The 72089-nt window shown below is 43.1% G+C and overlaps 1 pseudogene; it reads left to right on the forward strand.

Moving 5' to 3' along the window:
• The first annotated feature begins 30675 nt into the window (after window positions 1-30675).
• Window positions 30676-30830, forward strand: LOC127210964 (60S ribosomal protein L39-like; annotated as a pseudogene).
• The last annotated feature ends 41259 nt before the right edge of the window (window positions 30831-72089 follow it).

The following is a 72089-nucleotide window of genomic DNA, read 5'->3' on the forward strand; positions in this document are numbered from 1 at the left end:
TTGGTGTTGATAGACATTCAGTCTTCATTATTTGGCAATTTTGTTTAGATCAACTTCATATATGTAGAATCGTTAGGAGTAATCTATTGTATTATGTTTCAATATCACCCCTGAAATGGCCTTTAGTTTTAGCTGTCCTTCCCTGTACTCTCTACCTCACCCCCTCTGTCCTCCCCCTCCCCATTTGGTCCTCCCATTCCAGTCACCACTACCCTACCAATCCATCCATAATTATATGTTCTATTTCTCCTTCCTAGGGAGAGCCATACCTCTCTCCTCATCCCTTACTTTATACCTAAGCTCTGTGGTTCTATGAAGTGTAGCTTGCTTATGAAGGACTTAACACCTAGCATCCACACACACAAATACATCCCATATTTGTCTTTCTGAGTCTGTGTTACCTTACTCAAAATGATTTTTTTTCCCAGTTCCATCCATTTACCTGCAAGTTTCATGATTTTATTGTTTAATATTCCATTGGGTAAATGTAACACATTTTTTTTATCCATTCATATATTGATGGACATGTAGGCTGTTTCTAATTTCAGGCTATTATGAATACAGCAGCAATGTACAAGGTTGAGCAAGTGTCTTTGTAATAGAATAAAGTGCCCTTTGGCTATATACCCAAAAATGGTTTAACTATACCTGAGGTAGATCTCTTCCCAGATTCCTGAGGGACTGCCATATTGACTTCTATAGCGGGTGTACAAGTTTGCATTCCCCAATGATGGATGTGTGTTCCCTTTATTCTGCATCCTCGCCAGCATGAGCTGTCATTTGTTTCATTGATCTTGGCCATTCTGACTGGTATAAGATGAAATCCCTAAGTAGTTTTGAATTGCATTTCCCTGATGACTAAGGATGTTAGACATTTTTAGTTCTTCTCAGCCATTTGAGTTTCCTCTTTTGGGAATTACATTTGGATCTGAACCCAATTTTTAATTGGGCTATTTGTTTTCTTGATAGCCATTCTTTTTTAGTTCTTTATATATTTTGAGTATCATCCCTCTATTAGATGTAAAATCTTTTCCCATTCTGTCGCTTGTAGCTTTGTTGAAATCATGGTTCCCTTTGCAGTACAGGAGCTTTCCCGCTTCATGAGGCCCCACTTATTGCTTGTTGGATTTAGTGCCTGTGCTATCTGTGTTCCATTCTGAAAGTCTTTTCCTATGCCAGTGAGTTCCCCACTTTCTCTCCTATCAGATTCAGGGTACCTGGCCTTATGTTGAGGTCCTTGATGCACTCAGGGTTGAGTTTTGTGCTGGGTGATAAATATGAATCTGTTTGTATTCTTCTTCCATCCAATTTGACCAGGACCATTTGCTGAAGATAGCAAATTTCTTACGTAGGATGAGACTCAATGCTGTAAAGAGTTCAGAGGACAAGGACTGTTCATAGGTGCCAAGATATTACAAACATCCTAGCCCTCACAGAAATCGACAATAGCTGTATGCTCTTTAAATGCTTTAAAAGTACAGCTTAGGAACCGAACATCACTTCTAGCAATGTGCTCAAGAATATTGCTTAGCATAGAATGTGCGTGGGAAAGCACAGCCAGCCCCCCATGTCTGCGAGGTCTACCTTCACAGAGTCAGCCAACTGTGGGTTTGAAACATCTCAGTCCACAGAAATTGCATCTCAGTGAAACATGCCAGCTTCTCCCTCTGTATCATTCTAACACAGACCTCTCATCAGATATTGAAAGTAACTTAACAGTGACTAACGCATAGAGGAGGGTGAGCTTAAGTCATACACCCCATCAAAAGTGCTCCTTTGTACTAGAGACTGGAACATCAATGGGTTTTGACACATAAGAGGTCCTAAAAGCAATATGTCCCATGGTACCATGGTATGACAGTTTATATATCATCATTGTCAGTTAAAACAAAAAAATAAAAATAAATAAAAACTGTAACTAACCAAAACCAATAAAGAGCACATTAAGCAAACATATATTTGCTGACATAAATATATACAAGTCTATTTGTTCTGTTGTTTTCCTCTGAATTGAATCATCCCTTCCTGCTGGGAAATGAGGAGGCTGATAAGATTAAGGAAGTAACTAAAACTTACAGGGCTGATGAGGCTCATGAAATGTAGATATTCACAAAGCCCCTCCCTCAAGACTATATAAGCTGGAGAGAGAGGAGGGAGGAGAGACAGACAGGCAGTGAGCCTTCCCACGGGCTAACCAATTTGCAAGTCTTGCAGGGAGCTCCAACATTGCAGCTATCAAGAATCACCCCCTGTGCCGAAGCTGCCAGAGTCACTAACTAATGGTCTGAATGAACATGGCGCCTTAGGGTCAAAGGAGTGGCGCTATTAGAAAGGATTAGAATAAATGGCCTTGTTGGAGGAAGTACATCACTGAGGGTGGGCTTTGGGGTTTCAGAAGCCCAAGCCAGCACCAGTGTCACTCTCTCTTCCTGCTGCCTGTGGATCTGGCTATGGAACTCTCAGCTCTTATCCAGCACCATGTCTGCCTCTGTGTCACAATGCTTCCCGCCATGATGACAACAGACTGACCTCTGAATAGCAAGCCAGCCTCAATCAAATGTTTTTCTTTATAATAGCTGCCCTGGTCATGGTGTCTCTTCACAGCAGTAAAACTGATGAAGGCACTAACACTGCTCTAAGTGACCCAGTAAACTCATCCACTTCTCTAAACTAGACTTGGGTGGAGTTGTTTTGGTTTTTTTGTTTTTTGTTTTTTTGCCATAGGGGAGGTTATCACCAATGCCTTCCCTGGAGCAAATAGATGCTTTTTTGCCTCTCTGGGGAGTGGAGCGGGGAAATCACACAACAGTATCCTTTTCCAAGTATTATACAATGTACCTATATTAATTGGGTACATGTTTTAATTTGTGGGACTAAAATGCAAATTTTCATGAGGTCAATTTTTCCAGTGGTCAAATTTCTTTCCAAATTTCTTTCTTGAAGCAAGAAGAGACTCAAATTACTGGACATTTCTGCTTTAGCAAGGTTCTTGCAAGCTAAGCTTTATAAATAAAAATACAATCAATAAGTCATTAATATCTGTCAAGCGAAATCAAAGACAGAAACTGCAAACACAGTTGTGACTTCACAGCTCAGGGGCTTGGTAATGAGCTGTGAAGGCCTCCTCTTCCCCAAGCGGCCACGCCTGCACCCCACGCTGGTGATCTGAGCCATGCATCCGCCCCACGATGGTGATCTGAGTAAGAAGCCACAGCCGCATTTGTTCAGGGACACACACTTGCATCCTGTTGACCCAGAAACCGCTAAGGTCTCGGTGTGACCATGCCCTTATGAGGTTTGCAGAGAGCAGACAGACCTACTCCCCTGCCTCTGAGACTCCTGAATGCTGGGTGTGAGAATTTCCCAAATGCAGTGGCCAACCGAGGGTTCCAGCCATTCCAGCTCCAGGCTGGGAGCAGCTTTGAGGACACTGGCCACATTCCCTTCAGGATCCCAAGTCTACAGGGCTACAATTGTGTGCCTCTCTGTGGCCGTGAACCTGAAACTGCTGCAGTCTCTGTGATTTTCATACCCATAAGCACCCCAATCCACATGATAAATCTCAGGTTTAAGACACCCCAGTGATTTGCTTTCCTGACTCAGCTGGGCTTGGCTCTCAGTTCCGCACTGATAGCAGCCATTGTAGACTTAGAAGGAAAAGATATGGTAGGTCCTGGGATTTTCCTTAAAGTATCTATAGAAATCTTTTGTAAATAGGCTTCTTCCTGATTCTCTACTTGGACCAAAGTGTACTATGGAACACAGGCACTCTTAGGAAAGCACTTGAGCTGGAGAGATGGCTCAGCGGCTATGGGCACTAGCTGCTCTTCCAGAGGTACTGAGTTCAAGTCCCAGAAACTACATGGTGGTTCACAACCATCTATAATGGGATCTGATGCCCTCTTCTGTCATACAGGTACATGTGCAAATAAAGGAGAGAGAGAGAGAGAGAGAGAGAGAGAGAGAGAGAGAGAGAGAGAGAGAGAGAGAGAGAGAGAGAGAGAGAGAGAGATTCCTCCATGGTTTCTGTTTCAATTCCTGCTGGGGTGGGGGAGCACTTACTGGGAAGGACAGAGACACCCAAGCATAGACAGAGTGGGCTTTCCAGGCACTTTGCACGTACAAGGTAGACACTTGCTTGGTTGGAAGGGGCCCCTGAAGGGTCCAGAGAGTAACATGAATCAGAGTGACCGCAGCCATTCCTGACTAACAGGGAAACACTCTGCACAGCCTTCTGGTGTCAGCTTCACAGGTTTCCTCCGCTTTGTGGGTATTTTCCAAACAGCTTCCACCTGCCTCGGTCCCTCAAAACCCTGTTTTTACTGTGTGTTCCTTTTCTATCCAGTCACCCCAGTCTCTTAGTGTTTATTTAAATGTCCTAAATGTTACAGGAATTGAACATAACCAAACCCCAGCCATGCTTACATGCAAAAGAGAATTGCAACATGTATCAATTTCCTAAAGAATCAGAAACAACCAACCAAAAACTGTATTAAGTACTTTCTTAATTCTTGTGTGTGTGCCAAGTGTGTGGTGCACACCTGTAATCCCAGCACTCAGGGAGGCGGAGGCAGGTGGACCGCTGCAAGTTCAAGGCCAGCCTGGGCTATAAAGCAAGTCCAGGATAGCCAGGGCTACACAGAGAAAGTCAGCCTCAGAAAAACAATAATAATAATTCTTGTGTATATGAGTGTGTGTGTGTGTGTGTGTGTGTGTGTGTGTGTGTGTGTGTGTGTGTGTGTGTGCGTGCGCTTCTGTGTTTGTGTGGAGTGTGTACTCCAGGCTAGCCAACCCACAAGCTTCCTGTGTTTCCTGTTTCTACCTCTCACAGGATATGCTAGGATGACAAATGCCTGTGCTCCTCTGTCCCTCCAGGCTTTTATGTCACTTCTGAGGATCTGAATTCTGGGCAGCAAGCTTGGGCTGCAAGTGCTTCACCCAGCAAGCCATCACCCTGGCTTCCTCTCTTAATTCATAAGGAAAAAAACAAAAACCTACTCCAATAGCAGCACATAATTGCAGCAGCAGGCGACTGGCTCTCAGAAGGCCTGATTCTGAGTCTGAAACTTGCCTGTGAAATTGGCTAAGTAAATCGATTTCTCCGAAAGCCCATGAAAACTATAGACAAGAGTCATACAATACAAGAGTCACACACGCCCAGCAGGGCAATGACTTCTTAAGAGACCAGCAGTGGAAGGTAAGAAACAAGAATGAGACCCTATCCTGAGCCAGGAAATCAGAAGGGCAGGGAAGCAGCAAGCTGTGGTCCTCCTGAGGCCCGGAGGAGGTGGGCCATGGGGTTTCTATACTATAAAGAACTGTGTTAGTGAGAGGGAGGGGCACCAGCAGCACTTGAACACAGATGCTTTGTTATCCAATACAGTTCAGCTCTCAAAGCTTACAGCTGCCTTAACTTCTAAACTAGGAGGGACTAGACGGAGGATTCCAAAGTTCTGTCCCTCTTTCCACTGTCAGAGCCTCCCTCACTGTCAGCCTCTTCTTCCCACCCCACCCCCATTTGCCAGCTTCTCCTTCCACTTTCAGCCGCTCCCATTCTGTGAGCCTCCAGCCACCCCCACCCCCATAAGCTCTCCCACCACTGTCGGCTGTCACTTCTCAGTGAGCCGGAGGTCCCTCTGCTCTGTCTGCTGTGTCACACACAGTTCTGAGCAACTGCCTGAGGCCATTCCTTCTTCCCTACAGAACGAAGTTCTGAGCAGGGCAGCATGGGCCATCTCTTTGTCTTTTGCCAACTTGCGTTCTGAATGAGGGAGAGTGCCGCCAGTCTGACCTCTGCGTGAGATGGTCTTATAAGGTAAAAATGGGTCTTTTATCTGGAGATATGTGTACACCTGATATGTAAGGGATGGTGGCACATACTTGCAAGCCTCCTGCTCCAGAGGCAGGAGGATCAGGAATTCAAATCCTTTCTCTGCTACTTGTGAGTTTAAATTAAAGGCCAGTCTCAGCTATATGAGACCTTGTCTTTGGAAAAGAAAGGAACAGAAGAGGAAAGGAAGGCTAGGGAGAGGAGGGGAGGGGAGGGGAGGGGAGGGGAGGGGAAAGAGAACATGTATGCACCTATAATCTGTTACTCCCAAGTAGTGCCAGTTACTCAGTAGAGGTACAAGAACTTTAGCTGAATAAATGAGTGTGTGTGTGTGTGTGTGTGTGTGTGTGTGTGTGTGTGTGTGTGTGAAAGAAGGATGCACGTATATTCATAGAAAGTGCAGGTTTCCTCTTATACCTCAATCTCTTGTGAGTTATGTCAAGACCTGAGTCTAAAAACACTTGGAAAGTGATGCAAAGTGCTGGTGGGATGTCATTGCTGTGGGGAAAACGCAGCGCTCCTACAGGGTGCTTTGGGGGGTGGTTGAGAGCACACTCTGGGCATGGCATTCACTAACTAACTTGGGCTGCTATTGCTAAGCATCCCTGCCCCCAGTTCCAGCTATGCAGCCTTCTCCCTGAAGACAGGATCCCTTTAAGATTCTGCTTTCTAGATGCCCTGCTTGGTGCTATGAACTGATGGTCCCAAGCATTCTATTAGCCCATCCTACAACTGACCTTGACTTAAATTCAGCCCTCCCCCGTTGCTCGTCTCCACTGCCTGCAAAGGCCCTTGGCCTATATGACTGCTTGCTTCTCCTTGCTCTGCTGCCTATAACATCAAACGTCATCCCCTGCTCTCCAACAAAGGATGCTTACTCTATGCTTGTTCTCTACCTCAGTTTGCCTGTGAAGAACCTTCCACACTGGCATTGCACCTCAGCACTGTGCATCCAGTCTCCTTTGAATCTCTAAACTGAGAAGTCACGCCCCATCCCCTGGGCATAACCAAAAGAGCTAGGCCAGTTCTTAATTTTAATCCTGATACTCAGCTCATCGTAGAGAGCGGCTGTTCAATTAATGCTGCCATCTGTATGAAATCTTACATGTTGAGAACACTGGTTCTCAACTACAATCAGAGGTTGGCTGGACAAAAGGAAGTCAGCCTTGCCCTGAAATAGTCATGCAATCAGCAGAAATTTCTACTACATCAATCAAAAGGGTTCTCAGCAAGTAGTCAGTGAACCGAGTAAAGTGACCTTCACACCCCTCCCGCTCCCGCCTCACTCCATATTCTTGTTAGCGCCCACTGATTGATGGCTTCCAGAAGAAGATGATCCATCACTGTTCAGATGAGCAGAGCTTCTGCCAGGATGTGTAGGTCATTCCAGCATTTTGTAAAAGTGAGACAAAAATATGAAGTCTTTTAAAAAAAAATGCAAACTCATGGGAAATAAAGAAAAAGCTCCACAGAGTATGGTGTTGGCAGGTACCAATGAAATTAATGTGGGTGGAAGATGGATAGATCTACCTTTGAAAGCAACGCAGATCTAGTATAGAAAATGTTGATATTATACACATGTTATAAGACCTGGGGAGTGATTTTTAAATTCACACCGGCAAACTTACACAACCAGAATAGCAACTGGGAAAACTTAGAGCCTAAGACAAGTGTCATCTACCACTTAGACTGCATTCTGGCAGATGCCAGGCTGTGTGCTGGCACCCTTTCCTGTGTTGTCCAACCCAATCTTTATTTCTGTTGAAGGGAAAAGTATGAGGCTTGGGGTTTGGGTTTGTTTGGTGGAAGTTTTGTTTTGTTTTGTTTTGTTTTGTTTTTAAAAGTGAAAACTATTTTCTGGTCATGCGAGGAGCTGTTAAATGTGAACACCAGATCCAAGTCAAAGGTCTAGTCTAACGCCCACACTCTTACCACGACGCATGCAGGTGTCCCTTCCTCCCCAGTTCTCAGAATGGAGGAATAGGTTGAACTAACAATGGTTACGAAAATGAAAAGATGAGCCTTAAGACATCTATGCTAGTGGTCCATACAGACTGGGAGGGCAGCATTACTCTTTATGGTGACTCTCAAAATGCCTAGGCCCTGTGAAACATCCAGGCAAAGAAATGGTCTTGAGCATGTGCGACAGCACATCCTATTTTGAATGAGAAAATAACTGGGAAATTTTCAGTTCTTTCTAAGAGATTTCATGAATTTTGCATAATTTCAATAATATATATATATATCATTTTTCTCAAAGCCAGACAAGTTAATTATATATTTTATTTGAAAGAACAAATAAGAGTAACCATGGGAACACTAAAACAGTAAGGAAAGGAGACTGTCCCCTCTGCATATTAAAGTGTGTCGTAAAGCCTTCGCTGTGAGCAGGCTGGTTAACAGATGGACCGAGAGATAGAAAGATGAAACCTCAAGACACAGCAGACCAAGTACAGCAGTCTAGGGTGTCATAAAGTCTGCATATCTCAGATCAGAAGAGGGAAAGTGGACTCATGGACAGCTGTTTAGTTATGTAGAGAGAGACATCACACTGAAGCCATGTCGCACAGCACACACCAGAATTAATTCCAAATGAGTCTGAACAACGAATAAATACCCTGCATAAATATCAGGGAGAAGTCAATAGCAGTCCCTTTCTGTGACTTAAAATCCAGAAGTAACAGTGGGGAAAAGATCACATAAGAATTAAAATATTTACATAAAAGTAACATTAGCAAAATCAAACAATCAGCAGGGATTATGGCGGAAGATTTAACCTATTAAGCCACCTACCATATTTCCCATCCTTAATAAGTAGGGAACTGTCTGTGTGAAAATACTGTAGAAAAATGGGCAAATGAGATTATTCACAGAAAAAGAAAAGCAAATGCAAATATCATGTTGAAACACAAGCAAACTTCCGAACATTTAAAAGCAGCACGCTCAAGGATCAGATCTAGAATGAGTTTTGTACTTCCATTATTGGCTCCGTAATCCTCCTTCTAGGAATGCTATCAAAGTCACAGTAGGCGAATTTTAAAGGGACCTTTGCTGTAGCACTTTTTGTAGCAGCCAAAGACCAGACACAACCCAACGTCCACCAGCAGGGTACAAGCGCAAATAAACTCCAGTATTTTCACAACATGCAGTGCAGTGCAGTGTTCCATTAGCATAAGTGAAAAAGCACTCTGAATTTTCAGAGAACAGTGGTTCTCCACTGCACATGATTTTGCTATATCGTATTTTCCCCCAAAATATACCATTAAGTGAAAAGAAAAAAAAAAAAAAAAAACAGGGGCAAAACAGTGTCTTAGTTAGGGTTACTATAGCCGCAATGAAACAACATGACCAACCAAGTCAACTTGGAAAAAAGGATTTAGTCAGCTTATGCTTCCTTATCACAGTTCACCACTTGCCAGGGGACAGCGGAGCAGCTGCAAGGAGCCTGAGACCCTCATGGAGGCTGAGCGGACATGAGGAGTCTACAGAGCTTTTTTAAATGTGGACTCACCAGATGGTAGGTGAGGAAGGCTCCCCCTTTCTGACATGTGGGACCAGGAAGAAATGAGCGAGAGGATGTAAAGTGAAGAAATTTTTTAAAAATTTATATATATATGCATTTAAAAAATGTGGACTCACAAAATTGGAGGGAAAGATGGCAAAACAGAATACATGGGCAGAGGAGAATGGGGACACTACAGATGCCAAGATGAAGTGTATGGGATTGATATGGGATTATGGCTGCAGTGGAGAAAGAACATGGTCCTGATGGTATCCATGTTGGCATCCATGGTCCATGCTACAGCCTCAGAGGCATGTTGATGTCTGGGGTCCATGCTACCACTGAGGGCCATGTCACTGTCTCTGACTGGGGTGGTGTTGATGTCTGTGGCCCATGTCACCACCAAAGGGCAAAGGGATGCCAGTAGTCTATGCTGCCACCTGAGGCCATGTTGATGTCCATGGTACATGCTGCCCCTGAGGCCATGTTGGGGTCCACTGCTGCAGCTCAGCAGCCATGTTGATATTCCTGGCCTATTTTACCACTGAAGGCCCTGGTCTACACTGCTGCCTAAATCATGTCTGAGAATAGTGATGCTTCCAGAGGTCGTGTTAATGTCCATGGCCGGGGCTTCTGCAAGGACCCTGATGGTGTCTGTGATCCACACTGCAGCTGAGTTCCGTGTTGATGCCCATGGTCTATGCTGCTGCCAGAGGCCATGTTGAGACCTGCAGTACGTGCAGACACTGGAGACCATGTGGATGTTCATGGTCCATGCTGACACCACAAACCATATATAAGCTGATGACCCTGCTGACTGTAAATGACAAGGAGGCTTCTTTTGCCGTGGTTCAGATGGCTGCAGACTCACAGTGGATAGAGTCATAGAAGGCTTCTGTGACAACCCCTGCCTCCTCCACTCCTCCCACCAAAAAAAAACAAGTAACAACCTAGACAGGAAGCCATCAAAGAGACTCTTTAAAATTGTCATAAGGAGGCTGGAGTGTAGCTCTCCACAATTGATGGCTTCTCGTGGGGGTGGGGGTGGGGAAGGACTCAGTTTGCCTTAGGGGGCTGGCACCTGGGAATTTGACCATGCTCCGGCGATTATATGGGCAACACAATTTGGACTTCTCCTTCTCCTTCTCCTTCTCCTTCTCCTTCTCCTTCTCCTTCTCCTTCTCCTTCTCCTTCTCCTTCTTCTTCTTCTTCTTCTTCTTGATATTGTTCTTCTTCTCCTCCTACTCCTCCTCTTCCATCATCCTCTTCCTCCTCCTCCCTCATATTGCTTGTGAGGGAGGTCACAAACATGGACGGCTGACCTGGGAGGGTTGGGAAGTGAGTGTGACTGGTGTGTATTATGTTAAATTCCCAAATGATCAATGAAAATATTGTGTTGGGGAAACCAAAGAAAATGCCTTACAGCTTACAGCTGGATCTGGCTGATGACTCTAGCCAGATCTTACGGAGGCATTTTTCTCAATCATGGTTCCCTCCTCTCAGATGGCTATAGCTGGTGTCAAGTTGACATGAGACTAGCCAGCACCCTGCATGTCTTTGTCACCCAGTCTCCATAGTATTAAAGTAGAGGCTCTCACTGAACCCAGAGCTTTCCAATTCAGCTGGTCTACGTATCCATCTTACCCTGAAGGATTCCTTGTCTCTGCTCTCCAAGTGCTGGGACTATAGATGGGGCCAATTCAGGAGTACCTGGATTACAGAAGGGCTGGCCCTCTGCTTACAGGACAAATGCTTCCGCCACTGAGGACCTCCCCTTCCCTATAGCAACTCAAATGTGTCCAAGCTTCCTGACTTAGTCCATTTTGTTTGCTGTAACAGAACACCTCAGAATGGATAATATATAAAGAAAGGAAATCTACTCATAGTTCAGCGTTCAGATACCATCATCCTGTATGAAGCATTCTTACATCATCCACGTAGGAAGGAGGAAGGGTAGGAGAAGGACAAAGGGAGGGAGAGATGGAGGGAGGGAAGGGGGAGAGAGACACAATTTCTCTTAAAACAAACCCATACCTCATTCTGGCAATAACACACTCACTTCTATGAGCCTTCATAGCAATATTAACTCACTCATGAGTATCTACACCTTAACCATGTCTTAAACATTCCGCTACTCCCTATTGTGCTTTGGGGGTTAAATTTCCAACACATAAAACTTAGAGGAAATGTTCAAACCATACCACAGAATTTCATACACATACACACACACACACACACACACACACACACACACACACACACACACACGAAACCTTTTTTAACTCCTGAAAAGACACACCTCCACTGAGTATGGGAGTTCCCAGAAAAGGTGAGGAACTGTTAAGAGAAAACAGAGATGGGAACTAAGCTTGTGCTAGAGTCTGAATGCGCACGTTGACCTTCACTTGCCAATACCATAGTGTTAAGAGGTGAGGCCTTTGGGAAATGATGATGTCATGACGGTAGAGTTCTTGTGAATAGGAACTGGGCTCTTAGAAAAGGCCCGAGATGTGGGCTTCAGACTTTATAGATGTCTAAAATCACCTGTACAAATAGATGGTCTAAAAGTGAAGCCACATCTGGAACAAAGAAGGCCAATAGGATGAAGGGCGGGGTTGATAATCTCAGAATGAAAATGACCTTGTGTGACTCTGTAGTGAAATGCAAAGAAGGAAGAGACAGAAGACACAGCCTGGAGAGAACGGTGGCTTCATCTGCTCTGTTTCTATGTGGAGCACAGAATTCCTTCCTCCCTAGGATGCGGCAAGTGGCCATCTGGGATGCCAAAAGTAGTTCTCACCAAAAGCCAAACCCACCAGCACTTGGACCTTGAATGTCTCAGGGTCTGGGATTGTAGAAATAAGCTTTAGCTGTCTGTAAATTACCCGTATTCAAGTGTTTTGTCATAGCAGCACAAACACAAGTAAGACAATTGGTCTTAATATTTTTTTGCTTATAAGACTTGCTATGGATTCAAATAAATATTTCATATAGTCTGTTATTAAAATTGAATTAGGATACAAAATAAAGTCAGGCACAGTGGTGCACACATGTAATCCAAGCATTCGGGGAAGCAGAGGCAGGAGGATCTCTGTGAGTTTAAGGCCAGCCTGGTCTACAAAGCAAGTTCAGGACAGCCAAGGTTACTCGGGGAAATCATGTCTTGAAAAAAACAAAACAACAAAACAAAAAAAGATACAAAATCAAAGCAATAAATGAAAAATAAATGAAACAATAGGCCTCTGATTCCTTGTCTCTAAAGATATATATCCTCAGACTAAAAATAACTATAGGAAATTTTTACACTAAATTCAGTAAAATTCATTGTTAACAATAATAATGGTTATTATTTTTGAAACCATTATAGATGTTATAAAATAAAGTAGCTAGTTGTTATATCATTAGACATAAAATGCTCAATGTAAGAGAAATGATATTAAGTGGCAAATAAATAAGGAAAAATCAATAAAAATAGTCATCATGAGTCCAACACACTTCATGACAAAGATCCCAGAGAAGTTAAAAACATACAGAAAATATCTCAACATAATAAAGGCTATATGTGACAACACCATAGCCAACTTTATCTAAATTGGAAAAACTGAGAGAACTTCCTATAAAATCTCAAAATGTGGCAGGGTACCTACTCTCTCCACTCACTCATTACGGTGCCTGGAGCCTCAGAGACAGCAGTAGAATGAGAGAGAGAGAGATGCAGGGACCCAAATAGAGAAGACAGGAGTAGAATTATCCCTACTCACAGAGAACATGGTTTTATAGCCAAAAGAACTCACAGACTCCACCAAAAAAGGTTTTACAACTGATGAGCACTTTGAGTAAAGTCACAGGGTAGAAAAATCAACATATAAAATTCAATAGGTTTTACATGTGCCAATAACAAATGTAGTGAGCAAGAAATTAGGGAAATGTCCCTCTTACGCTGGCTGCAGAAGAAAAGAGAACGTGGGACAACAACAGGAATGAAACTATAATACCAACTATAAAATATTCTTGCCTAAAATAATTAAACACGAATGGGCTCAACCAATTACATCAATATCTAAATGAGGTAATTTTGTCCCCAGAGCACATTAGGCAATGTCTGGAGACATTTTTAGTTATCACATTGTGGGAAAATGCTAACACGTAGTAGGTAGAGGCCAGGGCTACTGCTGATGCGCAGGACACTGACAACCAAAATGACCCACCTGAATTGCTCATGGCACCAGGGTTGAAGCTCTGCTTGAATCTCGCAGTCTATATGAAATATAGGACCCAAGATGCATATTATCAAAATACAGGCTTACTTGAATCTGTGTTTGGACCTTCCTCGCGTCTTGAATCAACTGTAGGTATATATTTATGATTTGGAGAACTTTGAACAACAGCAGTATATTGAAGTGACTGGTTTTACATGTAGCACTCCCTAGGGTAGCTCCCTTATCTGTACTTAGAACTATACACTGGAATATTTTCAGATGAAGTGATTTGATATCTGGATGTTATGTCTTGGATACGAAGTGTTCCCCCAGAAGAATCAGATGTCAATGACATCTAGTTCATTGAGAAGTGATTGAATTATGAGGGTCCTGAACTAATCAGTAGATCAATCCACTGATAAATTCATATCTGAAAAGACTATTAAGAGAGATGGCCCCATTGAAGGAAGTAGGTCACTGAAGTCATAAGTTTGGGGAGGATATCTTATCCCCGCCTCTTCTGACTATCCCTCTCCTTCCATGACATGAGTAACCATGCCCTACCATGTGACACCTGTCATAATGGATCTATCTCACCACAGACTCCAAAGAATAGATCCAAGTGACCACAGCCTAAAATTCAGAAATCATGAGTCAAAATAAGTGTTCTCTCCTTTGCCTTGTTTCGGGTGGTTGCCACGGTGGTAAAAGGCTAACACGGTAGGATTTGCTTTAAAACAATGTGTGCAGAAAAAAGAACAGCAAGGGAGGAGGCAAGGAGAGATAGTGACTGGTCATGATCCAATTGTCACTGAACTTGAGTGAGGAGCTCAACCTGTACTTTTGTGTATGCTTTAAAGTAAATGTTTACAAACAATGCAATATTTTATATATTATACTTCATATAATACATACTGTAGGCTTTTGTGTGACATAACGCATAGAGGGCATTTGTAAATGACTGCCTATGAACTGGGGTGCTCTCCAACATCCTGGGTTATTTCTAGAAGCAACTAAGGCTTGACACATAATCCTTAGGCTTCTGATAGTCCAATTTTCCCACCAATGAACTCTTAGGTCCAGGCTGACGTCTATACTTTCTCCTCCATCTTTATTAAGCCTTAACTAAAAATCCCATATGCTTATAGGATGCAGTGTGATATTTTGAAGTATGTATACATTGAAATCACTGAGCCAAGCTAATTAACATATTTGTTACCTCCCTTGCTTTTTGTGACCAGAAAACTGGATCCAGTCTCAGCAGTTTTCAAGTATACAACACATTATTATTGTCTAGTATTGCCGTGCAATACAAGAGATCCCAGGAACTCATCTGTCCTATGTAACTGTGACTTTGTACTATGGTCTGTGTCTCCCCACCTCAATGGTCTTTGGTACAGACAGTCTATGTCAATTCCAGTCACACTCTCTGGACAGGATGCTATTCTAATGAGAAGCTCATATCAGAGGGGTGAGTCACAGGAAAAGAGTAAATGATCCAGTCACTGTTTCCTTCTTTCAATGACAAAGCTTTCTTAAAAAAAAAAAAAAAAAAGATTTATTTATTATGTATACAGTATGATGAGATCACATTACAGATGGTTGTGAGCCACCATGTGGTTGCTGGGAATTGAACTCAGGACCTCTGGAAGAGCAGTCAGTGCTCTTAACCACTGAGCCGTCTCTCCAGTCCCGACAAAGCTTTCTTAAACACTGTGTTATTAACGGGTTCTTATTGGTGGAATTAGCATGCTCCTAATTGTGAAAAGGAGGCTCTCATCTGGAAGATGCACAGCAGTGGAAACCGGAGGCTGGGTAAAACTCCCAGCTACCAGCAGCTCGCCAGAACCAGGTGCAGCACTCTGTTGAACACCAGAACCTTCCTTCTTCAAGACAAAGCCCTGGCTAGATCTCTGAATGTACAGGCACTTTATGCGATTGTTTGTGCCTGAGTGCGTGTAGGATAATACTTTATATGAGTAGCCGAATTTGGTCTGAGATTTACTTGCCTACACCTGATGTGGGGGTTGAGAGTTGCTAACCACATTCAGCTAGGAGCAACTGCAAAGATACAAAGAGGAAGGAACCTAATAGTTGTGGGTTCCTAAATGGCTTAAGCCAGTTCTCACCCACAAGAAACAGAAATACCAGTACAAGTCCTGGCCTACCATGAGACAAACTTATCCTGAAATTGATCTCACCTTTAAAGTCAGCATCCGTTTGACTTATTGCCCCATCAGTGGTCCATAATGGGCCACAAGTGTAACATTCAGCTATCTCCAAATTGACTCTGGCCATGTGACTTCCTTTAAGGAAGAAACACAAGTATGGTACCTTTAAGGGCCTGGTAAGTAGTCACAACAGACCTTTGCTTTCCTGAACACCTTCTCTCAGCATTCTGAGCAACCCTGAAAAATGGTCCTGGACCCAGGTGGGAAAGGTATGTGAAAAAAGAAAATGCCTGACCAGCCTGGCAGCTTTCCAATCCCTGAAGCTGAGGCATGAAACACATGAGTATGTTTCCATAAGTATTCCAACTCTGACAGTCATCAGGCACGCCCCACCTCAGTCCCCATCCAAATTATAGAAATTTCTGGAATGATAACCTGATCTTGAGAAACTGTAACACTTTTTTAATTGTTTATTGGTCTCTGGTGCAGGATTAAACCCAGGACCTTGGAATAACTTGTCAAACACTCCACCACCTTGGAACAATGTTAAACATCTCCCCTCTACAGCCAGTCACTTCCAGCATCATAAATAGGAAATCCCATGTTACCGTTGCTCGGAACTGAGATGCAGAAAGATCTATTAATGAGTATACAATATGGGTCCTCTCCAGTTGAGCCCCTGATTAGTCAGAAACTATGGTGAGAATTTTGGTTTCTTTAAAAACCCGGTTATATTATGTGAATATGTTTTTGTTTTAATCCAAGGGTGTGGAAGAAGAGGCTTCTTGACAGCAGGTGATTATGATTGTCTCGAGCTCAGGCTGGGGCATGGTTTTGCCAGATGCAGAGAGTTTAATTCTGAGGAGTCTGGAGAGAGTATAAATTCCAGAGGTAGGGGGTGCTGCTGCTGCTCCCAGTTGTTGTTTTGTGGTTTGTCAAGAGAGGAGGCAGAAGAAAATGGATATCCTGTCAGAGAGGATTAACCCTGCCCCAAGAAACTCAGGAAGTAATTTAAAGAGGTCCACACCCCCTTTCTCCTCTAATCCTCTTTCTTACCTACCTAGTGTTGGAGGGTTGGGTGAAATAAGGGTTGGAAGGGAGGTAGGGTATAAGAACCCAATAAAATAGAACAAAAAAAGCCAACAAGCGGGCCTTATCCCACCCTAATCCCTCCCAAATCCCCAACCCTAGGTAGAAGAGAGAGAAGGTTAGAGGGGAAAGGGGAATTGAGTTCTTTTTAGATTCCTCTCTGCTGATTCAGGGCGTTTGAGTTCCTGGGCCGAATCTACTCTTTGTCTTGTCAGGGCATCTTCAGCCTCCTCTTGTCTCTTTTCTCTCGACCACTTGGCAAACTAGCAGCAGCAGCAGCAGGAACCAGCAGGAGGAACACCTCTTCTCTTGAGGTTCTGGGTTTCTATTTTTTTTAATGACCTCTCTAGAGTCCCTAGAATTAAACTATCTTCAGCTGGCAGGATCACACCCCTGCCAGAGCACACACCAGGCAAATAGTGTGCTGCTGTGGGCAATGTGAAGCAACCCCATATCTCACACCTGGGATTAAAACAAAAACATGTTTGTATAACATAACTGGGTTTTTTAAGATGCCAAAACTCCCATTACAAGGAACCATCACAGGTATAAAAATCAGGACAAGGAAGAGGCGTCCCCTCACATGCTCTAGAGGTGTTTTTAGTAATTCCTGGACAACTAGGTTCCTTCTATCTTACGGTACCCAGGGAAGTGGGCTGGAAAACCAAATGAGAATATTTAGAAAAGGTAGTGACTTAAGAAGGAAAAAAGAAGCAGTGTTGGGATAATCCTCACGTAAGTAAATCCTCATCTTCACACAGCACTCTATGCTACGCAAGCACACAAACCATCAAAACACAACTTTGCCTGCACCTAGGTATTTATTGTTCCAAGCATACCAGACCCAGAACCTACAGCTGCACCAGCAATCCTGTGCATGCCTGCTGGAGAGTCAAAGTCCGCCTCGAGAAAGCCACTGTCTTAGTTACTTTCTATAGCTGTGATAAAATGCCCTGACAAAAGCAACCTCAAGAGCCGGGCATGGTGGTGCACACCTTTGATCCTAGCACTCAGGAGGTGGAGGCAGGTGGATCTCCGTGAGTTGGAGGCCAGTCTGATCTATAAAGTGAGTTCCAGGACAAGGGCTGTTACACAGAGAAATCCTGTCTCAAGAAAGGGAAAAAAAAAAAAAAAAAAAAAAAAAAGGCTACTTCAAAATGGATGGGTTTATTTCCACTCACAGTTCAGATTACAGTTCATCAGGGCAAAGGAGTCCAGGTAGCCGCACCTCAGAGCAGCTTGTCATACACGTGCAGTCAGGAGACAGCAGTGGTTGCCAGTATTGACGTCATTCTCTCCATCCCATACAGTCCAGAATCACGTCCTAGGGAATGGTCCCACCCACAGTGGGTGGGTCTTCCCACGTCAATTGACACCCTCAAGGCAATCCCTCACAGGTGTGCCCTGCATTTATCTCTTAGCTGATACCAGATCCAACCAAGGTTAACCATTATAATCACCCCGGTGGGCCACTAAGGGAGTCCAGGACAGCCAGGGCTACACAGAAAAACCCTGTCTCCAAACTTAGAAGGACTATAAGTATAAAGAGAGGGCTTAGTAGTTAAAAGTACTTCCTGCTCTCCCAGAAGACTCACGTTTGGTTCCCAGCACCCACACCAAGTGCCTCACAATTACTTGAAACTCCAGTCCAAAGGATCCAAAACCCTCCTCTGGCCGCCAGGGGCACCTTCACATACATGACAATCAATCATGCACAAATACAAAGAAATCCTTTTTTTTTTTTTTTTTTTTTTAAGCATCACTCCTTGGATTGTATGGGCTGGAAGACATAAGGGGGCTGTCTTACAGCCAAATTCCCAGCAGACACACCTGGAGGAAAACAACACCATGTGCTACAGTCAGATCGCTTCAAACTTACAAATCAAAACCTAATTCAAAACAAAATATTCTTTGTAATTCGGTTGGAAAATGTATGAATGGTTCACTGACCTTTCCATCTGTCAGAAAAAAATCAGCCAAAATTTATAATTAAGATAGTTATTTATCCCTTGGGGTTTGAGAGTCATTTTATGTGGTATGGTCTAAATCAGTAAATTTTTCAGATAAACAAGACATCCGGAAAGTTTTATCTTTTACACATTAATATTTTACTCACATGAGGCACCATAAAATAAAGCAAGAAAATCCAGCTGAAGTATTCAAGAATGCATGACTGACCAACCAGATGGCATCCCACCCATGGGAGCACAGGACCCCAGGGCCAGTCACAGTTTCTAGAAATACTGATATGGGGTAACAGAATTCGGACTCTCACTGTAAGAATGGAAAGTTAGGTAGAAAGTGTCACATAGGAAAGCTTGGTCACATAGGAAAGTGGGAAACAAACCTGTGTGCCTCTCAATATGCAGCCTTTATGACTAACCAATGGTTCCTGATGCTGAGACCCCCAACCACAAAATTATTTTTGTTGCTACTGCATAACTAATTTTTCCAATGTTATGAATCACAACATACATTTTTTTTTAACTTCAGAAGAAATTTTCCAAGGTAGGAATTTTAGAAATTCAAATTAAAAGTGTCCATGCTGGTCAATCTCTCACTAATACCATAAATAGAAGGAGAAAGATGTGTAGCTACACACAAGCCATGTGCCAACGAAATCCATTTATAGCTCTCTATTGATTATAATTTTGAAATATAGAAGCCAGAGGAGATTGGGTTTGGTGTGGGAGTGGACACTGGTGGATCAGGATTAGACAGAAAAATAAGTGAAGATAAACATTGCTTTGTTAAATTAAGAGTAAGACGTTGGAGGGTTCCAACTTTGACTAGAAGGAGCCAGACTATTTTAATGACAGTCATATTCCAATCGCTGTGAGTTCGAGGCCAGCCTGGTCTACAAAGTGAGTCCAGGATGGCCAAGGCTACACAGAGAAACCCTGTCTCGAAAAAACAAAAAAACAAACAAACAAAAAAAAGACAGTCATATTCCAAACTTAAGTTAGAAAACCAGTGCTTGGCAAGGAAAAGCTGAAAGAAGTGCAAGGCACCTTACCAGTGTGTTTTTAATGCCTGGGAACAGTTGTGATTAAAAATCTCAAGAAGAGCTGGAGAGATGGCTCAGCAGCCAAGAGCTTGCTGCTGCTCTTCCAGAGGATCCAAGTTTGGTTCCTAACACCCGTGTCGAGCAGCCCACAACCACAGTTACTCCAGCTCCAGAGGATCTGACTCCCTCTTCCAGACTCTGTAGGCAGCTGCACATCCATGGCTTGCACACCCATGACTTGCACACACGCATGTGCAAAATGAAGATGAAAATAAGTCCTAAAAAAATCAAGAGTCATCTGTACAAGTTGGCAAGTCTAAGCAAAATCGTCTTTCCTTGATTATAAGCCAGAGATTTTTAACTTCCTCTAGGGACCAGAATCCCACTGTTGATCAGAAAGGGGCTTTAGATTTGGAGTTCCATGTGTCAGACTCCCTCACTTAACAAGGAGAGTAACTAGGAGTTGAGGAGAGAGTACGCTTTCTAACTGTTGTTCACTTCCTTCCCACACCCTCTTGCTGGTTCTGATCCCTCATCTGTCATAGTTACCTAGTTACTAAACTCATCCACCAACAGCAAAAGCGTCTCCCACCATCTCACTCCTGTAACTTCCTCTTTACTGGCTAAAGTCTAAGAAACTGACCACAGGGAGAGTAGGGATCATCTCCGCGGGATTGGATGCGATAAGGGTGCAGAGCACACACTATTATTTGTTAAGTGCTGAATTAGCACGCGGGCTACACTTCCAGTAGCACTCAGTAAACAAGACAGAAAAGCCCCTGTCATGAAGAGTGTGTGACAGGGGGAGACTAACAAGAAAGTTAAAGAAGTCAGATGCCCACCATATCAGAAACACTTGGGGACTCTAGCACAGGGCTTTTTAAGCTCTGACCCTCTGTCACCCAAGAAATTGTCATGTGCTGTCGGGCATACAGGCTATAAAATAGATGTGCAAATGACGTATTTACTGACAATAAACCATAAGATTATTTTAAATAATTCTTTGGTGTATATATATCCAATTTTACTATTTATTACATATTAAAACAAGTTGGCACACTAATGAGATGATTATGTTCGTTTTTATTTAGCGACAGTCTTAGCTGAAGATTTGATACTATAAGATATAAGCTATCTTCAGAGTTTCTTAGAGCTTGTGTGTGTGTGTGTGTGTGTGTGTGTGTGTGTGTGGGTTTGACGCAGCTACTGGGTTCTCTTCCTTTTCAACATTCAGATAGCCCAGTTTGGAATATCCAGACCCTATTGTGTAAGCCAATCAATAAGCTATATATCTGTGATTTACATGCATGCGCGTGTGTACACACACACACACCGGAGAGGGGCAGATGAAGAGAATGTGTAACTTTATTTCTTCCAAATGATCCGGAGAGGATTCACTGAAGCATCTTGGAAGATGAGATTTGAATGAAAAAGTTATTTTTAGTTGGAAGCAGAGTCACTGTTGGACCCTCGACTCCCAGAAACATGGCAAACCACTGGCCAGACTGCAGGGCCGGCTCTCGTTCCTAGAGTTTGAAAATAAAACACCCATCCCTAACCATCTGGTGGGGTTTGGATTTTTACCGTCTAAGCAAAACACTGGCTTTCTTTTCAGCCTTTGAAATAAATGTTGGTGATGCCCATAGGACTTTGTGCCCTCATATTCTTACTGGAGGAGGCTATGTCAACTGCTCAGTTCAAGGCCTCAAAACTGACTCAGTACTGAGATACTGTCTCCCAGAGGGATTCTCAACAAACTTTCATGAGTGCACATGTCAACGTGGTAGGCATTCAAGTCACATTCACTTCGAGCCTCTTCAGAACAAAATGTCATTCCTCTGAAGTGGAGCAGGGACTCTCACAGGAACAAAAAACAGATGCAGACCCTTAGTTCATACTCTGTAAAGGTAACAGTGAATTTTCCTTTCCTCGTCAACAAAGTGTGGGATGTGTCTGGCCTTGTCTCTGAGTCCTGTCCGACTCTCATCACAGGGCAAAAAACCCACCAGAGTCAGGGGAGTGTCGTGATAACACCAACGACAAGCCAGCCGCTGACCTGTACCTCATGTAAGGGAGGGAAAGCAAACAAACGAAAAGCCAGCTTGAACATGACATGAGGCTTTTTGAAATGCTGACCCTCCTTGAGGAGTTACCGGCAGTTGACAGCTGCTGGGGAGGGAAGAGGCAGGGTTTCTTCAGGGCTGCGGCCCTTGGCAGATGCCTGTGCTCCAGAGCGTAGCCCTACACCCATGTGCACATGGGCAGCAGTCATTAGACTCAACACAGTAGTGTGTGTCTGTGTGTCTGTGTGTGTGTGCTTGTATGTCTGTGTGTGTGTCTGTGTGTCTGTGCATATATGTCTGTGTATGTGCTTGCATGTCTGTGTGTGTCTGTGTGTGTATGCTTGTAGGTCTGTGTGTTTGTGTCTGTGTGTCTATATGTATGTATGTGTCTGTCTGTATGTCTGTGTGTATGTCTGTCTGTATGTGTCTGTATGTGTGCCTGTATGTCTATGTGTTTGTGTCTGTCTGTCTGTATGTGTCTGTGTGTGTGTGTTTGTATGTCTATGTGTGTCTATGTGTGTGTCTGTGTGTCTGTATATATGTCTGTGTCTGTGTGTGTGCTTGTATGTCTGTGTGTTTATGTCTAAGTGTCTGTCTATCTGTGTGTGTCTGTGTGTATGTGTCTGAGTGTGTTTCTGTGTGTATTTCTGTGTGTCTGTGTGAGTGTCTGTGTGTGTGTGCTTATATGTCTGTGTGTGTGCTTGTATGTCTGTGTGTTTATGTCTGTGTGTGTTTGTATGTCTGTGTGTGTCTGTGTATGTGTTTGTGTGTTTGATGGTGTGTGTGTCTATATGTGTGCTTGTATGTGTTTGTGTCTGTGTGTGTGTGTGTATGTGTATGTGTCTGTCTGTGTGTGTGCTTACCGCTGTTGAGACACATTCTAATAATGGGTGCTTGTTCCAAACAAGATAGACTAGTCTCCATTTTCAAACACTTGTTCAATTATTGTTTATACTGACACAAGCTTGCTTCCTCACTATTCCTTCTGGAACTAAAACTACACTCCTCTTCCATATTGTAAATGGTTTTTCCCATCAACACCCTCTCATGGGTGAGGCCTTCCTTAAGGCACACTGTGGCCATCACTCTCCTTGTAAAATTGGACCAGGAACTACATTTGAAGTAGTCTAATAGGACTCTAAACCAACAGTTCTCTGAGTCTCTGCCTTTTTGCTTATTTTCCTCTTCCTTGTTCGCCTGTCAAGTGAGCACCCTGCCCAGTGCTCTGCCATCACCCCGATACCCTCAGGGGTATATGTTTTCCTAGACAAAATCATCACTCCAGAGTGTGTTCCACGGCTGTGTATGCTCCAGTAACTCCTTTATGCTCTCTATTGTTGATGCGCAGACTTGCCTGAGTCAAACCCTGGATGAACACTCTAAGTGACTATCCCTTAGGCTCCTCAAATTCAACATGTCCATAACAAATGTCAACTTTTCATCCATATATGCTGTCTTCTGTCTATTTCTCCTACTCTGAAAAACAACCCCATATCCTCCCTACCCAGAAATTACTAGAATATGTTTCAAGGCTCTCAATTCCCACTATGGCCCTAGTTCAAAGATTCAACAGCTCTTGTCTAGAAAGGAAATCCTATCGTCTTTTCATTGATTTCTCTGCTATTTGTCCTCCAACCCATTCTGGAAAAGCCCATTCATTCCTCTGACAAGACACATAGTGGAGATGCCAGTCCGCTGCCAAAAATCTTTGGTGGCAGAGAGTGCTGTTGTGCAGAGAGGCTCTGGTGGGAAATAATGCTGCAGCAGCAGATGTTGGTCACATAGAGTTATATTAAGGTGACACACACTTACATTCCCAGCATTAGAAAGCTAAGGATGGAGGACAGAGTATTCCAGTGAGACCACCTCGGAAATAAATAAGTGAATAAATTTAAAAATTTTTTTAAAGTGATGTTATGGAGAATCCTTTATTGCAGAGGCCGGATAACTAATCAAACCTTTAGAATTCTAAGCCAATAGCTCCTAGACTCTGTCCCATTTTTTTTCTTGGTTTTCTCTCACATTTTCTCAATTTACATGTTAGCTGAGAGTGCTCCCTAGGGCTGTGCCATCACCCCTAATACATCGGCATGCATGTCACCCCTAACACATCACGCATGCATGTCACCCCCTAACACATCGCGCATGCATGCCTTCCTAAGAACAAGCTCATCAAAACTCAAGCACAATTCCTGCACCTTGCTGTGTCACTGTATGTAAGAGAAAATAAGAGAGTCCTATACTGGCCTGGTTGAGTTTTCTAGGGGGAAAAAAAGGCAGAACTTACTCTAGAGAAAGAAATTAAACCCAGAAAGAAGCATAGTAGAGACCAAAAACTAAGTCAAGTCAAGAAGAGCCATGTTTGAAATTCTGGAGAAGTTCAGGACAGGAACAATTAGAGCCAAGTGGCTCCTGTAGGTTGGACTTGGAGAAGAGGATGGGCAAAAGCTTCTGAGGCCGTTGCATTGTGAATGAATGCCATAACTACTTGGCACTGCCCAAGAGGTTACAAAAAAGTTAGTGTTTTTCAAATCTTTTTTATGTCAGACTGGTGACTCTCTAACAGGAAAAAGTCCTAAATTTAGAACAAAGAAGTCCAAGGCCACCAGGAAGATACATACATACATACATACATACATACATACATACATACATACATACACACATGCACTCACACACACTTATATATATGCCTGCAAAACCTGCTGAATATTTAGAATGCTGCTTTAAAAGTATTTCTTTAAGCTGTCACAGCTAAAGTATGACTTCCCAGTACCCTGCCCCACCCGGTTCTCAACCAAAAGTGAAAATTACTGGTCACATCTTGACAGTACAGTTTAAAGAAAACAGTCTGATTTCAAACTTCCGTTGTTCATGCAATGTGTTCTCCCCGCTATGTCTATCTGTTCTGCATCAAAACCTGTGTCATCTATCTTACCCTTGGCATGCAACTCAGCCCCTCTCCCTGGACCCACTCATCCTGCCAGCTCTACTATTATGTCTGACCACAACATTCCAAATTGCCTCTATCACAAGAGCTTCCACCTTCATCTGACAAAGGCCCAACAGGCCACCCGAGATGGGTAGACAGGACTTCTCAGTAAATGCTGCCTCCAGTATGAGAGAAACATTTCTTCCTTTGCATTCTACACCCTCAGAGACACCGAGACAGGCAATTCTGGAAGCAGGCATCAGAGTCTAATCCTCTTGCTCCTAGAGGCTTCGTCCTGTCAGGTGCAGCCTTCGGAGGAATGCTTGAAGCTTATCAACTGCAGGCTGAGAACCACAGCCATGGCTTTAAAGCAGTCCTGATAGAAGCGGACCATCTCTGTAGCTCTCTCTGAGCTCAAGAGACAAAAGGACCTGAACCAGACTCTGTGGAGGGTCTACCCAGTTAGGAACCACTTGGGCTTGAGGTGGACCTCACTTCTCTGTCAGGAGGGACAAGTTTTGCTACAAGAAACAGCTCGCCTTATTTAGCAGAACAATTCAGAAAACTTATTAGCTCGTATCCCGAAAAGCAGTGATGACGTTCAGGCTCATTTCTCTTGAGTTCTCTTCCCGTGTGTCTACTCTATGCTAACTGTGGCCATTTCAAAACCAACACCATAAACACACGAGGAAGAGCAGGCATTTCTCCCGTAACCTCTCTTAAGAGTCAAAGAAATGATTCTAGCCCAGGCTCCCAGCATCTGTGAAAATGACCCATAACTGAGCTATAAGCCAATGGTCTACCAGGGGGTGTTGGATCACTGGTATGTCTCTCAGGAATGACTAGGCATTGGGGGTGGCCTTATCTTTCCCTGGAGCTCAAGGACTGTGCCACAAATGTTCAACCCTGCATCTTAAAAGAGGATGCTTCAGGGTAGGGAGGGGATGTGAGGCAAAACGGCAAGTGACTGAATTTTCTGCAGCAGTTCTGTGTTCTCCGGCCATATCCTCAGCCCATCCATATTCTGAGGACCAGAGAACAGGCAGAAGCCACAGACAGAAACAAGAGGAGCCTTGAAATCTGGAGTGAGCAATAGGCTGTGGCCCTGGCCTGCATTTTTTTTTTTTTTTAATAGACCTGGAAGGCCTTAGACCCACTTCATCTTCTCCAGGGATATGCCCAACTGTCAATTCTGTATTCTGACAGTCTTTTAAAAGCTCTGTTCAACTCTTTAGAATTGAGGATGCTGACTGATACTGGTAATGAAGTCACATCTTTATAATACCTATCTTTATTCTTCATTGCCATTAAATGGAAAATTCCGCTGTTGGATATGATGATCAGCCTTTGATAAGATTTTTTCCATTTTCTTTTTTTTTTTTTTTAATGCCTCTAAATTGTAATAAAGCTTTAAAGACTAAGGTACCCACAGCTTCATTCATCCGTCTCTTGGGGATAATGAATATATTCAGGCAAAGAAGAAAAGGATACAGGACTTGGTGTAATTCTATAACCCCGCTCATTTCCTTGTGGAAGGTTGAATAATTCCAGAGGAAAATCACATGATGCCGATGAGTTATTGTCTCATTGACACTAAAGAAATATATAATACAATACTCATGTATAAACTGCAGAATGAAACTGCTCACATGTGAAGCAGTCAGTAACCAGTGTAATCAGAAGCTGTGGGTAAGTCTGCGTGCGTGTACACACTTCACAAAATATAAGAAACACTTCTCAGGAAATAGAAGACAAACATTACAAAACAAAAAGGCTGAAAATACCCTACATTTCCTGTTACACAGAACAAGAAACACCTTTTTAAACTATGTAAGTCCAAATGCTAACAACGTACCTGCAAAGGTGGGTACAAGCTCTTTCATTGGAGTCTGCTTCTAAAGCTTCATTACTCCTCTGCCATTTTTACAATTTCCAGTTTAGTAAACCTGGTTTTTAAAAAGAAACAATTAGCTGGGCGTGGCACACCTTTAATCCCAGCACTCAGGGGGCAAAGGCAGGTAGATATCTGTGAGTTCAAGGTCAGCCTCGAAAAAGTGAGTCCAAGACAGCCAGGGCTGTTACACAGAGAAAGCCTGTCTCAAAAAACCAAACAATTGAAAGAGAAAAACCACATGATCATCTCTTTAGATGCAGGAAAAAGCATTTGACAAAATCCAACACCCATTTATGTTCAAAGTTCTGGAGAGATCGGGAATACAAGGCACTTATCTAAACATAATAAAAGCTATATACAGCAAACCAACAGCCAACATTAAATTAAATGGAGAGATACTCAAGGAAATCCCTCTAAAATCAGGAACCAGACAAGGCTGCCCTCTGTCCCCATATCTCTTCAATATAGTTCTTGAAGTTCTAGCCAGAGCAATATGATAGCAAAAGGAGATCAAGGGGATCCAAATGGGAAAGGAAGAAGTCAAATTATCCTTATTTGCAGATGATATGATAGTGTACATAAGTGACCTGCAAAATTCCACCAGAGAACTCCTACAGCTGAAAAACACCTTCAGCAAATTGGCAGGATACAAAATAAACTCAAAAAAGTCAGTAGCTTTCCTGTATACAAATGACAAACAGGCAGAGGAAGAAATTAGGAAAACTACTCCCTTCACGATAGCCACAAACAATATAAAATATCTAGGAGTAACTCTAACCAAGCAAGTGAAGGACTTATTCAAAAAAAAAACTTCAAACCTCTAAAGAAAGAGATTGAAGATGACATGAGAAGATGGAGGGATTTACCTTGTTCATGGATCAGGAGAATCAACATAGTAAAAATGGCCATCCTACCAAAAGCAATTTACAAATTCAACGCAATCCCTATCAAAATACCTACAAAATATTTTGAAGATATTGAAAGATCAATTCTCAAATTCATATGGAGACATAAAAAACCCAGAATAGCAAAAACAATCCTATACAACAAAAGATCCTCCAGAGGAATCTCCATACCTGATCTCAAGCTGTACTACAGAGCAACAGTAATTAAAACAGCATGGTACTGGCAAAGCAATAGATTGGTGGATCAATGGAATCGAATTGAAGACCCAGAGATGAATCCACACACATTTGCTCACTTGATTTTTGACAAAGAAGCCAAATCTATTCAATGGAAAAAGGATAGCATCTTCAACAAATGGTGCTGGTCTAACTGGATGTCTACATGTAGAAAAATGCAATTAGACCCTTATTTGTCACCATGCACAAAACTCAAGTCCAAGTGGTTTAAAGACCTCAACTTAAAACCAGAGACATTAATTCAGTTAGAGGAAAAAGTGGGGAAGAGCCTGGGACACATAGACACAGGGAACAACTTCCTGAACAGTACACCAACAGCCCAGGCCTTAATGTCAACAATTAATAAATGGGACCTCATGAGGCTGAGAAGCTTCTGTAAGGCAGGAGACACTGTCAAGAGAACAAAGCGACAGCCTACAGAATGGGAAAAGATCTTCACCAACCCTTCATCTGACAAAGGTCTAATATCCAAAATATATAAAGAACTCAAGAAATTAAACACCACAAAACCAAACAACCCAATTGTGAAATGGGGCTTGGAACTTAACAGAGAATTCTCAACAGAGGAATATCAAATGGCCGAGAAACACTTAAAGAAATGCTCTTCCTCATTAGTCATCAGAGAAATGCAAATCAAAACGACACTGAGATTCCATCTTACACCCATCAGAACGGCTAAGATCAAAAATTCAAATGACACCACATGTTGGCGAGGATGTGGAGAGAGAGGAACACTCCTTCATTGCTGGTGGGAATACAAACTAGTACAACCACTTTGGAAAGCTATCTGGCGCTTTCTCAGAAAAATGGGAATAGGGCTTCCTCAAGACCCAGCTATCCCACTCCTTGGAATATACCCAGAAAATGCCCTACCACACAACAGGGACATATGTTCAACCATGTTCATAGCTGCTTTATACATAATAGCCAGAACATGGAAACAGCCTAAGTGCCCCTCAGTAGAAGAATGGACTAAGAAACTGTGGTATATTTACATGATGGAATACTACTCAGCTCGTTGATAATGTGTGGCTTGTGTTACTGTATTTATGCCTCTTTCACTGCCCTCTCTTTGTTTTGAAGCTAATGAAGATGTGCGATTTTGTCTACATACATTTCAGTATTTCTATAAGAATAGGATGTAATGATGAGTAAGTAATCATATTAAACATCTGGTCGATTTTAATTTTTTCATTTTTGAGAGAGGGCCTCGCGCTTTGCCTAGCCTGGCCTTGGATTTGGGGCACTTCTCCTACCTCAGCCTTCCCAGTACTTGCAAATGTGAACCTCCACGTATGGCCTGCTTTCCATACATTTTGCTTGTCTCTAAACTCCCTGTCTCCTACAATATCACACCCTAAAGAATAAGTCAGCTTGACAATTTGATGGCATCGTGCTGTACATGACAGTGCTCGGCAAGGATAACGCCATTGATAGGCACAGTGCAACATGATGCACGTCATGATGACGATAATAATAAAAAATAGTAAGAGATAATAATGATGGTGTCATCTACAGTGAGCTCTGCCTAGTGAGCAAAAGAGCTTCAGAAGAGATGGCTCAGTGGTTAAGAGCACTGGCTGCTCTTCCAGAGGTCCTGAGTTCAATTCCCAGCAACCACATGGTGGCTCACAACCATCTATAATGAGAGCTGGTGCCCTCTTCTGGTATGCAGGCACAGAACATTGTATATGTAATAAATAAATAAATATTTTTTTAAAAAAAAAGAAGAAAGAAATGGTATCTTCATAATAATCAAGAAGAAAGTAGACTCTGGATTAAGTCTGAGTATGAAGTAGAAAAAATGCAAGAAATATGATTCCATGTCATTTCCCCTAACATCCAGGAAACACGCTTTCATGTTTAATATTTGGGTCAAACATAGATACAACTAAAATCAATCTCATTCAAGCCCAGACTAGGCCTAATTTCCAAGTGGGGTGTGCCACAGTGCTAATGTGACTCAACTGTCTGAGCATTTAGTCCCTAGCTAGGTTTTCAGAGGTGGAGACTAGCTGGAGGAAGGCGGTTGCTGGGGACACGAACAGAGGTTTAAGGGGCAGCTCTGCCCGGGCCAGCCGGACAATCAACCGACACCCACGGACCCCTAGGGAGAGAATGGGGGACAAGAGACGCAAAGAACGGACAGCAATCAAAAGGATCTGATCAAGCTGACAAAATTTTATTTTTCTCAAGCTGCTTATACGCACAAGGCGGGATGTTGGGTGGGGGCAAAGGGGGAACCGCACAATGTTCCCTTCATGGTCAGGTGGCGCTGCGCCGGCAGTTTCCTAGAAGCGTGAGACAGCGAGACCAGGCACTAACTTAGGTGAAACAGATCTATATCTGGTTATTGAGAAACCTAAAGACAGGAGGTCTCCTGGAGAGTTTTTCGAGAAATCACCGAAACGGAGGGAACAGGAGAGGTTTTGTCAAGCAGAACACAGAAGGTCCAAATGGCCATATTTGCTGAAAGCGCCCCCATCACAGCCCCACTCCCCATTTGGTGTCTGCTTCCAGACAGTTGACATGATGCCATATACTCCTGCCACCACGGAGCCGCCTGCCACCATGACTTTCTTACCACAATGGACTATATCCCCGGATTTGTAAACCTGACTAAATTTTTCCTTCCTTGCATTATTTCTGCCAGGTATTTAGTCACAGTGACAAGAAAACTAAACATACAGAAAGTAGGTGACAGAATTGGTTTACAAGAATAATGTTGAGGAGGAGTTTGAAGCCTTGGTTCTAGAGAGGTCCTAAGATGATGTTTTAAAACCAGACCGCAGCTCTTCTCCTTTCCTCCGCCATCACGCGCTGTGCGTCAAACTCGGCTTCTTGTCATGTCTTCTCACAAGACTTTCAGAATCAAGTGATTCCTGGCCAAGAAACAAAAGCAAAACCAGCCTATTCCTCAATGGATTCGGATGAAAACTGGTAACAAGATCAGGTACAACTCCAAGAGAAGACACTGAGGAGAACGAAGCTGGGACTGTAAGGATTCAGAGTGGCCAGACTGAGGCTTTATACTGAATCCATTTTTAACCCCGGGGGGGGGGGGGGGACTTAGTCCTGTCTAAATTGGGGGTGTGGCTTGTCCAGTAATAAAATGTAGACCGTTTCAAGCCAAAAAACAAAACAAAACAAATAAACAGACTGCCAACAGGAATATTTAAAGTAGAGACTGGGATCTTAAGCTTTTAGAGGTCATTTGTATAAGAAACCAGCAAAAAAAAAAAAAAAAAAAAAAAAAAAATCTGGCTGTGTTTGCCTTGTCCTGAAAATGTGAGCTAAGCTAAATTCAGTAAGTTGTTCGGTGGAGTAGATTTCAAGATGCATTAATATCCAGGTTCTGTGGCGCTTACTACTTACTTCCATCCAAAGTAACAGTAAGCAAGATCATTGAGATCTAAAAAAAGCCCAGTTTTGATGAGAAAGGGAGGTAGATGCCAGTTAGAGTTGAGAATAAGTGGCTATGACTTTCAGAGAGATTAGCATCATTAAGCAGAACACACAAGGCTTTGCAGCGTAACAATAAAGAAGGTCCAGGGTGGAACAACACTAATTCGTTTAAGAAGTGATTGTTTAAACAGGGAACCTCTATGGTGGCCCCTCCCAGTAAGACACTGACCAAAGGTTTATCTGAAAGGCAACCAGGGGCTACAGTATCTGTAGTCTGGGGGTGTGCAGGGATGGCCATAGCTCAAGATAGAAGTATAACTTGGCACTATCTCTGTGATACTAGTTCTGTGGGCATGAGAAATGCAAGAGTAAGGGGCTCTTGGAGGCATACCTTAAGGTGAGAGAAAGCTTCTGAAGCCAGGTCAGGTTCTCCGAATTGATTTCCACTGTGGGTTACACATAACTCTATGGAGAACGCCTAGACTGTAAGGTAGACCACAGAATATTAGCTATCCCAGAGATAGGGCGCATTTGCCAGGAAAATCCATGAGAGAGGCTTCAAATGCTACCAATCACAGAGTGGGAGGAACAGGCAGGCCCAAGCCCACTGTATCACAGATGCCGCACACACGGAGGTAGAGTTCAATGTTGGCTTTGCTAGGATTTGATCTTGTTTGGGATGGGCCTTTCCTTGTTATCCTCGTGTTCTTCCCCTCTGTAATGGGAATGTTTGCCCTGTGCCATTGTATGTTGGAAGTATGTAACTGGTTTTTTTTAACATTTTTTATTTTTACATATATATTTATATTATTACACATATATACAATAAGCTACCTCTAGCGAGAAGAACCATGACACAATCAGGAATTATATAAATGTTACATTCTTAGTGTTTTGGCTACTTGTATTTGACAGCCTTGAAGAAAACATCTTTCCTATCTTGGTGCATCTAAAATTCTAAATGTAAATCAATATCTTAAAACATCTATCTAGACCTAAAAACATCTTAACCCCTAAACAACTAAGCTTAATTGTAAAACTAAACTATCTGGTCTTCAACTCCATCAGAGACTTAAGAAGGAATCAATTTGATTACCTGAGTATGCCAGGAGTGCAAGTTAGTAGCTTTCCAAATGAGAAGATGACAGAGACAATTTGCTACCTGAAGAGTCACCCAAAACTCTCTATAATGTTGGAGCATCTTCTTCACCCTTCTGGTCCAATATATCTGACAGACATATTTGTTAGGCAGAAATTATTGAGGACTTGCTTACCCTGTCTTGGCAGAGTCTAGCCATTGACTCTGTCTGGATCCAAGCTTGCCCTTTTGTCGGTAGAATTCTGTCTGTGGTAGAAATGAGGACATTTTGCCCAGTGGCTTGTTTGCCACATTTGAAGTCATCTCCATAAGGAAGTTCTCTGATGCTCATCATCCTCTTTGAGGTCGGCTGGGTACTACAAGGAGTTAACCTGTCTCATTGTCAGTGAATCTTTTTAAATAATAAAAACATTTTTAAATGCCATATTCTGTATGTCTCTGAGGTTTTTGAAGATCTTGTCTAACTATTTTTACCTTATCTTTCTATAGAATCATATCTATCTGTTGTACCTAAGATGTATATTCTTGTGATAAAAATAGGCTAGTAATTGATATGACCATGATTTGATCAGCTAACAATTAACTTGTATAACTTATTTATCCTAAACAGCCTGCAATAGCACTTTCAAAGTATTGGAAGTAAACCTTGTATTATAATTGAGTTATATGGGTCCAATACCTCATATTAGAGCAGAAATGTATCTAATGTGTGTGAAGAATAACCTTACATTTGAATTCTATACCACTGTATCTAAAATTAAACTTATTTTGCTTCTATATACAAAATTCTATACCACTGAATGAAAAACGACCTTGTGAGTGACAATTGAGGCCTTCAGTTGAGGAGATTGACTAATCTGCTCTTTGTTCTATCTTCCCTATATATTTCTATATTCCCCCTTCCTTTTTTTTTCAACTCCTATCTCCAAATCTGAGAATGGGAGATAAAGGAAAAGAGAGGCATCCCTGAGTCCAACCTTGTTTTCTCTCTAATTCAGACCAATAGTAACTTGTAACCAACTCCCATTTTAAAATGACCCTCTCTAGCCCAAGAAAGAAACTAAAATCCTACCCAACCCCCTTAAAGGAAATGAGGTGTCATTCTCTTAAGGTTTCTTCCCACTGATTTGGGATGAATAATACCTTTGTTGGGGAAATGGTAAAGCAAGCTAGGAATAGCATTTGTGGTCCAGTTTCTAAATGTTGAGAAATTCCAGGCTGAATTAGAGTCCTAAAATGGTGGAACAATTGGGAGGAAGCTTTTCTCAAAGGTGTCCTGGGAGCTGTCTCGTTCCAGTAATGAACAGCAACTGAAGCAGTCGGTGCTGGAACATGAAGGATGAAGGATGTCAGTGTCCAGCATGCTGAGAGGAATGAATCCTGTCAGGTCTGATCCAGTGTGAGTTACCAGTTCTTTTGTTTTAAAAACATATAATTTCTCACAAGCATTGTACAGTCTTGAAATTATCAATGTATATGGTGTGCGTGATCCACAGAACAATTAAGGCTGGTTTCCTGTTCTTTTTATGAGCAGGAAAAAAAAGATATCTGTAAATCTTCATTCGTGCCATATGAAGAATGGCATCTAATAATAATTCACAGGGGTTCTGTAGACAACAAGAAGCATTGTCTATGCCTAGACATTCATGTCTCAGCCAGTCTCAGAGCTATTCCCATGTAGTGGGGTTAGCAATATAATTTACCTGCTTGTTCTGCAGTTTAAATTCTTCACATCCCAATTGTATCCCCCTCCCTCATCCCCTCCCAATTCCCCTCCCCTTTGATCCCCTTGTAACTGGTTTTTTAAAGGGTTCACAGTTAAGCAATTACTTTGAGTCTCAAGAAGAAACACTGAACTTTGAACAGCGCTAGAACTGAAGACTTCTGGGACTTCTGAAGTTGAACTGGATGCATTTGCATCAAGAGATGGATAACAGTCTATCTAAAATGGGGCAGAAATGCCATGGTTTGGATGTGAGGTATCCCCCATGAGCACATGTATGTAAACAATTCAGATCTAACTAGATGATGATGCTACTTTGAGAGGAGATGATGCAGGAAGTAGGTCACTGGGAACTGCCGTGCTTTCCCTGTACAACCACAGCCGACTGTATCTCTTGAATTGTGAATTAAGATACATACTTCGTTCCTTAAATCATTTCTTCAGGGATTTGATTGTAGTAAGGAAAACTACAACAAATACAGGATTAAAAAAAATACAAGAAACCTTAGAAATGCTTAACTTTGTAAACCATAATTTCTTGATTTCAGCTAACTTATACACTTGATTTATCAACCTTGTCTCATTCAAAATCTTCTCTCTGGTATATTGAGACTAGAGGCAGAAAGCTTTAGTATCTGATAAAACCTTCCCATCAAAACAGCAACAGACAATATCAAGTAAGTGTTCTAGAAATTAGTAATGAACATCCTGGAATTGCCTGATGAAACTAAAATGTTCAGAAATAAACCTAGACAAAGAGAAAAAAGACCTCTTCTGTGAAAACTACAAAACACTGAAGAAAGAAAAGCAAAAAGCAAAAAAACTAGAAGATGGAAAGATTTCCCATGCTCACGAATCCTAGAACTAGTAATAAGAAAATGGACATATTACCAGAATTGGGCACAGATTCAATGTGATGCTCATCAAAATTTCATTCTTCACCAAAATGGAATAAAGACCCAGATTGAATCACAAAAGACCCCAAACATCCAAAGCAATCTTAATCAAAAAGAACAGAGTAGTACCTGATTTCAAATTACCCTACAGAGCCATAGTAACAAAACAACACAGAGCTGCACAAAAACAGACCTGTGCACCAACAGAACTGAATAGATGCAGAAATAGCCCATGCAGCTACAGCCCATGGCTTCTGACAAAGGTTGAAAAAACACACTGAAGAACAGTCTCTTCAACAAATGGTCCTGAATCCTAAAACTGCTCAAATGCAGAGTCAGCTCACATTAAGACATAGGCACAGGCAAGAACTTCCTGAACAGAATTCCAACAGCTCTAGAAACAATTCCAGGAACTGACAAACAGCAAAAGGAACAGTGTGTGGCATGAAAGGAGCCTACAAGGGGAGAGGCTACAGGAGCACTGTGAGGTAGCAGCCAGATGTGCATCTGGGATAAAAGTACTTAAGCCACCCTCCCACCCACTGCCACCCCCCCCCCCCACCCCCCACCCCATTAGTGACATCGCCCATGGTCTGGCCTCAGCTGTGATCCTTTTCTAAAATCTGTTCTGGCTGCAGACAGCCTTTATTTCCCTTGATCACTTCCTCAGAAATCCCACATCCTGGAATTGCCTGATGCAAAGGGAAAAGAAGGAGGAGGAACAGGAAGAGGAAGAGGAGGAAGAGAAGCTGTAGCAGCCTCGGCCTCTAGTCCCAGCCCACAATATCTCTGAATAGCACATAGTGCGGTAGTTCAAATTGCTATCGCCTTCACACTGGAGATGTTAAAACCCAAGAGGAGATTGGTCCACGACGTTGAGTACTCCGCAGTCCCAGGCTGGTACTGATGGCCCAGAAGATTCTGCCAGAATACTTGCCTCCAGTCCACACTGGAAGACTGAAGAAGCTGACTCTGGAGTCAGGGAAGAAGTAGAAGCATCAGGGTTGATAAGCTCAGCAGTAAGACATGGACACTGCAGATGAGCTCAGCAGTAAGACATGGACACTGCAGATGAGCTCACCAGTAAGACATGGACAGGGCAGATGAGCTCAGCAGTAAGACATGGACAGGGCAGATGAGCTCAGCAGTAAGACATGGACACTGCAGATGACATCAGCAATAAGGCATGGACAGGGCAGATGAAGCTGCCAGTGCTTTCTAAGGACATGCAGCCAAAAAGCAAAATTTTCCACATATAGTCACCTAATTTGCCTCCACTCTCTTGGACCTACTTATATCTGGGTGCTACTGTGTATCACTGTGCACATTAGGGTAGATCGTCCATTTAGAGTAACTAGATCAAGAAAATTCCTGTCAGGTGTTCCCAGCCACATTCACAACCAAAACCGTCACAACGGCCATCTCATGACTGTCCTGTGTTCTGCTTCCCACCTTACAAACTGCTTCCCAGAGAACCCAACCTGTAACACTTGTATAGACTTCTTTCAAAGTCAACAGGCCCACGACATTTTCATGACACTCAACTGCCTTTAGGCTTTGTTCAAAGCTCATCCTCCATTATTGAGCATTTGCCTGGGCCAAAAGAATCACGTGTTGACCCAATTAACCTTTCAAAGTCACTGTCTAGGTGAGGAAACAGTAGTGCACAGTGATGCCTGAATACAAGGCCAGACGGACATCAGTTTAAAGATCTTGGCTCCATTTCTCTGATGCTTCTTGTGCAAGTGGGTTCGGTGATGGCTGTTTCTGTGTTGTAAGTATCAGGCCCAGGTAAGTACTTGCACTCCCTTTGTGGGGATAGAATTATAGCACGTTTCTTCCCAGCAGATTCCCCTAGTACTGATTGTGTTCAGTTTATACTAACAACATTTCTGTGCATTACCCAGAAATGCTGACTAAAAACCAGTAAGGCCAAAGTCTGAACTAAATATCTGATAGGATATAATTAAAAGGTAACACAGTCAGATCAGTAGGCCAGTTTATAGACATGTTCAAAATATCTGTTTTAGTTTTTAGATTTATTTTTTCTATTTGTATGAGTTCTTTGCCTGCATGTATGCCTATGTGTCATGTGCATGCCTAGTGTCCTCAAAGATCGGAAGAGGATGTTGGTCCCCTCACCCTGGAGTTATAGATCACTGTGAGTCACCACATGGGTACTGGGACTAGAACCTGGATCCTCAGCAAGACCAGACAGTACATTTAACCACTTGGCCATCTTTCCAGCCCACATTAAAAATACTCTTAACCTTGTCATTGCAGTAAGTAAAACGGAAAGGCTGGTCCATTATCAAAGCCACCGCCAGAGCACAAGGGACCACAGACAGCAGGACCTAACACCAAGCAACTGTGGATGGCTTGCAATAACCAGGACATCTCCTCTTCCTTTTCCTTTCTCTACAAATATAATAGACAGAAATTGATCAACAGAAGGGACCAGCGTGTGGGAAATGAAAAAATCGTAAAGCAAAATTTCTAAAATAGAAAAAATACCCTAATTAGCTCTGAATTTAGGGCTTGGCTTCCTTTTGCAGTGACAACAGGTCTCTGGACACTGCTGACCATGCTTGCGGTGAACATGATTGAGTAATACTAAAAAGTTGCCCTACACGTTTCCCTTCCCAACCTCCGCGACGTGAAGCAAACACAAAGCTGTCAAAAAGAATAAACTAATTTGCCACTGGTGATAGTCATTGTAAACAATGTGAACGTGGTCCCACCTCATTGGCATTTAAATGATCTGTTTAAAAAAAAAAAAAAAAAAAAAAGCCACCAGGTCCAAAAGTCTGTGTGTGGAGTCATGGGAGCCTGGGGAAGGCAGGGGCGTTGGAGGGTACAGTGAAGGGCGCCAGAGGGCACAGTGAGGGTTTTCGGAGGGCGCAGTGAGGGGCGTCGGAGGGTGCAGTGAGGGGCATCAGAGGGTGCAGTGAGGGGCTTCGGAGGGCGCAGTGAGAGGCATCGGAGGGCGCAGGCGCAGCCTCAGTCCCCAGAGCTTAGAGCCCGCAGAAGCGCTTCGCACCTCCTCTTCCCTCTTCTTCACATGCCAGCTAGAGGCAAAATTATTAAATGTAATGAGCCCGTCTTTCATTTTATGAATGTGAGTAGTCATTGCTAATGAAGACCTCATTAAACCTCTGAACACTTTCAAAAACTCCTGAAGAGCCTATGAAGTTCCATGGCAAATACAATCAATTACCTCCCATGTCTGAGAATATTTACTAGTGTAATGATCCTAAAAATAGAATTTTGCTACTGTCGCTTTTCAATAAGAAAATCTGGAAATAAAGTAAATACTATGCAACAAGGGTATAGTTTTTGTTTAATGTGATACAGGACACAAGGAAATACTATGAATTGTCTTAAACGTCAAGAGCTTTAATCATATTTTCAAAGTCTTATGTTGGGCAGAAGTGTGGCTCAATGCTAAATCACCTAGCACTTGTGATGCCCAGGGCTGGGCACCTAGCACTGAAAAGCTTACATTATCAAGTAAAATAAAAATAGTGGATTATAAATTACATGCGTAATACACTCCCAGTTATGTTCATGCAAAAATATAGTCCTAACTCTCCTAGTTTGTTTTCTGTTGCTGTGCTAAGCACAATGACCAAAAGCCACCTCAGGGGGTAAAGGCTTTGTTTCAGCTCAAGTGTTACGGTCAGTCACAGTCGGGTAGGCAGCTGAAGAGGAGCCGAGGCGGAAGAGGAGCCCGGAGCCTAGAGGCAAGAACTAAAAGCAGGGACTATGGAGGAATGCGCCTTTTGGCTTGTTCCCTGGGGATACTAAACCAACTTTCTTATGCACCACAGGACCACCTGCCCAAGGGTGGGTACCACTCCCGTGGGATGAGCCTCCCAGCTCCCCCACATCAATCATCACTCAAGACAATGCCCACCGACACGCCCACCCTCCTCCAGTCTGATAGAAGCATTTCATGGCTGAAGTTCTCTGCCCAGATGTCTCTAGTTTATGTAAATTTGACAAAAACTAACCAGTGCACTGGCGAAAGGGAGCCAACACGGTTTGGAAATGGTAGAGGAGGGTGATTGTGCTCTTTCTGTGTATCATTTTACTGCTAGTTAAATATTAATGTGTGAGTAATAGGGCTGAGGCAGACAGACCAACAGACTAGAATAGCTTCATGTATAACACAATATGATTATATACATATATACACATAGACTTATGTAAACAAATAAAATATCATTAAATAACATTTAGACAGTAAGCTCAAGATGGAAATTTATAACTTATGCATAATATAATTGAGTTGCCTACTCACATTGTATTTAAAGTCTAAAATCCATATAACCAACTTAAATATAAAAACACTAACTATTTTGCAGGAAAATATAGATCATATCACTGTGATCTAAGAGTAAGAAAACACTTCTTAAATGAGACAGAAAAGATGTCTTAGGAAAGACTAACAGACTCAGTTACACTAAAATGTAAAACCCCACGCACCACCCCACTACTGGAGTCTCTGCTCCCACCTCATGTCACTTCTGTACGGGGGTATAATCCCCTGTCTCTAGTTCAAGATACTTGTAAGTCGGGTCAGAGTCCTCCTAGGTGTGTCAAGACCTTCGCCACATGCCAATATCTCTAGACAACAGGCTCAAGCTGTGGCTCAGTAGTGGAGCACTAGCTCGTGCCTGGTTTGATCTCCAGCACAACTCCTTAGCCTGGTCACGTCGGCACATGGCTGTTGTTTTCACATTTATAAAGTAACATTTATAGATTCCAGAAACTGGGACCTGGTATGTTTGGACAACTATCACTCGGCCTGTTTATGACTACTTCGTTATGAAGGATTCCATTTCTTACATGGTTTCCTTGGAAACTCTCCACCAGGACAGTATCCATTTCACAGATGGAAGTCTTCAGTCCATACACCCCAATTCCCTTTAAATGGCTCCCACTTTGAGCCAAGACAGTCAGACACTCTCATCTATAGGAAGCAGGAAGCAGAACCAAGAAGGGTGATTTGTCCACATCAGACTGAGTGCCCCGCCAAGGGAAGCAGCACACTGTCGGTGAGCTGTGTCTTGGGTTCCAGGCAGTGACCAACAGATGCAGGCTAAGTGGGGGTCTGTGGCATAGCAGGAAACAAGAGAGAAAGCCTTGAGATACTGCAGATCACCTTCCAAGCAATTAGTCCAATAGAGTCTCCGAATACATCCCAGCGGGACGCACGTGCGAGTACATCCTTATTGCATGCGGCTCCCAACTGGCTAAGAAAGACTCCAAGGCCTAAATGCTCTCCTAATTCTTCCAGCCCCTTCCTCTCTGTTCCCATGCTTCTCTTTCTCTGCATGCTTATCCCACATGCGTGTGCTACAGCCCCTGACCTCCTGCCAATAGTTAACTCAGAGAAGCTTCTCCGAAACGACCCCATCTTCCTGCTTCTTTAACTGCCACCATTGTAAGCCTCCCTCGGACATAGAGGGGGAGGGGGAGCTTGATTCTACACAATGCACAACCATGAGAAATGACTGATTAAGATACAGCGCACTGCGTGTGCCGCCAATGGTGACATTGTTGGAGTGAATTCATCATCCTGACACATTCATAATGCTCTGACACTGCTGTCTGATTATGCCCCTCACCACAAGGTTGCAGCTTGTGCTGTGTACCTTGAGGAGACATATGGCGCTGGCCAGAGCAGCCTCACCTAAGCCTCTGCTCCACCACATGCTGTTGCTACTGAACAAACAATGCCACTTAAAGACAAGGAAATGCACAAAGACTGGGGCAAAGGGAGCTGGCACCTGGCTGAAATGGCAGCTAAATGGAGACTCTCCCCTGGGCTTTCTGAGGAGGCACTTGCAGGCAGTGCTATCAACACCAGCAGTCTCCGGACTAATGAATGGGCTGGTCATAAAGGACTCTATTTGAAGCCAGGGACATTTCCCTGAATGGTGCAATTACTTGTAGATATGAATGACTCTCAGCCCTAAACACCAAAGAATTAATGGCCCAAGGTGAGCCAGGGTCAAGTGTCAAGAGAAACCTGTACACTTGTTTCCTTTTTCTCCACAGCTTGCTGCCACATGTGTGTGCCTGTACGCATAGGCATGGTCACATACAGCGAACATTAAAAGGCAACCACAAATCCAAGTGCAAAACCTACTGTTTTTCCTTAGGTTCCTTACTAGGCTCCCTTGTCATGCATTCCCACCACAGATCCTGGTGTGGTCAGTTTGAGAGTGTGAGTGGCAAACTCAGTGTCACCGGTGATGTGTTGGTGTCACACTAAGGGAAAGAGATAAAGCACTTCCAGTTACAGTCATTTAACCAAACGTGAGTCCAGAATTGAATTCTCTATGTCATGTTCCCTGGGTCTCTGTCCTGTTGTCTGTCAGTGGCATAGCTGCGGCATGTCTGTGCCTACCTGAAGGTTAACGTGTGAATCTGTTCTTCTATCTGTCGTGAGACTGTGTGTCTGTCCCTCACAAAGGGCTTTGCTCTGCGTTTACTGAGCAGCACAGAAAGCATCCGGTGGGGAAGGAATGAGGGGCACTTTACAGAAATCTTTAACAGAGTTTTACAAAAGACTAAGTTGCAGACTAGGCTGACTCAGGTAACAAATGGCAAACAAACGGTGGCGTTTATCAGGCAATAGCCATGTGCCATGCCCAACAGTTCCTGTGGATGTGTACTTTCTAAGATTGCTTTCAGCCTCTATTTTTGTTATGGAAAGCCAATGGTTATCACACATTAACACACACATACACACACACACACACACACACACATACACACACACACACACACACACTTACTCTGAACAGAGGCTTGTAAGTGGACATAATTTAAGATTAGTTGATTATTTGGGGACTCCAAGGCAAGTCAGGTTGGGTGTTACACTTCTCTTAAATGCAGGTTAAACAAACAGGCTGAGTACACAGCAGGATAGCAGCCTCTGTCTTAAGGGACTTCAAGGTGTTAGTAACCTGTGGTCCAGCAAATGTTCCAGTAAATTCCAGCAAATGCAATGTGAGAGAGATTTTCATCATATTGCATGGCTACACCCTATGACTCCTATTCAATATGTAGGAAGCGGTATCTCCAGTAGGTAGCTAGATGAAGAAAGAAAAACGAATTACACCCAAAAAAGGATACACTACCAAGCTACCTATGGGGAGTGGGAATTGGGACACAACAGAAAACACGCATCTCTCTAGAATCCTACCACTCAGTACTGGGTGAGTAGGATGGACACACACACACACACACATACCTCAAAAACTGTGTCAGAACTCATTTATGTCCAACAGAGGTGGCACACACTTCTGTGGTTCTTTATCCTGGAAGAACCATACTCACCTGCATTCATTTTGCCCCTGCATTCACCAATTGTGAAAATACTGTTTTGTTCCCCTGTGACTCAAAAGCTTTGTTTTCAGCTAACCAAACTAGAGACTGACTACAAGGAAGACTGAGAGAGATGGGGTTTGCGTCTTCTGTAACCTCTCTCCTGAAACTCCTCCTTCGACACTTCAACACCAGACAGGCCCTTCAGAGAATGTTCTGATCTTGCTCATTTTTCACTGTTGTGTGACATTTCCTGAGGAGACACAACACACACCAACTCACCCCAGATAGGTCCAAATCAACGTATAGACACCCCCCCAAAGTCCACCTTGGTGAACCAATGAGTTTTATTGGGGTTACTGACAGGAATATGGGTGAGGGGTTGCAGGAGCAGAAATTACTCAGACATTTTGGCATGACAGTTCACAAAGCTGGGAACCTGGAGCACACTGCACAGCCTGTAGGCAGCTCAGCAGGGTGAAGAGTGTCCTTCCAGGTGCCTTAGTTGGTCTACATCTCTTTCAGGCAGCTTGGCTAGTCTCTGCTTCTTCCAGGCAGCTGGTCAGGTCTCAGAGTCTTCTTTGCAGCTTGGCTTTGAGAGTTCCAACCTAACTCTGTTTTGAAGCAGGGTCTGAAAGACGACAGACCCTGAGGAATATCCACCCTGCAGAGCTGACAGTTTTAGCTTGAACACACAGGAACTTACCCCCACCGGCCCCCACCCCAAGACAGTTACCTCCAGGTTGAAGCATAGTTTTAGAACCACCCAATAGAACTAAAGGTTGTGTTAAGTAGCCAATAGGATTGTTACAAATCTGCCTTTGAAAAAGTATAAAAACTCAGTTCTTTGGTTACTCGAGGTCGCCTCTCCCTCGGGTGCAGGTGGACCCCGTCACTTCGGACCAATAAATTTCCTCTTGGTTTTCCATCGAACTGGCCTCTGCCTCTCATTCAGTCACTTCTGATCAGAGTCTTACAGCTTCTTTCAAAGTCTTCTTTGTAGCTCAGTTTTTCTTTGTCTGAGAGAGACGCTAAGCTTTTACTGCTTACTCTGGTAGGGAGGGTGAATCTTCCTGAAGCTATTTTGAGTTACTTACCTTCCTGATTAAGAAGCTTCCCTGCAGAAGGGAATGTTTTAATCTTGAGGAAACTGTTACACAACAGCCACTAATAAAACTTGCATTTTCGTTCACTTAACCGATGCCTAGTGAACGACTTGGTTCAAGCCTGTCACTGCGCAGATATGGAGATGTTGAACTATAACTCAGCCCCTGTCTGTAAGATGTCATGGGTACCGTGATTAAGACATACAGCGTAGTAAAGGAACTTTGGGGACTTACTGCATGGAAGCAGATCTTCAATTGGCGAATGAGAGCCTTTGTGTTTTGTTCAATGTATTTCAAGCATCAGTGAGTAACTAGAAGGGACTGGGGAATGGAAAGAAGCTTCCTGCCCCCAAATCCTTAAATCCCACATGGGAGCTGCGGAGAATTCAGGCATTCGGGCACTTCTTTATGCACACGGTGCTGGTCCGTGGCCATGGCCTGCAGAACAAATCGAACATGAGTAGCAAGCAGCAGTGTGAGCATGTGCTCCTGAAATCCTGCTGTGTATAAAGGATGGTCTTTAATTTGTTTGCACATCCCCCGCCCACAAAAAAGGGGGATTCCTACTTATAGGGTAATCCAGCCTTCTGTAATAATGCTCTCTGGGCTCATTATTCAGTGGGAGATTGCCTCCACTTCTGCCTACACCTGTTTGGCTCCCTCATCCTTGAGTCACGTGTCAGGGACCCCAAGGCAAGCTCCATGTGGAAAGACTGTGCTGCATCTGTTTCATCTGTGGAAGGAAGGTGGTGACACCTCACAGGGAGGTTGAGAGGGTTGGCTAGACCAGGCACAGCACAAGTAATTTAGAAAGTTTACTTCTTCCAATAAGCTCCAGGCTTCTCTGAGGCATGGCAATAAAGTCTTATGCTGCGTTTCATAGACTAGTTACAGATAATTATCAAATGCTTACAAGGTCTTTCAGGAAGGAAACAAGAAGGCCCTTGTGTACATGTGCTGCGCCAGAGGCTGCTAAGCTAATGGCCCAACTGTAAAGGAAGCTGTGCAGCCCTGAAATTATCTTCTAAACAGGGTCAGTGAAGTTCCCTGTCAAGGGCTAGACAGTAGACACTTCAGGCTTCTCTGGTCAGGAAGCGATGTGCCCAGGGCTGGGGAGATGGCTCACTGAGCAAGGGCACCAGCTATGCAAACAAGAAGGACGGAGTGTGATTCCCCAGAGCCTATGTAAAAACCATGCATAGCCAGTGCTGTGGGGCAGAGACAGACTGACGCTGGGATCTCACTAGCAAGCCATTTATGCTAGCACGCTTCAAGTTCAGGAAGGGACCCTGTCTCGAAATATAAGGTGGAGAGCACTAGAGAAGAAACTCACCCTATGTGTACATATGAGCATGCACACAGGCACACACACCCACACATGAATGTAAACATAAACATCACACAGACACACCAAAAAACAAACTTTTTTAATTCTTAAATAAGTGTTCTAATACAAAAGCTAACAGGTTTTTGGTTTGGGGTTTTTCTTAAGTTTTACATTATAAAATGTATAAACTATTCCTAGCTCCTGTCAACTGCTGTTCTAAGAGGGAAAAAAAGCAACTTGCACATCAGAAATCTCACTAAGCAGATCAGGAGCTGTTTGAATTTACACACACACACACACACACACACACACACACACACACACAGTCTGTGAATCCTACACCACACTAATTTTCATCATGGCTCCCACCTCAGGTGCCTGCTTTCACCACCACTCGGATACCTTCCAGGTACCAGTGGCTTGCAGCTCCAATCTCCCATGGAATGTATACCTTCCTAATTGGGGGAGAGGGAAACAAGGGTCCAAACTCCAGCCCCCACTCTCATCATCAGGGGTTATGCTGCTCCAACCTCAAGCCTCCTGACTCTCAGGACCCACAGAAACAGCCCCAGCCACCACTCCAAAGCTCAATCCATTCTCTGAGCTCACAGGTACTCCAAAATGGCTTCTACCACCAAGCACAGTGTCTGAGCACAGTGTATGGGAAGTAGGAGCTCATTAACCTTGGAGAAGAAAGCCAGTAACAAGGAAGCTAACACTAGGACTTCTCCTGGCAAGAGAAGGGTCCTCAGGAGCCAACTTGGTCCCCAGGATCATACATTTAAGGAGAGCTGCAGCCAAGTCCCTGAGAACTACCTGCCAGACAGAGACCATTCCCACCAATCTGAGGAGGGCTCCTGCAAGAACATCCAGCTTCCTACTCAAGGCTCTTCCTGCACCACCACCATCACTACCACCACCACCCAGAACTCCAGTGGGCAACAAGATCTACCAGCCAATGCTATAGACAACCAGATGGGTAAAGGCCAGTGTAAAAACATAATCAACAAAAGCCAGAGCAATATGACATCTTCAGAAGCCAGTTATCCTGCAAAAAGCAGTCCTGGAACCCCTAGCACAACTGAAACACAAGAAAATGACATTAAATCTGTGCTTATGAAAATGATAACAGAAGAAATGAAGAAAATTCTTAAAGAAATATAAGAAGGTACAGGCAAACAGTTTGAGACCTTTAGAAAGGAAATGAATAAACCACTCAAAGAATTACAGAAAAATACGAACAAACAGGTGAAGGAATTGAACAAATAATTTAAAGAAATGTAGGAAAATACAAACACACAGGAGAAGGAAACCAATAAAATGGTTCAGGATCTGAAGATGAAAATAGAAACAATAAAGAAAGCACAAACAGAAAATCCTGAAAAGGGAGAACTTAGGGAAGAAAATAGGAACCACAGAGGTAAGCATCACCAACAAAATACAAGAGATGGATGAAAGAATCTTAGCTGTAGAAGGCACAATGAAAGACATTGATGCATTCATCAAAGAAAATGTTAAATCTAAAAAATTCCTAACCAAAAAAAATCCAAGAAATCAAAGACACCATGAAAAGATGAAAGCTAAGATTAATAGAAAAAAAAGATTCCCAGCTCCAAGGCCCAGAAAATATTTTGAACAAAACCATGGAAGAAATTTTCCCCAATCTTAAGAAAGAGATGTGTATAAGCAGACAAGAAGCCTACAGAACTGCAAATAGATTGGACCAGGAAAGGAAACCCTCCTGTCACATAATAAACAAACACTAAATGTACAGAACAAACAAAAAATATTAAAAGCTGCAAGGGGGAAATGTCAATTAACATACAATGAAAAACCTATCAGAATTATACTTGACTTCTCAGCAAAGACTATAAATGCCAAAAGAGCCTGGTCAGAGGTCTTTCAAACCATAAGAGGCAACAGGTGGCAGTCCAGACTACTCTACTGACCAAAACTTTCAATCATCATAGATGGAGAAAACAAGATACTCCATGACAGAGCCAAATTTAAACAATTTCTATGCACAAACCCAGCCCTACAGAAGACACTAGAAGGAAAACTCCCACCCAAGGAAGTTACCTACAACCCATAAAAACACAGGATATAAATAACTTCACTACAACAAAACCAAAAGTAGACAAGTACACAAACACACTTCCACAACCATCATCAAAATAAAAGGTTCTAACAGTCATTAATCATTAATATCTCTCAACATCGATGGACTCAACTCTTCAATAAAAATACACAGACTAGATGTGTAAACAGGACCCATAATTCTGCTGCATACAAGAACCACACCTCAGCCACAAAGATAGGCATTACCTGAGAGTAAAGGGCTATAAAAAGGTTTCCAAACAAATGGACCCAAGAAACAAGCTGGAGTAGCCATTCTAATATTCAATAAAATAGACTTTTAAACAGAATTAATCAAGAGAGATGAGGAAGGGCACTTCATACTCATCAAAGGAAAAATCCACCAAGACAACATCTCAGTTCTGAACATCTATGTTCCAAATGTAAGGGCATCCACATTTGTAAAATAAATATTAATCAAGGTTAAACCACACATCAATCCCCATACATTAAAAGTGGGAGACTTCAAAACTTCATTCTCATCAAAGGACAGAAACTAAACAGAAAAATAATGACACTAAGAGATGTCATGAATCAAATGGATCTAACAGAACTTTTGACCCAAACAGAAAAGAATATACCTTCTTCTCAGCACTTCATGGAATCTTCTCCAAAATTGACCATATAGTCAGTCACAAAGCAAGCTTCAACAGATACATGAAAATTAAAATAATTCCTTATATCTTATTAGACCACCATGGACTAAAGCTAGACCTCAACAACAACAGAAATAATAAAAAGCCTACACATGTATGGAAATTGAATAAATCCTTACTCAATGACCACTGGCTCATGGAAAAAATAAAGAAATTAAATACTTCCTAGAATTCCATGAAAATGAAGGCAAAGCATGCCCAAACCTATGTGGCACAATGAAAGTGCTGCTAAGAGGAAAGTTTATAGCACTAAGTACCTTCATAAAGAAATTGGAGGCATCTCATGCAAGAAACTTAAAAGCACACCTGAAAGCCCTAGAAAGAAGAAGGAGGAGGAGGAGGAGAATAAGAAGAAACAGACACAGCAAAGAGGAGTACATGGCTAGAAATAATCAGACTCAGGGCTGAAAAAATAAATTAAAAACAAAGAGAACAATTCAAAGAATTGACAAAACCAAGAGCTGGTTCTTTGAGAAAATCAACAAGATAGACAAACCCTTAGCCAAACTAACTAAAAGGCAGAGGGAGAGTACTCAAATCAAGAAAATCAGAAATAAAAAGGGAGACATAACTATAGACACTAAGGAAATTCAAAGAATCATTGGGTCTTACTTCAAAAGCCTATATACCATAAAATTTGAAAATCTAAATGAAATGGACAATTTTCTTGATAGACTCCACTTACCAAAGCTGAATCAAGATCAGGTAAACAAATTAAATAGTCCTATATCCCCTAAGGAAATAGAAGCAGTCATAAAAGTCTCCCAACTAAAATGGGGTACAGAGCTAAACAGAGAATCTCAACAGAGGAATGTAGAATGGATGAGAAATGATTAAAGAAATACTGAAAGCCCTTAGTCATTAGGGAAATGAAAATCAAAACAACTCTGAGATTCCATCTTACACCTACCAGAATGGCTAAGATCAAAAACTCAAGCAAGAACACATGCTGGCAAGGATGGAGAGAAAGGGGCATACTCGTCCACTGCTGGTGGGAGTGCAAACTTGTACAACCACTTTGGAAACCAATCTAGAGCTTTCTCAGAAAATTAAGGATAGTGCTACCCCAAGACCCAGGTATACCACTCCTGGGCATATACCTGAAAGATGCTCCACCATACAAGGACATTTGTCCAACTATGTTCATAGCCAGAATCTGGAAAGCTAGATGTTCCTCAACTGAACCAAAGAATGTATAAAAAAAATTGTGGCACGTTTACACAATCAAATACTAATCAGCTATTAAAAACAAGGAAATCTACTACAATCTACAGACCTAAAGAAGCTAAATAACCAGGAGGACTCTAGGGAGGATATTTAATTCTCATTCAGAAGGGAAAATAGAGTAGACACTGGAAACATTGAAGAGAGGGAACAGGATGAGAGCCTGCCATTGATGTCTTCTGAAAGACTCCACCAGGCAGGGGATCAAAGGAGATGCTGATACTCACAGACAAACTTTGGGCAGAGTACAGAGAGTCTTATGGAAGAGTCGGGACATACAAGGACCCAGAGGGAACAGGCGCTCCACAAGTAGACCAACAGAACTAACAAATCTAGTCCCAGGGGGGCCTGCCAAGACTGATGCACCAACCAAGCACTATGTGTGAAGAGGACCTAGACCCCCTGCTCAGATGTAGTCAATAGGCAGCTCAGTCTCCATGTGAGGTGCAGGAACTGTCTCTGACATGGACTCTGTTGCCCACTCATTGAGCATTTTCCCCCTAGCAGGGAGGCCTTACAAAGTCACAGAGGAAGAGGATCTAGACAGTCCTGATGAGACTTGATAGGCTGGGGTCACATGGTAGGGGAAGAGGGCTCCCTCTTTCTGAGGACTAGGGGAGGGGCAGAGGGGAGTAGGGAGGAAGGGGACTATAATCAGGAAGTAAAGTGAATACATTTTAAAAATAAATTTTAAAAGAGATTATTTAATTCACTTTTTGGTCTAAGCCCAGATCTCACACATGCTGATTTCATTGATTTGGACTGAGATGTAGCCATCAGTGGTTAGATTCTCACTGAAAATATTATAAGTCAAAAAGAGATTTAAGGCAGGTGACTGTCACACATCCGTAATACCAATAAAGTGGAAGCAGAGGCAAAAGGATTGTGAGTTCAAGACCAGCCTGGTCTACATAATAAGATCTCATATATGTGTGTGTGTGTGTGTGTCGTGTGTATATATAAAATTATTATCATTATTATTATTATATTATTCTCATCATCATCATTATATTTACCATGTCAAACAACATAGTACAACTCTATCTGTTTGGCTTAAGTTTTATTCTCTACTTGCCTTTTCTAAGTTTATATTATCATATACTAATTATACATAATAAATGCTCTCCCATCACACTTTTCATGTATGTACGTATTTTGACTCATTGCCCACCATCATCCTCCTTGTCCCCTTCCCATGCCTACTGATCCCCTTTCTCTTCTCAACTACTTCTAGGTCTTGTTTTAACCCAATGAGCTTAGCTAGGGCTGCTTACCAAAGTATGGATAAAGGGTTATTTGCAGGAGGGCCAGCAACGTATTAGTAGTTACACCACTGAATACAATGTCTTCCCTATCCCAGGACCATTAACTGCTTATGGGTAGATCCTTAGGGAGGGATGGAAGCCTCTCCCACATAGTAGTCATTAATCACCAATAAACCTCAGGAAAAGGTGGGACCTGTGATCCTCTCCCAGCATCAGTGACGAGTATTGTTAGCCAAGAGTGTCACGGCTATGCCATGCCTAGAAGTCAGAAGTCCACAGCCTTACCCTTTCCTTTGGCTTCCATTCTTTACCCTGTCTTTACCCTGGTGTTATTTGAGCTTTGGAGGGGATGGTAGAGATGTCTCCTTTAGGTCTGAACATTCAACAGTCAGTTATCTCACTGCTTTGGCCAGTTATGATCTCTGCAGGAAACACTGCCCACTGCAGAAAGAAGCTTCTCTAACCAAAGCTGACACAGCACTAGCTTATGAGCATAAGCAGAAATATTTATAAGGTAATTTTAGAGACGCATTATGTCAATTTACCAATAACAATAGTCATATCTCCTCCCAACTATGAACACCTCAGCCACACATACAGTGCTAGATATGTATTCCCTCTTATTCATCAGGCCTCACAGCTGAGCAGAAAGTGGTTGGTTACTCCCAAAATGGATATGCCACTACTCTACCAGTGGGCAAAGCCTACATGGCATACCAGAAATGCTTGTGTCAGCCAACAGTTGAGCAAAATCATCTGCCACATAGCCTGTTTTATCATAAAGTGCTTAATAACATATATTTATTAAATACCTTTTTTAGCTTCAGTCATCAGCTTGACATGCCTGGCAAGAGGGAACCTCTATTGAGAAACTATATCCATCTGATTCACTCTTGGACGTGTCTGTGGGGACTCGTATTGATTGCTAATTATGTGTGAGAGCCTAGCCCACTCTGAGCCTGAGCTGTAAAAGAAAGGCGGCTGAGCATGCAAGAGAAAGCCAGATGGTGAGCAACATTCTTACATGGTCTCTTGTTAGGATTATTTTTATAAAACTGTGTTTGTTTCTCTATTTCTCTCTTAACCCAGGTATCACACAATTAATTGAGACTCTGTTATATTATTTAACAAGCTTCACAGCATAAGAACTGAGCAGTTGTTACTCTATTCTAAACCTTCTAAGCTAATTTGGTTTTCTCCCAGCATACATCCCAGAGATACTTGCATTTTGTAGCTTTCCTTGCTGAGCTCTCTCTCCTGGTCCCTCCTGGACATCTGTCCGTGGATGACCCCCCTCCTTTCTTCTCTAACTCCTTCTCCCCTGGCTGGCAGGAAGTCTGGCTCTATTCTCTCCCCTGATCAGTGATTGGCTGTAAGACTATTGGAGACTGTGCTTACACAACATTGAGACAGGAGATTCTCAGAACAAGAACTGCAACCAGATATGTGAGGTACAGAAATCAGTATTTGGATTACACAATAACTTTATGCCTATAGTCTCTGCTTCAGTTACTGCCTTGAGTTTTCCTTCCTTTCTTTCCTCAATGATGGACTGTACCCTGTAAGCCAAATAAACTCTTCCCTCCCAAAGTTGGTTTTTGTCAGTTTTATCACAGCAACAGAAAAGCAAGGTACAACAGCTATATCCTTCCCCTAAACACTGGCAAAACAATATGCTGTGTCTGTCTTTCTTGCAATGGTATGATGGGTTGCTGCTACTCCTCAGAATCTAAAAAGAGTGTCCTGGGGCTGAAGAGAGAGCATAGCAGTTACAAGCACCGGCTGCTCTTCCAGAGGACCTGGGTTCAGTTCTCAGGGCTCACATGGCAGGCAGCCCACAACTCTCTGGAACTCCAATTGCAGGGGATCTGACACACAGACTTACATGCTTGCAAAACACCAATGCACATAAATTAAAATAACTAAGAGAGAGAGAGATGAGAGAGAGAGAGAGAGAGAGAGAGAGAGAGAGAGAGAGAGAGACAGAGAGAGAGAGAAAGTCTCCTACCATATCTTGGGAAACAATTAAAATCAGAATTTGGCTTAAGTTCTCCACAGAATGCTTATTGCTTTCTCACCATCATAAAGTCAAATTTTTCTGAACAGAACCACTACGCACCAGGGGCCATCTGCATTTTAAAAGATCCTCAGGTTATTATGTCCTCTGTAGCCAGAGCTGTCTCACAAGGCCTGACACCCAGTTAAAACACCAGAGACTGGGCCAACTCTGTGGGTCTCTGTTCTTCTGCATCTGGGGTCATGCTAATGCTGTTCATCAGTAGAACACCAGACACATCTGGAGAAGCACTGGCCTTTCTTGGCTTCCTTGTGAGCCTAAGTCTGTGACATTTAGCCCTCTGTTCTTCAGGCCCCTATCAATAAGAGTTAACAATTCTCACAGATTTAAAATCTATAATCCAGGAATGACTGAACTATGTCTACTGTTATGATGCACAGATTGTATTGATCAAACATTCTGTTGTTTAAATAGGCATGCACCGTGGTTGGAATAGAGCTCATGCAGTCCCCTCTCTATCTGATGTGGACCTCAGAGTGAGCAATGCTCTAGGACGTGGTTCTATACCCACGCACATACAGGCAGCACCACATGAACTCAGTGTGTATTAAGTGTTGTGAGTGTGTGTGTGTGTGTGTGTGTGTGTGTGAGCATGTGTGTGTGTGAGTGTGTGTGAGAGAGAGGGGCGGGGGAGGGAGAGAGCGCACATGAAGTTGAGAGGGAAAAGTTAGGGAAGATATAAAGGAGGAGTTGCGGGGAGAACGCAGGGAGTAGTATGGATCCAAAAAACATTATACATGTGTATGAATAGTAAATAAAATACTTCATTTTTTAAAGTAAACCTTTATTACACATACACAAATATACACATAACAACAAAAGAAGAAGAGATCATGAATTTGAAAGAAAGCGAGGTGGAGAGGGTTTGCAGAGGAAATGGAAGGCAGAAGTGATGTATTAGTATTATAAGCTCAAAAATATTATTAAGAGGATAAATACATGATAATATTTTTTATTATCTTTATTTTTATTGTATGTGCTTTGGTGTTTTGTCAGGTTCCCTGGAAGCGGAGTTACAGACAGTTGTGAGCTGCCATGCTGGGTGCTGGGAATTGAACCCAGGTCCTCTGGAAGAGCAGCCAGTGCTTTTAACCACTCAGCCATCTCTCCAGCACCAATGTTAACATTTTTAAAATTAAAATAAAGAGTAAATAACTATTCATGCATCAGAACCCTGAGCTGAGCTTCTGAAATGCATCAGACACTGAGCTGTGTGCTCAGACAGTGGTACCTGCCAGTCTTACACATACAGAAACTGTCACCACTAATCTCTAATCACAGGATGCTTACAGTAAGGACTTTTCCTTGCTTAGAACTGCTTGGTATAGAATTCCATAACTATACTCAGCACAGAGCATTAGAAGAAGCTAAAGGTCCTTGGGATAGGACTATGGTACTCTAAAATGAAGACTACACGCCAATGGGGAACAGCACCCCACTCTGTGGCCCAGGCTTGCTTCTAAGTCATAGCGATCCTGCCTCACCTCCCGTGGGTGCCGGGATGCCAGGCAAGCATGCCACACTGAGCCAAGAGGTCTGTTTTGTACACTGAGTGTTGCTCCTGACACATTTGTCCTGGAGGTTGCAGCTAGAACTTCATCATTTACCAGAACCAGAGAGAAATTCTACTGTGAGAAGTCGAGTGCCAATCATAAACGCCACTTTGGAGTTAAGCGGCAGGTAACACAACGCAGAACAATACTCGGCGGTATCGTAAGCAGAACCTGCGATCGTCACTCAACACCGATTCACTCCGAAGGACTTGGCTCTACACGTTTCATTCCCTCCTTGCCTCTGTTTTGTTTTCATTACTAAAATTCTATTGGGAAGAAAGGCTCTGATGTCGGATTGTAAATCTCACATATAATATCTGGGCTATTGGATTTGTTGGCTCTTGAGGAAAGCGGAATAATTGAAGTCCATTTATAAAGCTTCCACAACCCAAGCGCAGCAATGTCAACTGACAGCTTCAACAGGAAAAGGAAGAAAATTCTCCCAACCTTATATTCACTATGAACGTCCCATGCTTATATAAGCCGTTCCAAAAACCAGGAAGCTTGGATTTAGTGTCACTCAATATTATGACAACAGAACAAATCACCCATTGTCCTGTGGCGCTGACGTCCCTGTAGAGAAGGCACTGCCCCACATGCGGCACCATACTCTAGTCCAATAGAACTAACACGCCCACCAGGTGAGATCTTCACCCAATAAGCAATTGCTTGTTTGGGAAAGAATTAAACCCAGCAATATATGAAACTAAAATAAAATCCCATGAGCCTACTGGGTTTGTTTCAGAAACAGAAGGGTGACTATGAGAAAATCAAACAAAGCAATTAATAGTATTAACAAATAAGGAACAATACAGTATGGCCACCTCAGCAGGTACATTTTTTTAAATGTGATTTTTTAAAAAATCAAAATCCATTCATGTAAAAAAAAAAAAAAAGAAACTATTAGAAAAGTAGGGCTAGAACAGAGCTTCAATTGGTATTTTTCAAAAACCATAGTAGTTACTACTCTGAAATTAAAAAAAAGAAATTATTCCCTTCCCACTACTTAATGAAGATTGGATTTCTCCCCTAAAATCACAAGTAATGATGCCTTCTCTCACACTCTCTTTCAACATCTCACTAAAAGCCGTGGCTGGGAAAAGAAAAATAAAGGAAGAAAAAGCATACAAACTAGGAAAGAAAGAAAAAAGTTGAAAGTACAACTTCAAGAAGGGTGTATGAACTCATCATATCCGTGAGCTGGCTGAGACGCGGGAGCCCCACTTTTCTTCCCAGAAAGGAGTGTTTCAATGATTCAGAGGAAATACCTGCAAACACAAGACATGTCTGCAATATGTAAGACACCTTTTTTGTTTGCTTGCAGGGTGAGGCCTACTGCTCTAGACTGGCCTCAAACTCACTATAGAACCGAAAGGACCTTGGCTCCCTGGTCCTCCCACTAACCTCCTCCATGTTGGCATTACAGACATCAACAGCATGGCTGGCAGAAATAAGTCTCATTACTCATTCAGGAGGCTAGAAATCCGGTTTAAATGTTCATTAAAAAAAAAATGCGAGCAAAACCACAGTGGAACACTATCACATCTCTGCTCAGATGGCTAAAATTAAAAGCTAGGGGTATCATATGTTGATGAGACTCTAAATAAAACACAAGGAAAGATGCGCTGTTGGATGGTGGATTAGAAAGCTGAGCACCCACAGCACGCAGAAATCCCTCTCTGAGCAGCCTTCACATGCTTCCACTTCCACTTGTTGTTGGTTTGACTTTTGGTTGTTGTTGCTGATGCTGTTGCTGCTGCTGCTGCTGCTGCTATTGTTTTGAGACAGGGTGTCACTATACAGTTCAAGCTGGCCTGGCACTCACTATGTAGACCATGCTGGCTTCCAGCTCACAGGCAATTGTCTATCCCTGCCTCCAGACTGCTGGGATTAATGGTATGCACCACCACACCTGGCTCGTTTACAGCTTTTAAAGTGCTTTACACACAGATATTTCTAGTAGCTTTATTTTTTTTTTATTATCAATTTATTCTTGTTACATCTCAATGGTTATCCCATTCCTTGTATCCTCCCATTCTTCCCTCCCTCCCCTTTTCCCTTATTCCCCTCCCCTATGACTGTTCCTGAGGGGGATTACCTCCCCCTGTATATGCTCATAGGGTGTCAAGTCTCTTCTTGGCAACCTGCTGTCCTTCCTCTGAGTGCCACCAGGCCTCCCCCTCCAGGAGACACGGTCAAATGTGAGGCACCAGAGTACGTGAGAAAGTCATATCCCGCTCTCCACTCAAGTGTGGAGACTGTTCTGACCATTGGCTAGATCTGGGTAGGGGTTTAAAGTTTACTGCCTGTTTTGTCCTTGGCTGGTGCCTTAGTTTGAGCGGGACCCCTGGGCCCAAATCTGCCTATCATAATGTTCTACTTGTAGGTTTCTAGGACCCTCTGGATCCTTCTACTTTGCCATTCTCCCATGCTTCTCTCATCTAGAGTCCCAATAGGATGTCCTCCCCTCTGTCCCAGTTTCCTGGTAAGTGAAGGCTTTGGTGGGACATGCCCCTTGGGCTAGTATGCAGATATAAGTGAGTATATACCATTTAAGTCTTTCTGCTTCTGGGTTAACTCACTCATTATGATAATTTCTAGCTCAATCCATTTCTAGTAGATTTATTCTTAACAACAGCTTCAAACTGAAAACAACACACTTTGAAATTCTTTAAACTGTGGTTCCAGCTAGGGAAATGGCTAGTTGGTAAAGTCGTGTGCAAGTGTCATGAACTTGAGTCCCCTTCTCTGGCACCCACATAAGAGCCAGGTGTGATCAAGTACTCTGCAGCCATGGTGCTTTGAAGGTGGAGACAAGGGCTCTCCAGAGATTACTAGCAGCCAGCCTAGCCAATCAATGAGATTTCAATTCAGTGAGTGACCCTGCCTCAAAAGATAAGGTAGAGTGCACAAAACTCAAGTCTGGTGATTATTTAAGAGGACAAAGACGTACTGTTTTCTTTTTTATAATTTTTCTTTGAGGATTTCATACATGTATACAACAAAATATGATCATGTTTACCACCCATTTCTCCCCTCCTACTCTCCTCATATTCCCTAGCATGTGCCCCCCCTAACTTCATGTGTTGGGGTGTGTGTGTGTGTATGTGTGTGTGATTGTGTGTCTGTGTGTGTGTGTGTCTGCGTGTGTGTTATAACCACTAAATCCAATCAGTGTTTTCCATGTCATTTTTAGAAGGCATTCTCCACACTCTTCCTCACCTTCCACCTTCTATATTCTGTCTCCTCTTCTGTGATATCCCTGAGCCTTGATAAATAATGTCCTGCTTATGGCTGAGGACTCAGTCTCGTCTTCTTGGCAATTTGACCAATTATGCATCTTTACATTTACTGATAATCCCTGCAAGAAGACATTTCTCTAAACAATGCTTGGAGCAGACCATGTGTATGTATGAGCACAAATATTTTGAAGGCACTTTGAGACCATGACCGTTTAGCAAAATTACAATGGCAGGATCTATGGGTCTACGACCTCCCCAGCCATGGGCTTTTGACCAGGATTACAAAACCAGGCATGAAATTCCCTGTGGGGCAAGCCTCACATCCAATCAGAAAGCAGTTAGTTACCCCCAAAATGGTCACACCCACTATTGCCCCAGACAGTACCTGTTACCTCTATAGCATTCAGGATCTATTACTGGATAAGACCGCTGATGTCTTTTCTCCCTCAACAGCCTGAAGAGCACCTTCCAGCACTGTGAAATCCAGCCAGGAGGGAAGAGATTTTCCTGGTCAGTTTGAGGTTGGTTTCTCTATGTCCTGAAGCCAAAGCATGTGCTATCTTCAGCAATAAGACCTTACCATGTAATTTTGTGCCAATAGCCTGTGTTGTTCTGGAGACCTCTGAGCCTGCCCTGACCAATAACGTGGGGGTGGGGGTACCCCACGCCTTTGTGCTGTTTCTATTGTGAATGCATGGGTCAAACTTCACAGAAACATGCTATAGTTGGTTAGGTGGTTCACTGGGTTGGTTTTTGGTTCATGTTGATCGTTGGTATACCTAACTATATTACGACACCATCAATAGAACAAAGAGGCAATGACTATGAATCACTCAAAATTACTGTTTATTATCTGTTGTATGTTAGAATCTGTTCCCAGCATTTTAAAATAACTTTCTCATTTCATTCAACCAAAAACTGAGCCATTGTCCCTGGCCCCACTTTACAGATGAGGAGATGAAGACTTGAAAATTCTGGCAGTTGATATATAGCATAATTGGCTTAAAAAGATGTCAGGACTATCTGTCTTCAAGCTGGCCTGATGCTCTCAGCGCTACATTGTGCTCTCTCCAACAGGGAAAGCATTATGCATCCAATACAACAAAACACTCCTAACAAGATGCCAACAAAGGGAAAAATAAGTGGATTTGTCACTGGGGCAGAATAGGGACATGATAATAAATCATCAGGCTTTTCAGGAACCACTAATGTCAACAGACCATCAAATCTGAACTGATGGGGCAGCAAATGTAATTATTGAACCAGGACAATTCCAGTTTAAGATACTGATTAATCTCAAAGACACAAAGGTCCTTGTTATTATTCACTTGAGAAGGGAAATTAACTTACAAAGAAGATCAGGCATTGGCAGAGAGTAAAAAAAAAAAAATCCATGCTGTGTTTCTTCTCACACTTGTCCCATTTACCACAATGGCTTCCTCTGGCAACATTTATAAGCAAATTCTTACACATATTCAATCTCATATTGAGCAAATGAATTCGGCTCCAGAACACACAGAAATGGAAACAACCTAATTAATTCTAGAAAAGCAAACACAGCCCAAATATGAAAAGTTAACAAAGACAGTACAGACAACAACTTTGTAAATGGCAAAGACACAGATGCAGAGGGAGAGCAAGTACTGTAGAAAAGTCTTATCTAAAAATAAAACAATTACAAATAATATGGTAGTAAATATAATTCAACAAAGTATCATATAAGGTTAGCAAATACGATTAGACAAGGACAGCTAGTGGTGTACCTCGGAGGTAAAGCATTTGCCTAGGTGTATAAAGCCCTCAGTTAAATCCCTAACAGAGAGGTGGCATTCCCGGGACTTGACTTTTTGTTTTGTTTTTTTGTTTTGTTTTGTTTTGTTTTTCGGGACAGGGTCTCTCTGTGTAGCCTTGGCTGTCCTTGCTTTGTAGACCAGGCTGGCCTCAAACTCACAGCAATCCACCTGCCTCTGCCTCCTGAGTGCTGGGATTAAAGGCGTGCGCCACCACCGCCCAGCTGGGATTTGGCTTTTATTTGCTAGCAAAGGGTGTCTATTTAAGGTGTCCCTCTTAGCTGTAGGGTAACCCCATAAGCCTCTTTTTATACACATATATGGATGTTTCACGAATCTTCTATAGTAGTCGGATTCCAAACAGCTTTTTCAAAAGGAATCAGTCTTCTGTAAGGGTGTGACCCCTAATAGGTCAACCATGCTCCAGTGGTGACCCCATACCTATGAGAATGTAAGCAGAACAGATTGGGTTTAGTAGGTGAGAGATGAAGTCGGGAGAGAAGGATAAGTATAATCAAAATAAACTGTTTGTGTATATGACATTCTTGAATAATTAATTTTTAAAAATTATAAAGGTGCTTACCACCAAGCCTAATTACCTAAGTTCAATACCTGAAACACACATGGTAGAGGAAAGAAAGAGTTCCCAAAAGTTGCCCTCTGACCTCCCTCCACATGCACACCATCACATATGCACACACACATGCACGAGTGCATGTGCAACCACACATAAAACCAGCATAGCAAGATATGCTCACAGAAGTAGCAGGAATGTTGTAAGGATAACAAACCACTTCTGATTGGATTTAAGACCTACTCTCCAAGAGGAAACACTTGTCTGGGGCTGTAAATCCCACCAACAGCCCATAGTCGGGGAGCATATAGGCCCCAGGGTGAACATTCTACTGTTCCTTTGCTAAATAGACATAAAATCAAACCATTCTCTAAATTCTTCTCTATACCAGAGAAGCCTCATCTGAAAAGCTTCCTTATCCAGTGGATGGAGGTTAATGAAGAAACTCACAATTGGTCAAAGTTGCAGAGAATACGTGTCTGCAGAGGGCTCAGCCACAAATGGGGCCTCTCTATCACAACCCACCAGGGACTACGTCAGAAGAGTGAGGAAGAAGACTGTGAGAGCCAGAAGTTGTAAAGGGCTGGAGTGAAACCATCTCCTGGACAAGGCAGGACCCTGTGTTCACGAACTCACAGAAGCTGCCTCCACAAGACACGCACAGGATTGAGCCATCAGTGTTCTGAAATGAAGTGGGAGGGGCTCACAAGCCCACCCTGCCCCAGGGGCTGTAATGAGGAGCTCAGCCAAAGATGCTGAGCTACGACAAAGAAGCGAAAGGCACCGTCATAGTGTTCATAAATGTACACAAGGCCTTTCTAACTTAATACTTTGTATTTACGTATGTATGAATAATGATCAGCGTGGGTTTGTTTGTTTTTTAAATCAAGATGACATTAGGTTGGGAGGAGGCAGGAATGAGGGATGGATCTGGGAGGAACTAAGGGGAGGAGTTAGTGGATATGATTAAAATACATTTTATACATATAGAAAATTTTCAGAGAATTAATAAAAGTATTTTAAAAATGTGTTTAAAGCTGAATATGCAACCTCAGACCCTGGTCTTTTGGTTCCAAGCTGATGAGAGGAACCTGACAGAATGTTCAAGGTTGTCTTTTGGCCTCCACAAGTATGTACACACACATACACATGCACCTGCACACATGCACACACATACACATACACATATATATACACATACACACACACACACACACACACACACACACACACAAGTTCAATGTATAGAAAATTATAAAGCCTCTATGGTTAAAAAAAATGAATCACTAAATAAAAAAGCAATGAAATAAGTAGCAACAGTTTACTATAAATTGGAAATTTCTTCAAATTAAAAATAGTAAAATGTAGCCAGGCATGGTGGTACACACCTTTAATCCCAGCACTTGGGAGGCAGAAGCAGGCAGATCGCTGTGAGTTTGAGGCCAGCGTGGTCTACAAAGAGAGTTCAGGACAGCCAAGGCTACACAGAGAAACCCTGTCTCGAAAAAAACAAATCAAAATGTATAGACTGTTAACTTTTAGCTTATGTAGCAGATATGAGTGCTCTATACTTACAGTATTTGGACATACAATTGGGGTGTTGTATCATTTATACTAATTGTTAGCAATTATGCTATTATAGCCTAATCCGCCAAAGAAAATGCAACCAACAAACACTGGGACATGTTCCCAATGAAATCAAAGAAATGCAAAATAAAACACAGCAGATAACGTACTACTGTGATCATGGAACTGGCGAGCGCCTTGCTGAACGGTGGGTTTCCATCCCAAGCACTGTGAGCCTGGCACATTCATACGCCACTGATGAAAATCAGAGACCTTTAAAACGTTCTAAAATGCCTTAAGTTTATTCACAGCCTTTGATCCGGTGACCCTATTTCACTTTTCCTTATGACATACGTATAAGTAAAGCTTTATGTGGGTGACACTCACTGACCTGTGTTTTGTAACAGCAAAACTGGAAGAAAATTCTTAACTGTTCGATAATAATGAAAAACCTCGGAATAAGCTCTGCCTATGCCAACTGAACAGACCAGACATAAGTACTTAGAGTGATGGACAAAACAGTTAAACACATTAATTTCTGGGCAGTAAAACTATATAAAGAATCTTCATTATGTGCTTAATGAACTTCACAAGGGTTGAATGGGCTGCTATCTTTACTACTGTAATGAGAAAGAAGATATGAAAGTATTTCCATTTTGAAAAGGGAATTGAAATAACGGTTATGAGGCTTATGCCAGTGAGGGAATGAGCTGGGTCTCCTTGAGGGCGAAAATCCTGCAATGAGACAACCCCGCACAGCCACGGCAGATGTGTTCATACGGACCATAGATAACTCATTGTTCTGTTTGTAAATTGCTTTTACTGAACTCAGCAAACATTTATCCAGATCCTACATTAAAAATCCTGAGTGAGGAGGACAAACATGTAAAAGGTGCTGGCATACTGCTCATAAAGGCGCGAGTGTATTCTTTATGTGCTACTTTGTATTGGTTCTGAGAACTTCATACGTGTACAGAATGCATTTGATCGCATCCATGCCTCACTCCTAACGCCCCCCAGAACACATCCCTTTACATCATGTCCTCCGCTTTAAAAAAAAAAAAATCTACCGAACCCAGTTGCTGCTGCCCATATGCACGTGGATAAACAGCTACCCACGGGATCATGGGAAGTCCACCAGTGGCCCCACACACACAAAGAAAAAGGACTCTCCCTCTCTTAGCTCACGTAGACTGGCAATATCTCCTCAAGTTGGGGTGAGTCTCTGCCAGCCCCTCCCTCAGCCACACTGTGACGTTGACTGACTTGATCTTGTGTGGGTAAGCCCACAGCTGCTGTAAGTTCGTGAACGCCATATCAGGCCCAGAAGACAGCATCTCACAGTCCTCCTCCCATCCTGTGGCCCTCACAGTCTTTCTGACCCCTCTTCCTTTCTGTCCCCCAGACCTTGACCATTTTGGGGGTCTCTACATTAACCAGTGCCCACTGCAAAAAGAAGCTCTTGTGACTAGGGCTGCAATCAGTACAAACTTATGGACTAAACTGCTGGTATAGTTGCATGGAACTAAGAGATGAAGTTCTGAGATGCCCCTGGCTCTATCAGGTTGCACGTAGGGGAGGAGAAGAGGGTGGGAGCCATTGGTCTCTGCAGCCTCATGTTCATAGAGTTCTGGCATGGCAGTTCAAGAGATTTTCTCTCGGTGGTTCCCTCAGACTTCTGCAGTCTGTCGTGACCTCTTCTGGTCCTGTAGGTCCAGGGTATGAGGCATACCTCTCCCATTGACGTTTCCATTGCGCTCTTCTCAAATTCTTTTTACAATATTCTAAATGGTCATTGTCTGCCTGGAAGAGTTCTTAGAAAGCATTGTATGATACATCATAAACCTTTCTTCTAGGAGTTTACTACTATGTGCACTTTGGTTTATAAAACTGTAAAATACATTCTCAAACCTGAGAACAAGAATACCATTACCATTCAATGACACCAATGTTACAATAACAACATCCAAATATCAGACACAAGAAAAGAGAGACAGAAATGTCTTTGTTCCCTCAGACGTCTAGATTATAAAACCTGCCCTGAGACAGTAAATTTTTTTCAATAAGAAGAAGCTGCATTTAGTTAACTAAAAATGAGTGTGACTGTGTGGGTGTCCAGAATATATTTTGAGGACCAGAATAATGTCTGGACACTGAGAGACAATTTCATATCTTTTTTTCTTTAGTTGAGTGAGTTTGCTGTGCCAAGGTGCACACAGAGCACTTAAGTACCCGGCATGCTGTAAGTGTGACACAAAGCTCAGTATTATGTTGAACAATTTAACAAGCATTTCTCAGCAACTGCCATGTGCCTAGCGTGATGCTACACTGTTCACTCAAGCTGAGTGGTGGGGTATGCGGACCCACACTGTAATCTCAGATACCTAGCCGGCCGAGGCAAGCGGATCACTTGAGCTTATGCGTTTGAGGACAGCCAAGGCAAAACTGCAATACTGTCTCTAAAACATAAGATTATGAACTGGAGAACATTTCTTTTTTGCTTTAGCATGCTCCAGGGCTCACATCAAATTCCCATAATCAATAACACATAGAAGCAGCTGCTTACTGTTGAAGAGAACAGAGAAATACAGTTTCCTTGGTGTCTGCAGAAAAGAGAGGGTCTTAGCAGGTTAGTAATTGGCCACAGTAGGAAGATGGTGGTGGCGTGAAGCAGAACTGTAAAAGCCAAGAGGGTAGCAAGAGTGGCAGTGTCCTCAGAGATGACATGGGGAGTCACACTGACTGAAATACGGGGTGCGATGACAAAGTTACTAGTTTGTCTGCATAGACCTCCCTCAAGTTACCTCTGACACATGCAAATAGCAGAGTGACAGCACACAGATGAACATGGCACTCTCTGAGGATGAGTATGAAGGGCAGCTTTAAAAAGTACACTGAACTAAAGCAGCTTCGCTAATCAAAACTGAATCAAATGTCACATAGGAACAAGCACAAATCATAGTCAGATTCCATTTCTGAGAAGATGTAATTGTGGTGGGAGTTTTTGGTTTCTTTAAAAACTCAATTCTGTAATGTAAACACATTTTTTGTTTTAATCCCAAGTGTGGGATATGGGGCTGCTTTAGACTGTCCACAGTAGCTATTTGCCTCATGCAGGGGCTAAGAGGGGCATGATATTTGCCAGCTGTGGATAGTTTAATTTTGGGGACTGTGAGAGGGATAAATGTCAGAGCCCAGAGAGGGACAAGAGGTTGAAGGAGAGATAAATATGTTTTTTGTTTAGGTTACAAGTCAGGGGTGAGAAATACTTGTGAGAGAGCAGGTGATGTTTATCCCCTTAGAAGTTGAACCACCATTTGGGGGGAGATTGGTTATTAACCAGCTAAAAAGCATCCTTGAACAAATTCTGAGAGGAGGTATAAAAACGAGCCAAAAACAAGAGGTGGGGCCTTTGGAGACTTGGGATAGTTTTGGCTATCACTCCACTTCGAGATGCTCCTAGAGAGAACTGCTCAAGGGAAGGCTTCAGGGCTCCTGGCTCCAGCTGAGGTTCCAGGTTCTGGTTGCTCTAAGTTCCAGCAGAAGAAATCCTGCTGACTACACCAGGAGAATTGTTCCTTGGAACTGATATCCTTACGGTTTATTATTGTATTCTTTTATCTTGTTTTCCTATTGTTTAGGTTAGTTGGGTTATAAGTGAGGTACTCTTGGTTAATAAGTTTGTAATAAGATATATTTGTTAAGGAAATTGAGCCTACAGGGGCTGGAGGAGGGCAGCTCAAAAGAAAACAAATGCTGCTCCCTATTGAAGCTCCCGGTTGTTGTTGATGCAGTTTGATGAGAAGAAGTCAGAGATATCCTGAAATGAAAATTGGACTTGCAGGCTGGAGAGGTGGCTCAGTGGTTAAGAGCGCCGCCTGCTCTTCTAGAGGTCCTGAGTTCAATTCCCAGCAACCACATGGTGGCTCACAACCATCTATAAAGTGATCTGATACCCTCTTCTGCAGATAAAGCACTCATATGCAATAAATAAAAAATAAGTAAATCTTTAGAAAGAAAGAAAGAAAGAAAGAAAGAAAGAAAGAAACTTGGACTTGCTCCAAGGAATCTGACGACCCTAACCAGCAGGAAGCAGCTAAAGAGACCGATGACCCCTCCTCTCACTAACTCTTTCCTCTGCTCCCTGGTGTTGGGTATTGGAAGTGATTGGGGTGGAGAAAGGAGTCAAGAGGTATAAGAACCCAAATAAAAGTCAAAACACATACCCACATGTAATTTCAGAGTCAGATTCAACCGGCCTATTGGCTTTGGGCCTCCGTGCCTCATCGCTGCCGTGCATGTCTCTGAGGGCTCGGCCTACACTTACAACACCATAGATCTGGTAGGAATTTTAATTTAATACATCAATTTTTCCATCGTGTCATCTGGTGAGGGTGGGTCAGAGGACCTGTCTGGCTGTGGCAGTTCTCGACAAGCAGCTTGGAAAGTGAGGGAGGCCCGAAGCCTTCAAGGGTCTCTCTACGCCTACCTCAGCTGGACAAGGAACCACTCTCTCTGCTTCCTCAGGCAGATTTCTGAAACAAGAGTCTTGCATTTTCTCAAGCGAATATTATGAATAAAACAGAGATCATTATTAAACCTACCTTTTAAAGGAAGGAGGGAGGGAGGGACTATGCTGTTACAGACAGATCCACACTGTTTTGAGCCAAATTCAGAAGTGTTTACTTCTGAGGAAAACGCTTTCTCTCCTTCACTGAGACACTTATCACTCAGTCAAAACCCTCAGGGGATCATCAAAGTGAAGATGCCTCAGCTATCATGAAAATCATAGTCAAATATTTAAATAAAATGAAACCAGCTGTTGAGCCACCAAACAGAGTGGTGTCCTGTGTTATCTAGATCAGGAGGGGGTGGGCGCTGTACATGTTTGTTTATGTACATGCTCAAGCACCTGTGTGTGTGTCTTCTTAGCTACATCCCAGTGATACACAGATGCATATACTTAACAGCTTCTTTAAAGATTCCAATATGTCCAGTCTCCTACTAGCTACCCACACCTGGGCACTTACAGAACTGGGCCAGGTTTCTGGCCATGCAGTGAGTAATGCTCTACCCTATTCCCTGACAATCCCAGAGAAACACCAGGGGCCACTAGGGACTTGCACCTAATTTACTTACAAATCTGAAGGCCGGCACTGATGAGTTCTATCTATTATTGATAAAGAAATGGCTCATTAATATGGCCCCTCAAGGTGACATCAGTTTTTATGCAGCAGGATCACTAGGCAGTGTCAGAAAGAACTCTCACTCTGAAATCAGCCTGCACGTTGGCTCCCTAGGAGCACACAGCAGCCAGGCATTTGCTGTCAGGAGTGTAAAGAAATGAGCATGCATACAGAAGTTATCAAAGTTAGATTGTCCACTAACCATCCTCACCAGCCCTCCAAAGAGACCAGAAGGCTTAACTCACACAGCACCCTTCATACATTTCAGTCATGGCAGCAGGATTCAAAATCCACGCACCAAACCAGAAAGGGTTTCACTAATTTAAATTACTACTATCTTAGCCTTTTATGAAGAGATGACTCAGGAAAAAAAAAAGAAACTAAAATCATATTGTGCAGAAAAGCTAGCCACAGACTTCTAATTTCTGTTCAACAAGTAAAAATAATGATTATAATTCACGTTTTTTAAATGTTGGGTTTTACAGCTAACTAAAAGCACTAATGTTATTCTGTATTTGAGCTTCATGGTGTCATACTTAATATTAGATTATACTATTCCAATTATTAGATGTCATGCAGCCAGGTAAATGAGGGATTGTAGAACTTTTTTGTCAAGAAAATATAGTCATAATGTACCAAGTACAATGGCCTGGTTTCAAAGCTCTTGATTTCTCAGTCTTTTTTAAAGATCTCTCTCTCTCTCTCTCTCTCTCTCTCTCCCTCCCTCCCTCCCTCCCCCTGCCCGTGTGTGTGTGTGTGTGTGTGTGTGCACGTGCACGTGTGTCTGTACATGCACACATGCAAGGATTGGGAGCATTATGTGCACATGAATGCAATGCCCAAAGAGGCCAGAAGAGAGCTGGAACCACAGGCAGCTGTGAGCCACCCAGCCAGGGGAAATTGCTCAGGTCCTCAGCAAGAGCAGCACAGCAAGATGAGCACACATTCTTAACTGCTGAGCCACCTCTCCAATCCTTCAGTCTCGTTTTTTATAGAAAGATAACATACATGCACATGTCCATGGAAAAGTGCCAGTGTATGTCTACAGTTAATGTTCTTTATGTGTCTGATGGCAGGGGTGGTCATTTTTTTTTTTTTAGATGAGATCTTGCCATGTTCCTCAAACTGGCTCTGAACCCCCAGACTCAAGCAATCCCTCATTTCACCCTAGGACAACAGTTGTGTACCACCATTTAGTTATTTAATTGACTTTTTGAGGCAGGATCTCACTCTGTAACCTAGGCTGGCCCTAAAGTCTCAACTTCTTGCCTCTGCCTCCTGAATACTAGGTTTACAGGCCATGTGTCACTGTGCCACGCTGGCATCATGTTATTACAAAAAGGCTCGGTGGATTTCAACACCCAAGCCTAATACAAAGGGAAAACAGACCTTTAATATAAATGTTTTTATAAGCTATGATTTATTGGCACTTGATTTCTGCTGAGTGATGGGAAAAGTAATTACGTCAACAGAGTGACTGACCTATGGGTGTACTAATCATATCCCAGGGCAGGAAGGTCCCACACCCAGGAGTAGTAGGCCAATAGAAACTGGACTCTGTGGTTTTGTTTGTTGTTTGTTTGGAGAGAGAGAGAGAGAGAGAGAGAGAGAGAGAGAGAGAGAGAGAGAGAGAGAATGATGTTGGATAGCTAAGAAGTTGGGGAAGATCTTGGAAAAGTTTTGGGTGAGATTAAAAATAAATATGATCAAAATATATTGTATTAAATTCTGAGAGAATAAATAAAAAGATATTCTTGGGAGCACCGTAAGTCATGATCTTACAGTCCTCCATCTTGTGAGCATGAGCAACATACTGCTAGTGTTGTCAGAGAAATAAGAAAATGATCTCAACATCATCATTAGAGACAGTTGAGAGACAATGAAACAACTTTTTAAAAGCTATCCCATGGGATGCTATGTGTCTGTTAATGAGCTAGATCTTTACATACTAAAGCATAAACATAATTGAAAAGTGTTGGTCAAAAGTGTGTGTGTGTGTGTGTGTGTGTGTGTGTGTGTGTGTGTTAGAATGATAGATTTAGAGATCGCTGGGGCTTTTCTGCATCTCCATCAGACGGAAACACAACAACATGAATGTGGCTACAGAGAGAGATGAAGAGTCCCAGAAAGTGCTGGAGTGCAAAGGTGTATGGCAACAGTAACTGCGGTGAGTCCACGCACTGGTAAGTGCAAAACCAAAGCAAGCACAGCCAAGCCATGAAAGGCAAGAGAGAGGCAAAAACACAGCGGAGTTATTTCCAAAGCGATGTCCTCCTCAAAGAAATAGCCATGGAGTTTTTACTCAGGGATCTCACACATGCTCATGTAAGACCGAACCTTAGGAATGAACACATTCCAGAACATTCTCAGGTAAAGAAAGTGTTCCTGACAGTCAGTTTAAGGTCACAACTCAAGAATGACAGTAGGCTTAGGCTCCATTTTGGACATGATTAGCTCCAGGCCATGGACTCTCAGAATTTAAAAAACAGTAGTCTGGAATGCCTCAAGACATGTTCACTTTGCATCATAAAGTTCTAGCTGGAAACTAAAGGGACTTAGTGTAGTTAACTTCCATTGTCAATGTATATTAAGAAACACCTAGGGCATTAGTCGATAAAATGCTCCATTGAATGTGTGTGCCAAGGTATCTCCAAAGAGGTTTAACCAAGGAAAGACGACCTTGAGTGTGGGTGGCACCATCCTATAGCCTGGGGTTGAGTGTGGATGGTACCATCCTATAGGCTGGGGTTGGGTGTGGGTGGCACCGTCCTATAGGCTGGGGTTGGGTGTGGATGGTACCATCCTATAGGCTGGGGTTGAGTGTGGGTGGTACCATCCTATAGGCTGGGGTTGAGTGTGGGTGGCACCGTCCTATAGGCTGGGGTTGGGTGTGGATGGTACCATCCTATAGGCTGGGGTTGAGTGTGGATGGTACCGTCCTATAGGCTGGGGTTGAGTGTGGGTAGCACCGTCCTATAGGCTGGGGTTGAGTGTGGATGGCACCGTCCTATAGGCTGGGGTTGAGTGTGGGTGGCACCGTCCTATAGGCTGGGGTTGAGTGTGGATGGCACCGTCCTATAGGCTGGGGTTGAGTGTGGGTGGCACCGTCCTATAGGCTGGGGTTGAGTGTGGGTGGTACCATCCTATAGGCTGGGGTTGAGTGTGGGTGGCACCGTCCTATAGGCTGGGGTTGAGTGTGGATGGCACCGTCCTATAGGCTGGGGTTGAGTGTGGATGGTACCGTCCTATAGGCTGGGGTTGAGTGTGGATGGCACCGTCCTATAGGCTGGGGTTGAGTGTGGATGGTACCGTCCTATAGGCTGGGGTTGAGTGTGGGTGGCACCATCCTATAGGCTGGGGTTGAGTGTGGATGGCACCGTCCTATAGGCTGGGGTTGAGTGTGGATGGCACCGTCCTATAGGCTGGGGTTGAGTGTGGATGGTACCGTCCTATAGGCTGGGGTTGAGTGTGGGTGGCACCATCCTATAGGCTGGGGTTGAGTGTGGGTGGCACCGTCCTATAGGCTGGGGTTGAGTGTGGATGGCACCGTCCTATAGGCTGGGGTTGAGTGTGGATGGTACCATCCTATAGGCTGGGGTTCAGTCTGAAGACTAGGAAACAAGAGAATGCCAGGTGGCACCAGCTGATTCTTGATCTGCCCACATGTGAACCGGCAGTCCCATGTTCCTACTGCCACAGTCATGAACTCTTCCCACAACCATGCGTTTTATGCCAGGATGGACTGGACACTCAAACCATGAAGCAAATTTTCACTGCATTAAATTGTCTCTTATCAGGTTCAGTCACAGCAGTGAAAGAATAACTCAGATAAGACACCTTGAAAGTACATTAATGCAGGAGTTTGCACTAAAGGGGCCTGCCTCACTCAGCAGCCCACATAGACGGATGAAACTCAGACACACCATGCTTCAAAATTGTAAAGGAACAGAGAGCAGCCACAGCAGTGTCATGCTGAGCAAAACAGACGCCCCTTGGCAGGGTAACAGACACAGGACAGAAGGACATGTTCACAGGCTCCCTGTGGCTGAACATGTCACGTTGCTAACACTCATGCTCAGACAGCAGATTGTGACTACCTCTTCTGCCTTAGGCAGAGACACTGGAACCAGGGAGTTGTCTTGAGATGGTTTGGTCATGGTGGTGGTGATGGTGGTGGTGGTGGTGGTGGTGGTGATGGTGGTGGTGATGGTGGTGGTGGTGGTGGTGGTGGTGGTGGTGGTGGTGGTGGTGGTGGTGGTGGTGGTGGTGGTGGTGGTGGTGGTGATGGTGGTGGTGATGGTGGTGGTGGTGGTGGTGGTGATGGTGGTGGTGGTGGTGGTGGTGGTGGTTGGTTGGTTCACCAGTTTTTTTAATTTGCTCACTTTACATCACAATGATAGTCTTCTCACTCATCTCCTCATGGACCCCCCTCCTTCCCTCTTCCCCCTCCCCTGCCGCCTCCCCTAGTCCTCAAAAAGGGGACCCCTCCTCCCCTGCCATCTGAGTCCAGCCTACCAAGTCTCATCTGGACTGCCTGCATCCTCTTCCTCTGTGGTCTGACAAGGCTGTCCCACCAGGGGGGAAGTGATCAATGAGTGGGCAACAAAGTTGATGTCAGAGAGAGCCCCTCCTCCTCATAATAGAAGGACTCATATGGAGACTGAGCTGCCTATCAACTACTTCTGAGCAGGGAGTCTAGGCCCTCTCCATGCATGGTCTTTGGTTGGTGCATCAGTCTCTGCAGGGCCCTCTGGACCCAGATTTGTTGGCTCGGTTGTTCTTCTTGTGAAGCTCTTGTCTGCTTCATGTCCTTCTATCCTCCCATTCTTCCCTAAGTCTCCCTGTGCTCTGCCTCTAAGTTTGGGTATTAGTCTCAGCATCAGCTTCAAGCCCCTGCTGGGTGGAACCTTTCAGAGGACCTCTATGGTAGGCTCTCGTCCTGTTCCTTCTCTTCAATTGCTTTCAGTGTCTACTCTATTTGCCCTCCTGAATGAGAGTTAAGCATCCTCCCTAGGGTCCTCCTTGTTATTTAGCTTTTTTAGATCTGTGAATTGTAGTGTGGTTATCCTGTATTATATGGCTAATATCCGCTCACAAGTAAGCCTATACCATGCAACCTTACCACCAGAGGGACCCTGCATCTTTACATCCGCAAATCCCAAAGACTTCTCCTTTCTCCTGACTAAAAGGAAAGCCACACCAGAGGCCAGTGTGGGGCCTTAGACACAGATTAAACTTAGACACAAGCTCATACACACAAATCTATGTGGTGAGAAATGTGGTCTTCATTACAGTGTGAAGACACTTCCTTCTAAAAGCAGTAGCCTGGGGCTGGGGAGATGGCTCAGCTGGTAAAGTGCTTGCCACACAAGCATGAGGACCTGAGTTCAATTACCCAGAACCCACGAAAACAATGTCAGGGACAAGGGTGAACACCTGTGAACCCAGAGCTGGGGAGCTGGAAACGAGGGAATCCCTGGAGTTCCCTTCGCCAGTCTCGACAAAGTGATGAGCTCCATGTTCAGCAAGAGACCCTCAAAAAACAAGGTGGAGCATGATTAATGGGTACCTGATGCCAATTTTCAGCCTCCATACATGTGTGCACACATATGCATATGCATTTGTACGCACATACACATACATGAACACACATACATAACAAATATATATTGATCAAAGCCTGAGAGTCTGAAACCATTAGAGGAAAGCACTGTAAGATACAGGCGTATGTGGGGACTTTCTGAGATAGATGCTAATCACTCAGAAAACTATAGCAAGAATAGACAAATGGGACTGCACAGAATTAAAAGGCTCTGCACGGCAAAAGAAGAAAGCGAGGGAGGAAGGGAGGGAGGGAGGGAGGGGGGATGGAGGGAGGGAGGGAGGAGAGACGAAGGCAGACATACTGGTGTGTGTACACCTGTAATCTCAGCGCTTGGGAGACGGAAGTTTAAGGATATCCTTGGATGTATCATGAGTTCCAGGCCAGCTGGGCTTACATGAGAACTTGTCTAAAATAACAAAAACAAACAACAAAACAGAAAGCTGGGGGCGTAATCCAGTGGTGGATGCTCCTGTCATAAACAACATTCAG

The sequence above is a fragment of the Acomys russatus genome, chromosome 28, assembly GCF_903995435.1.
Source record: "Acomys russatus chromosome 28, mAcoRus1.1, whole genome shotgun sequence".
NCBI classification, from domain to species: domain Eukaryota; kingdom Metazoa; phylum Chordata; class Mammalia; order Rodentia; family Muridae; genus Acomys; species Acomys russatus.